The 58647-nt window shown below is 38.9% G+C and overlaps 1 protein-coding gene across 3 annotated transcripts; it reads right to left on the reverse strand.

Moving 5' to 3' along the window:
- Positions 1 to 1287: 1287 nt before the first annotated feature.
- On the reverse strand, positions 1288 to 57933 carry LOC128115701 (zinc finger protein 14-like). 3 transcript variants are annotated; one of them, XM_052746682.1, is made up of 5 exons: positions 57378 to 57933; positions 21515 to 21651; positions 16149 to 16275; positions 15895 to 15952; positions 1288 to 14505 (listed from the first exon to the last, which is right to left on the reverse strand). In XM_052746682.1, exons 2-5 carry the CDS (start codon positions 21533 to 21535, stop codon positions 13035 to 13037), a joined length of 1677 nt encoding a protein of 558 aa, XP_052602642.1. In that variant the 5' UTR covers positions 21536 to 21651; positions 57378 to 57933; the 3' UTR covers positions 1288 to 13034. The 3 variants fall into 3 exon arrangements, with proteins under 3 accessions (XP_052602642.1, XP_052602643.1, XP_052602644.1); XM_052746683.1 differs by lacking the exon at positions 21515 to 21651 and having other exon boundaries at positions 57378 to 57930; XM_052746684.1 differs by lacking the exons at positions 21515 to 21651; positions 57378 to 57933 and adding an exon at positions 31228 to 31359.
- Positions 57934 to 58647: the final 714 nt, after the last annotated feature.

Below are 58647 nucleotides of genomic sequence, written 5' to 3' on the forward strand. Positions count from 1 at the left end.
TCACTCCTGTTTTATAATTCATATATATATATATATATATATATATATATATATGAATTATAAGATATATATGTATATTCACCTCTCTGCTTGCATACCACATGTATTCTATCACTGTGCCCATCCACTCCTCACCACCCACAGGTCTCATTGGTCCTCTCCTCTCCTTTCTCTGTTCTCCTGCTCACTCCAGTTTTGAAGTAAATGGGTAGGAGATGAAGGGTGGAATCCAGGTATATGAGAAACTGACAGTGTTTCTCTTTGTGGGCTTAGGTTACCTGACTCAGTATAGTTATATTTCCAGTTACATCCATTGCTGCAAATTTCCTTTCAGTTTTCTTCATTGCTGAGTGGAAATCATTGTGTTTATGTGCTGTATCTCCATCATGTGGATATCAGCTGATGGGGATCCAGGCTGATTCTTTTTCTAGATATTGGGACTAAAGCAGCAATGACCATGTGTGTGCATGTATCTATTTTAGTGTTTCGAGTGTTTTCAGCAAAAGCCCAGAGAGTTATATCTTGGTGAGATGGCATTTCCATTTTTTTCTAACTGGGGCAAGCTCACACAGATTTGCTTTGTAACTGTAGCACTTTATACTCCCACCAATTTTAAGTATTCACTTTTGCACACAGCCTCAAAGGTATTGGATATCTTCATTGTTGTTGAATTTTAGGAAATCTTTAACTTCTTCCTTCCTTCCTTCTTTCCTTCTTTCCTTCCTTCCTTCCTTCCTTCCTTCCTTCCTTCCTTCCTTCCTTCAGTGGTTACTCAGTAGAGAGTTGTTCATTTTCCATGAGTTTGTTAAGGTTTCTGTTTGTGTCTGTTGTTGTTGAAATCCAGCTTTTATCCACGGTGATCTGATAAGATACAAGGTGTTATTTCAATTTTTTTTTATCTGCTAAGACTTGCTTTGTGGCCAAGTACATGGTTAATTTTGGGGAATATTCAATACAGTGCTAAGAAGAACATATATTCTTTTGTGTTCATGTGAAATGTTCTGTAGATATCTGTTAAGTCCATTATGTGCTCATCAGCTGATGGACCTCCAGGCTGATTCTTTTTGTAGCTATTGGGACTAGAACAGCAATGAACATGGGTGCAGTTGAAAGTTTTCTCTAGTCTCCTCTCTTGGGGGGCTGGAGAATCACCCAGAAATGCTTTACCCATTAAACCAGGGCTTTTTCTAATTCGGTCTGATTGGACTGAAATGGGAAACTGAAAATTTGAAATATTAAATTTATCAAATATATGAAGCAGTTTAAAGATTAAAGGGTCAGTAAAAATTGAAAAATAAAACACTGCAAATGTTTATTTGATGAATCCTGTGAGTACAAAGCAGAATTTATATAAATGCAGGGGTAGAAATAATGCAAAAATTAAAAGCACTTACTGCTCTTTTCAGCATATTGGAGTTTGTATCTTAATATTCTCAGGCAGTTCACAACTGCTTATAGTTCTTGGGCATCATACACTGTAGGAGGAAATGTCGGTTATGTCCCATCCAGCCCATCTGGCATACTGTCCTTCTAATTAAGAAGCATGGCACATGTTCCTGAGTATTCTCAGAAGTCAGATCACTGAATTCTGAAATATCATGAGTAGATCATAGCTAGGCTACACATGAGACACTCACCATGTCTCCTTTAATGTGCTTCTTCTGTATAGAGACTCTGGTGGTATGAGTGCTCACTGTCCAATCAGAGGTAATGTGCTAACCAATCACAGTCCATAGGCTTCCACTATATATGCAGTTATTTATGTACAATAGAGCAGATGATGTTCCGTGAAACTGTCTCTGTAGTGGTTTATCTCCATGCCCATAACTGACCCAAGGCACTGTTGTCTTGTGGGGGGACATCCTGGTAATGATGGCACTATAGCCTCTTCTGACCTCTGGCACTTGCACGAATGTGTGGGCTGGCACACACATACAAACTATAAAAATTTATTAAAAATCTACAAAATGTTACACAGAAAATGTTTATTCACATATATGTAATTACCATGAAGCTAACAATATCAAACAAAAATTAACTGTAAACAATATCAAAGCACGACAGTTTTATGGAGGAAGTTGTTAGAAGGCTTTAATTTTTATTACATTTTGTATACAGTATGATGTAACGGATTCTCATGCTGTATCAAAAATAATTTTAAGTGAAAACTTTTAAATAATTTAATTTTTATTAAATGTACTTTTAGTTTGACCATTTTTGTCTCCAGAGTAATTTTAGAAACATATAATTATGCTTGCATATTTTAGCCATCATATTAACCAATTTTTTTTAATTTTTAAATTTCAATTTATTTCTACTTAATTTAAAAAAATTGATCACATCTATTTACATTGTTATTTTAACAATTGTTATGCTATATAAAAATATAAAATTTAAAAATGAAGTTTTAGTAATGAAAGACAAGATACAGTTATTTGTTTTGCTAATGCTGCTGTTAAACTGATGAAGTTCTGGTTAGTTATCAATATCACCAGAGATCTGAGAAAGATAAATTAGAGCTGGAATTATAATTTCAGATGATTTTTTTATTAATCATGGGTCATCTTAAATGCTATATTTAGTATATCTTGGAGGATTTTGAGGACAATCTATTAAGTATGTCCAATTTCAAACAAACATTATTTGGTTTTAGTCACTTGCTTTAGGCTTAACCTTGAAGACATATGCAGAAGGCTAAACAAAGCTTCTGTTTATGAGTTACGTTTAAATATCATGACTCTTAAATATAGTTCTGAGCACATTAAATAATTTGATCATTTATAAGATATATTAACTTGTATTTCTTAATTGTCTTCCACGTTTATGAGCTAGTAGCTTTTATAAGAGGATTTTGGTGATATATATTCATTAAATTTGAGCCTTCAAATTTGAAGATCAATTATCATCACAATAAAACTTTAAATCATAAATACAGCCACAAATACAGAAGTTAGACATATGTTTTGAAATCAGTTTTTCTAGCCTGAATAGACCTTAGGAATTCAGACCTTGTTTATTAAACATACCTTATTTATGAAACATGCTGGTTTTATTTAAAATTATCTAGAATACTTAGTGAAGACGTAAGTGGGTAGATATATAGTTAGCAAAGACATAGTAGTTAGATGTACATATTTAAGCTAGTTTTTGTTAGCCTGAGTATGCCTTTATATCCTTAGGAATTTATCATATAAAAATTCATTTTAATGCAAAATATGTTGCAGACCTTCTGTTGCCCCCTTCATTTAAAAAGAAGATAAAATAAGCAGAGGGCTCAGCATGACTAAGAAGTAATACAGGTGCTGCTTCAGTTGTTTTATACCAGCTGGTCTTCTTAAGATGATGGTGAAGTTACATAGCATATACTAAAGATGGCTGTCAGCCACATGGTCTTTTCCATCCTGAGGAGGTCATTGGTGAAGACAGAGGCAAGCCTTGTGGTTGCTTAGACAGAGGCAAGCCTTGTGGTTGCTATTCAAAAACATCTATTTTCCTAAACAAGAGATGAATTTAAGTTATGTATACACAGTATACTTTAGGAGACCCATATTATTTAAACAAGCATTGACTCATATATGTAGTATATTATAGCAAATTAAAATTACCATTGTATAGATTTAACTATCAGCCTTTTGTTACAAGTTTAAGCTAAATTTTTGTTAGAGATTTTACAGACTTTTAAACCAAACATACCCAATGAATTTGTAAATCCTGAGATAAAGACTTTATATACACGCCCAAGAGATATCTCTATCCTTCATGTGATAGAGTAGAATATCAATGTAAGCTGCCAATTAACTATTGTGTGGAGAAATAATCAGCCTGATTTTCAATTAGTGGCACAATTAGCTATACAGGCTCTTTAGCACTAAGGGATTAATTTTTATGAGCTATCACTTTAGTAGCAGCATCATTTAATAAGCTAGTGATCCCCTTAGCTTCAGGTGATACATGTTTTGTATAATTTAAATGGAGTCTCCAGAAAGTAACTTAAAGAGCAGAGACAAATATCCTTAGTTTTGATAAGCAGAGAAGAGCATATCCAATTGATCTAACTCAAAATTATAATGTGCTCTTTTAGGTCATTTACTATGAAAGTTAAGCATTCATTTACATATTTATTATACATGAAGAAAATTTCATTCATATTCTGAATGACTAAAACCTCAGGAAATTTTACTACATTGACTTAACTGCTTAATGTTCTAATTGTAATTGTTACTGTATTAGAGGTTGGGCTTTTTTGAGAATTTTTCTCATGAAGGGACCATGAACAATCTATATTTTGTTATTTCCATTATGAGGTAAAAACAAAAACAAAACAGAAAAATCAAGCAGGCAAACAACAATACAAAATAACCTAAGGTCAGGGGCAGCTCAGCTAGCCCATCACTAAGGAAGTGGATCACCACCAGCCATTTCTTGGAATTGTGTTTCAGTGGCCTCTCTTGGCATACTGGTAGCAAAAAAAGGCCAAGGGACAGAGGGCTTTGACCCCCAGTTAGACCGCTTGGGAGGACCTGGCTGCACAGAATATTTGTCCACCCTGCCATGACCAGCTGAAATGTTTCTAGCAGAAAACCTCTCACCCTCTCTCCCCTGCCCATCCTCCCCACATCTCAATTTAAGAAAATACTGACGTGAATTTTAACTCTGCTTTCATGGTCTCTCTTTATATTAGTTCCCATGAGGATAAAGTTGCAGAATGCTGTTAATCTGAGTATTTTGCTCCTTTAGAGCTTAAGGTTTCAATAATTATATAGAATGCTTTGTCTCAAGACCAAGAAGAACCTACATTAATGTCCCACTTAATGTCTCAAACCTTTTCAAAGATGCTAAAGTTTATATAATAGTAGCATAAGTATGATAATCTGTGATCTCTGAAAGGGCAAGGGATACCAAGAAAGTCATGGCACATGTTTGTTGGTGAGACATGGCTTTCTAATTGTTTTTAGTTGTCAGTGACAGGAGTGGGTGATGATCTGTTGGACTATGAAAACAAAACAAAACAAAACAAAAAAATAGCTGGAGACTACATATTAAAAATGCAGTGAGAAACAAAGAACCTGGAGAAACTATCAGCTGGTGGAAGAGATGAAAAGAGAGTTTGGAGTTTTAACCACTGAGTACCTACAGCAGTGAAAGAAAAATAAGAAAATCAGAGTATGAAAATGATGTGACTCATGATAGATTTAGGTAAACCCATCTAAAGGGATCAATATAAAGCATATTTTGGCATTATACTTGGGGTGGCTAAGATTGTTCTACACAATATGTTAATACATCTTACCCAGGACTCAATTGGTAGGAAAGAATGGTCAAGGCCTCAATTATCATTTGTCCCTTTGGAAGTCCAGGACAGCTTTGTCTAATAGATACCATTTTCATCTTTGGTTATACTTTCCTGATGTGGATGGCAAAAAATTAACTATCGCCATCATTATAATTGTTTTGACTTGCTATTCTTACTTTTATAAAAATAGTGTTGTTATTATAGCATGTGATGTTAAGGCCAAATTAGACTCCAGTCCTTGAGTTTTTGGTTGAGAGGCGTCACCATCTACTTTAACCTTTAACAGGGGTTTTGCCTTCTGAGATGAGTCAGAGTCCTTGTGGACCATAGTACTTCTCTTGGGAACATTGATGGCATTTTCTCCCCATGTTGAATCTCCATTGTCCAGAGTATACATGGCTTAGATCCAACATCTGATTCTTCCTTCTCACAACCTCTCTGAACCAGAGTCAGGAGATTTATCAGAGCTGGAGGAAAAGTCAAGGTGTCATGACATCCCATAGGACTTATAAGAACTAGAGATAGGGTCCAAAACATTATTCTTCTGGTCATTGTCCACATTGATATGAGTTTCCAAGTATGCATATCAAACACCCAGAAGGACAGTTGATCAAATATTTTAAAAACTCTGTTTGAAAGTTGAGTTGCTGCTGCTACAGTGATGGTGCAGGGTTAGGAGAACTTATTGTTCTTACAGAAGACAAAGGTCCAATTTCCAGCAATGACTTGGAGACTCAGAATCAACAACAACTTCAGTTCCAAGGAATCTGGTCCCCTTCTGACTTACACAGGAATGAAGCATAGTGAGCATACATACATGTAGGCAAAACATTTTTACATATAAAATAAAATACATACATCTAAGGGGTTTTTTAAATAAAATGTTATTTGTCTGATATATAATACTTGGCTCAAGCTTGACAAGGAAAGACTCTTAAATAAACTTGACATAAGGCTCTATTTGTTAATTAGCATTCTGACATTTAGTTGAAAACATAAACAAATATTTTGAAGAAACAGAGTACTTGGGGATATATTTTAACCATATTAATTACTTAGGAAACTGAAATCACAGGGCTAATTTATTTTCTCAGTCTTTACATTTTAGGAATGGTAAAGCCTAATGAACTCTTTCCAAGATGAGGATATTGTTCATAATAATGAAATTGAACCCTGGTATAGAAGGTATTATGTCCTGAGAGAAACAAGGGCATTTTAGACTTCTTATAAATGCAAAGCTGAGGTGATGACTAATCAAATATCATGTTGGATCATGTTTAATTTAACTTTTATTTTCAAAAGGCTCTAATTACACTAAAAAATAAAAGAAATTTAGGCCAACTTGGAAGTTTTAATTAAAATACCTCTTAATTATAAGCCAAATTATACTATGGAAACAATATAAAAAAGAACATGCAAAAATACATACATGTATAGGTATCATGAAGACCATTTTAAAGGCAAAGATATATCAATTTTCATTTTTAGATTAGGCTGTAGGTTAGATCTTTGATCATATTTTACTAGCATCAGCAATCCTTAATCTAAAGTCTGTCCTTTTAAAGATATGACTGTAATCTAAGAAACTTGGATGTCAATGACATAGAGCCTAAACTAATTATTGGTAAGACTTTAAGGAGGCTGAACAGACATCACCATTTTGGTATTTAAATTAGCTTTTTCTTTACATTAAATTGGACAAAATCAAACTTGGGAAAACAAATTATTAAAGAGGAGAACACATGTAGACAGTTCATCAGTCTTACTTCTTAATGTTATAAGTTTAAATTATCTTAGAAATGAGGTATTATTGTTCTTTTAATACTTACCAGCATAGACAATTTTATTTGTATAGAATAAACATTCTTAGATTTGAATGTGACTTTTGATTGGTATTTTATATCCTGTCATCCTAACAAAGAAAAATGAAATTTCATAGAAAAAGAGCCAAGTTGGCTTCCATGGGCACAAGATATGTACATGAGGTACAAAGAAACATGCAGGCCAAATACCCACAGGCATGAAAAATAAAATTAAAAAATTTTAGAAAAATACTTCTGGAAAGTAATCTATAGCAATTCATTCAACAAGGACTTACTATGTATATTATCCAGATTCATGCCAAGTGAAATAAAACAAATTTTTGACGTATTATTTTGGTTACTCATAAGAATCACCATAATTAAAGTAAAATTAAAAAAATTCTCAACATAAATGGTTGATATTTCTGTAACAGTGTTAACTCATACCTGAATGAAAACTATTTTTCATGATCAAAGTAATATTCATTTTATAGAAATCTCTGGGCGGTGGTGGTGCACGCCTTTAATCCCAGCACTCGGGAGGCAGAGCCAGGCGGATCTCTGTGAGTTTGAGGCCAGCCTGGTCTACAAAGCGAGTTCCAGGAAAGGCGCAAAGCTACACAGAGAAACCCTGTCTCGAAAAAAAACAACAACAAAAAAAACCCAAAAAACTAACATTTTAAGATATTATAAAACAATTAATACCACTCTAAATATCATACTGACAGGTGTCAAAAGCTTCAAAGGTTGGAAACTCATATCTCCTGCTTATTTGAGACCTGGTAAACGTAATAGTAGCTGAGGCAGTTTGAGTATTACTAATAGACGACAATGCAATAGAGCCATTACATTGGTTGATTCCAGTTAATTTGACTAGAACCAAGGCCTAAAGGCTTACTGAGAACTGGGATAGCATGGTTTCCACTGAAATCCAGCTTTAATTAGTCATCCAGGCCTAAGCTTCCAGTCAGAAAGTAAGGATTCACAAGAGGCCTTAACTGTCAGGGTGTAAACTTGAATTCTTTTTCTAAAACAAAATGTAATTTGCTTTAGCAGATACGTCATTAATATTTTATTGAATCTGGAATTATTGGGGAAAATGTAATCATGTAGCTACAATATTTGGAAAAAAAAGGTAAACCGTTTCCTTTAGAATCTCATGGTTATGTTATGTGATGATGAGGTAATATCTTTCTGTTTGCTGTGGAAAAAACTGTTGCTCTGACTGGTTGATAAATAAAGCCCTTTTGCCTATGGCAAGGCAGCTGAGAGGCAGGCAGAAAATCCAAACAGATGGAGAGAAAGGAGAAAGACAGAGCAGAGGAAATGCTGCTAGCCACCGCCATGAGAAACAAAAGATGTAAAGATACTAGTAAGCCGAGAGCCACGTGGCAAAGTATAGATTTATAGAAATGGGTTAATTTAAGATATAAGAACTAGCTAGTGAGAAGCCTGAGCCATTAGGCCATATCATTTGTAAATAATATAAGCCTCTAGGTGTTTACTTGGGTCTGAGTGGTTGCAGGACCAGGCGGGACACAGGAATTTTATAAGAGGCTGTGGGATCTTGGAGCCAGGTGAGCACAGGAAAACTTTCAGCTACAATGTGAAATGTCTGTAAAATAAAAGAACCTACTCTGGGGGTCTAGTATTCCCACCCTACTGTGTGGAGACATTATCATTAAATGGTTAAAAAATAATCTAAGCCGGGCGATGGTGGCGCACGCCTTTAATCCCAGCACTCAGGAGGCAGAGCCAGGCGGATCTCTGTGAGTTCGAGGCCAGCCTGGACTACCAAGTGAGTTCCAGGAAAGGCGCAAAGCTACACAGAGAAACCCTGTCTCAAAAAGACCAAAAAAAAAAAAAATCTAAAAGTCTAATATAATCATAAAGATTAGTATTTAGTTATAATGGATAATTCTTTTAAACACTTAGATCACTAAGCAATTGCTATTTGATGCTGATTTTAAAGTTGGTATCAAGAGATGACATAGCTCATGCAACCCCTAAAGGACATCCTTCAGACCTTACTTCTATCATGTTTACAGTTTTCCTTAAGTCACATGGCTACATTTTGGTCAGTGTATGTCAGAGAATGGAACTGCCCATCATCAGTATCACAACAGGGGGATTAACGTACATGCCTTCCTTGTCTTGGACCTTGGTATTACATTCACTTAATCTATTCTTTCAATAAACAAAATTAAAAACTTTAACATAAAGTCAACAAATTTAGAGAAAATATGAGGTGAGGAGTACCTGGAAAGGAACTAAGACTGACAAGAAGCAGATACAACTTTTATTCAGTGATTATATCACTGTAAAAATAGAAAGTATCCAAATCTACATCCCCCTTTCCTCAAAATGCAAGAGGAGAATAAAGCAAGGCTGGAATTGTCTGTTTGCTCTAGAGAGATTGTTTACAGAAAGGTATGGGCTATACTTCTGTGAGTATAAAGATAAGTTTTAAGACTCAGGAATTATGTGGAGTCCTGGAAAGTGGCAGAAGTAGGTTCTCTAAAATTCATGATCTCACTATCCTGATTCATTGGTATCATTGCTAGTTCCAGGCATGATTCCCCTCCTGTTGGGCAAGCCTTAAATCTAATTATACAGTAGCTGGTTACCAACAAGACATGGATGCTACTATTGCACCATTACTGATATCTTGCCAAGCTGATCACTGTTTGGCTTCATATGGTTCTTAGTTACTTTCCTATTGTTGCAAAGAGACCTCATGACCAAAACTTATGAAAGGAAACACTTCTTGGCACTCATGTTTCCAAAAGTTACAGCCCTTGATTATCATTACAGGTAACATGGCAGCAGGCAGGCAAGCATAGTAATGGACATTAGCTAAGAGCTTACATCATGATATAAAAGTTGGAGGCAGAGAGAAAGAGCTAACTTGGAACAATGTCAGCACTGAAACCTTAAAGCAACCCCAGTAACTAACCCTCTGCAACTAGGCCACATCTTCTAATCCTTCCCAACAGTTCCACCAACTGGTAACCAAGCATTCAAATATAGGAATCTATGGGGGGCATTCTCATCTAAATCACAGCAGAAGTCACAGCTGGGAGGCCTATTGACTACTTCTCCCACTTGCCAAATTGCACTGTATCTATTACTATGACAGACTAATGAAGGTGGTTTTGATGTTAGATCCAGGTTAGCCCTTCCCAGTCCTACTCCAAAACGTGGGATGCTTTGGCAAATACGACTTACCTTAAACCTCTCAGATATGACCAAAGGAAAGAGTCATATGTTAAATTACTTGAGGAATTACATAGACTATCATGAAATACTCAAATGGAGATTCCTCATGCCTGGTACTATTGTTTTTAATAATGTAGCGTTCTTGGGGGTAGGGACTGTCAAGACAAGTGACATAATCTCATTTAATATGTGCCTGTGTTTACCCATGAGTGTACATAATCTTGTATTCACACCTTTATTATATATTATATATCATTATTACATTTTCTATAATAGATATATTTACTATTCACACTATGTATGGTATAAAATTTTGGATGTTTACAAAATAACTACTTCTTAACCATTACCAAACAACATTGGTATTTGTCCCTCATTTCTCTCCTGTATTGACTGTCTTCAATTCATCCCTAATTAGAAATCTCTTCCTCCAAGGATTTCACATGTGCCCCCTCATGTCAGCCACATCCAGCTATTCCCTCTACTATTCAGGCACAAAGAATTCCTAAATTGAAAAACTGTTTGGTAGATGGAATCAAATAGAAAATGAGTGTGCTAACCCAGACTCAGAAAGATAAATCTCTCTTTTCTTCTGTCATTTGTGCTTCCTAGCTCCAAATCTTCAGATGTGAGAAGATAACCTGGAGTAACCACAGAAACCATGTCTTGCCTTCCTAATAAAACAATTCAAAGTAAATCTCCTGTATAGGAATGAGCCAATAATAAAAATGTTCAAAATTTTAATGTACTTCTTTTAAACTTTTTTTTCTGAAATTCCTGGGATAACTTCCAGAAAGTATTTATTTCTGATATAAGATTCAAGTATATGAGAAAAGTTTCATAACTTTTATCTCATTTTAAATGACACCCAGCTTTTTCACAAGTCTGCAATAAATTTTTTTGACTGGAATTGGTTCTTCTTAAAGCCTCAAGGTGGTTGTCTAAGTTTCTTTCTATAGCTGTGACACATCAGAAATAGTGAAGGAACTTTTAAAATGATTTGTCATATTGGGCTTATAATTGCAGAAGGTTAGAGCCTGTGATGGCGGAGCAAAGGCATGGTGGTAGGAACAAGTGAGAGCTCACGTGATAATCTATAATCAGGAGGCAGAGAGACAACACTAGGAGTGTCAATGTCTGGAAATCTCAAAACCTGTCTAGACTGACAGATATTCATCAACAGGCCATACCTTCTAATCATCCTCAAACAGTTCCACCAATGGGAACACTTATTAGCCTACTGGGCCATTCTCAAGTATATAACCACTACAGCTGTTTTCAAAGCTGCTGCTGCCTTAGCCAGCTAAAGAAAAAAAACAAAACCACCACCAAAAAAAGATATTATTGTTCATACTGCAAGTGGTTTTCATACTATAAATAGTAAAATATTGGGCGTTAAAATTACACTTTTGCAAGTCTCACAATCTGTTTCTTTTCACATTAAAATATTGTATTTGTTAGTTATGTCTCTGCTCTTATGAAAATGTCATTATTTCTTTGCTCATTTCCATCTCTCACTCTCTGTTCATTAGGATGTGTGCATGTGATTCTCAGGAGACAACTTTTGGGAAGTGGGTTTCCATTTCCACCAGGTAAGATTCACGAAGGTAACTGAGATAATCACATTTTCTGGCAAGAACCATTACCAACTATTACATCTCATGGTTCAACCACATTTTTTTTCATACCTCACAACACAAGAATTTGACCAGTGCACTGTCACTGTTAATAGTAGTAAGAGTTCTACACACTGCAGTTATCACTGTGAGAACATTTTGGGTTTGAACATGGATTTGAAACACAGAAATTCAGGAACAGATTATTTAAAAAGACAAGGTTTCTAAAAACTTTACATATTTTTGAACATTACTCCAAACATAATGTCTTTCACCAGTGGGGAAAAAAATTGAGTATTTGAGCTTCTAAAGGATTTTCCACATGATTATGTACATAAGGCCTGTATTCAGGGTGAATTCTCAAGAACATCATGGCAACAGGAACTGATGAAGGTTTTTGCACAATACTTAAATGCACACACGCACTAGGCCTCTTTCAGATGTAAATTCTTGTATGAGGGGTTACAGAAACTGCAAGGGGTGAAGGCTTTCCCACATTGCTGAGGATGATAAGGTTCCTCAACAGTGTGAGATCTTTTATGCTGGATAAAATGACAAGAACAAAGAAATAGTTTCTCAAATGTTTACAAACAGAGGGTTTCTCTCCAGTGTGAATGTTTTTATTACTTTTGTGCCAACCGGAAATAGTGAAGGTTACCCACAATGCTTACCAGTATTAGGCTACCAACTAGTGTGAAGCTTAACAGACATGAACAACATTTCATGTCTGTTAAGATCACCAGAGCAGCTGAAGCCTTTTCCACAATCCTTACATGCATAAGACTTGTCTCTTGAGTTAACTATTTCATGCTTGTTAAAATCACTGGACTGAATGAAGTTTCCCACATTTTACACACAAAGGGGTTGACTCCAGTGTGATTTTTTTTCATGCAAGTTACACCAAGTAGAAGTGTTGAAGGTTTTTCCACAATGTTTACATGCATTTGGCTTCTGTCCAGTGTGAATCATTTCATGAATGTTCGGATGACTGGAGTGGGTAAATGCTTTTCCACAATGCTTACATGCATAAGGTTTCACTTCAGTGTGGACTATTTCAAGAGCCTTATACAAACAGAAATTGGTTTTTTAACAAGGCTTATGTGTCTAAGGCTTCTCTCCAGTGTGACGCCTTTCATGTCTGCAACAACTACTGGAGTCACTGAAAGCTTTTCCACAATGCTTACATGTATAAGGCTTGTCTTTTGAGTGAACTCTTTCATGCTTCTTAAGATCACTAGACTGAATAAACAGTTTCCCACATGTTTTACAGACAAAGTCTTTCTCTCCAGTGTGAATTTTTTCATGCAAGTTTCGACAAGCAGTAGTTTTGAAGGTTTTTCCACAATGTTGACATGCATAAGGCTTCTCTTCACTGTGAACCCTTTCATGAACGTTCATCTGACTGAAGCAGGTAAATGCTTTTCCACAATGCTTACAGGCATAAGGCTTCTCTCCAGTGTGAATTCTTTCATGAACTTTACATGAAGTGAAATTGGTAAAAGTTTTCCCACAATACTTACATGTATAAGGCTTCTCTCCAGTGTGAATCCTTTCATGTCTGTTCCGACGACTGGAGTCGCTGAAGGCTTTTTCACAATGCCTACATGCATAAGGGTTCTCTCCAGTGTGACTCCGTTCATGTCTGTTACGACGACTTAAGTCACTGAAGGCTTTTTCACAATGTCTACATGGATAAGGTTTTTCTCCACTGTGAATTCTTTCATGAATATTACGATGAGCAGAACTGGTGAAGGCTTTTCCACAATACTTACACACATAAGGCTTTTCTCCAGTATGAATTCTTTCATGAATGTTTCGGTAAGTGGAACTGGTGAATGCTTTCCCACAATGCTTGCATGCATAAGGCTTCTGTCTAATATGACTGCTTTCATGACTATTATGATAATTGCACTGTGTGAAAGCTTTTCCAAAATGTTTATCAGCATAAGGCTTCTCTCCTTTGTGAATTACTTTATGGTTTTCAAAACATTTTGCATAATTAAATGTTTTGCCACGTTGCCTACAAATATACCTTTTCTCTCCAATATGACTTTTTTCATGGTTGATAAGATCACTGGAATCAATGAAGGATTCTTCACAGAGTTTACATACAAATGGTTTTACTTCTTTATGAATTCCTTCATCATTTTGGCCATATGTGTCTCTTGTTAAGTCATTTTCTTTGAGTTTATCTCCAGTGTGAGTTCTCTTCTGAGGCTGATCAAAAGGGAGACTCCTAGAGGTTTCATGACATTTTTGGTTTTTATAGGGTTTCTCTTTCGGAGTTTCAAGTACCTGAATTGATTCAAAATGACTGGTATTTTTCCAACGTTTCTGATATGTAAAAGCTTTTCTTGTAGCTTCCTTATCTAGAGATGGTATCCCTTTAGTTTGGTCTCTGAGATATCCATGTGAGAAGGAATAACTAATAACATTTCTTACATGCAATAGGCTTTCATGAACTCTTATTCCAGGAGGTATATCTTCATTGACAATATTCTCTGGAATAGATTCCTGGTTTTTATCACAGTCACTATCACATTCATATTCACAGTCTTTCTCAATCACCTGAATTCTGAAAAAAAAAATGAGAAAAGCATTACTGTAGTCAAGGGAAATATTGGAGGCTGCTTCTGTGAGCTACTACAACTATTCCATCTCAGGGGCAACAGAAGAATGCCACCCATTTTAAGGATAATGTGGACCACATGTAAAGACCCTGTCGTGTGTAGAGTGATGACTTTACTTCTACAAGAATTATGAAGGAGCTGTATCACAGGCTTTGAGGTTAAGAACAACTCTTAGTCCTTCAGCAGACCAAAGTTTGATGACCAGCATTCATGTGGAGGGCTCATAAGTTCCTGTTACTTAATCTCAAAGATTTCTTGCTCCCTTCTGCCTTCCATAAATGTTTCTGTCACAAGTGGTGTACATAAGAATACATAAACATACACATATATAAAATAATTGAGAGGCACAAAAGGAGTAAACATGAAGGCAAAAGTCCTAATGAAGTAGACCAACATAACAATCACATAGAGTGGTTAAACACGGTGGCATTTTGGCATTCTAAATGCTAAGCCAGTGTTGGTTAGTTAGTTATCAACTAGATCCACCTAGAGACCTTCAATGGAGAAAATGGCTCAATGAGAATGGCTTAAAAACAAGTCTGTGGGAGCATTTCACATTCCTGATTGATGAAGGAGGGCTTAGAAAATACTGGGTAGTGTGCCAAAGGGCAGGAGGGGAGCAGCTATTCAGGAAAGGTACCTGCTGGATAGTTTTGGTCAACTTGACACAAACTTGTCATACATCAGAGAATAGGGAACCAAAAAGGAGAAAATGGCTTTATCACATTTAGACATGTCTGTGGGGGCATTTTTTGATCACTGATTAATATGGAGTGTTCGAGCCCACTGTGGGTGGTGTCCCCCTAGAGATGTGGCCAGGGCTGAATAAGGCAGTTAGCTGAATAAGAGATGAGGAGCACATCAGCAAACAGCACTTCTCCATCACCTCTGCTTCAGTTCCTGCCTCCAGGTTCCTGCCATGCTTGAGTTCCTGCCCTGGCTTGGCTTTATGATGAGACTGTGACAAGGAAGAGTAAATAAAAATGAGCTCCACCCCAGAGTTGCTTTTGTCACAGCAAAAGAAAGCAAACAAAACAGCATGTATATTCAAAGCCTCAAAAGAATATATAGAAAGGTAGTAATAGTTTTGGATACGATCAGAAGTTTTTGTGAAAAGCTCTTTTAGAGCTTAATGTTATATGACACATTGGTGATATTAATAGATTACACAGATGAGATTCTCAAATATTTAAAGACACAATTCAATGCTCCATTACAGGAATCTGTGTAGCATCATTTTTTACTTAGGTGTACTTGGAACATTTGACGATCTCAGTTGTCCCATGATCCCCAAATCTTTGACATATATTATTTTCTATTTGAATATAAATTACCCCATATTTCTGCTGAGATCTTTGTAGTCCTCTTCAGTATTATCTTCTAGTGCTTTCTCTAGAAGAAAATCCAGAATACTTTATGACATATTAAACATAAAAAATTATTACAACCTAGCTCTTATGACATGAGTATTCACACTAAATTCACCCACATATTCCCTTCAAGAATCCAAATCACAACAGTACACATATAAGCAGAAAACAGTTGTTCTCTGACTGAATAAGCAATGGGAGCATGTTGGGTTTTTTACCTATGGAGATCAGGTTCAAAAATGTTTCCTTCATCACAGTACTGTAGAGCTTCTTTTGACTAGAATCCAACAAAGCCCACTCTTCTAAGGTAAAGTTCACAGCCACATCCTCAAAGGTCACTGGCTCCTAAGAGTGCATACATTAGCATGGTTAGTTTTAACTGACAGACTGACAGGATACAGAATCATCTAGCATATATGTTTCTGAAAATAAATACCTCTAAATCATCAGTAAATAGGATTTACCGAAGAGTATATCTGGGATGCTATCTTGATTACCTGATGTAATAAAGGAAGACCCACTGTCTCAGTTACTATTCAACTGCCATGAGGAAACATTATCACCATGTAACTATTATAAAAGAAAGCATTTAATTGGAGCTTGCTTACACTTTTCAAGGATTAGTCAATGATTATCATAGTGGAAAACCAATAAGCACAGAGCTGGGACAGCGGGTGAATATTTTACTCCTTATCCAAAGGCAGCAGCAAACAGACAGACACTGTGCCTGACATGGACTTTTAAAACCTCAAAAAGCATCGCCATTGACACACCTACAATAGGGACATATATCCTAAAAATTTCCAAACAGTGCCAAGATTTCAAATATGTGAGCCTATGGAGGTCAGTCACATTCAAAACAACACACACAGCAACTTGAGAGTCAGCAGTTTTTGAACTATATAGGGATTAGTAGAAGGAGGGAGCTGAGACAAAGAAAACTACACATTTCTCTATTCATAATTGTGTTTCATTTGACCAGCAGCCTCATAGTTGTGCATTTTATGAACTGTACCCTTCAATTCTCATTCTGCCTTGAATTATTTTCTCAGAGTCTTTTTTTGACATCCAGATAAAAAGCCTAATATAAGGAATATATTTAAGGGCTAGGAAGATGGCTCAGTGGTTAAAAGCACTGGCTGCTCTTCTAAGGTCCCAAGTTCAATTACCAGCAACCACCCATCTATTATGGGATCTTATTCCCTCTTTTTTCATGCAAGCATACATGCAAATAGAGCATCATATACAAAAGCAAATATATCTTTAAAAAAAATTTTTAAAGGTGGGACCTTTGTTGTAAGTAAATCTCAGCAGATTCTTTGTAGTAATTTTTAACTTGCCTTGGAAGGGATGTGCAGAAATCAGCAATAAAATTTTCTTTAGAGAAGAAAAATAATTGAACACAGTAAATACAAAGCTGAGTGAGTCATTCAATATGGCCATGTCAGAGGAGCAACAGATAGCAATTGAAGTTCAGATGTCAGCCCACCAGGAGGGAAATCCCTCATGGGTGAATCTCAGTAGGCAAGGCCCTGGACCAGACTCCAGAATGTCTTTTGCTTCCTCTGTGCCTTTATATGTTTGCTGATGCCATCTTTCTCTGGTATGAATGGATGTGGGGAGATCCCTACTGCTTTTAATGTAGTGTGTTTATCTTATGGAAACAACCTGTTCTACTGGGCACTTTTACCTGTGGATTATTTTGAAGATGATTTCTTCCTAAGCCATACTGTTTAATTGATAATAATAATCTTAGTTTAAATAGAGTTTTGATGAATAAAACTATAAACAAGCAAGTGTCACATAACTAGACACAAATTTCTGTTGAGGAGCCATATAGACTGTGGCTTAGGTTGATGAATAAGAAAAACAATTGAGTCCCAATAGACCAGCTAGCTTAAATTCTATTAACCTTAATGTTGGGAGATGTGTTCACAGGTTTTGAAGACCATCATAGCTGAAACAAAGCTTTGAAAATAACTTAAAGTTAGACTAAGATATTTTTGTCAAATAGCTTTGCGGTGAAATACCAAGAAGACAATCTAGTATTAGAAATCTTTCTAGTATTAGAAAGGCACATAGTTAAATGAGGATTTCATTAAGGTCAGGGAACAAGAACAAAGCAGCCCAATTATCATTAGCTGACATGCCTTTCTTGCTAGGATTGGTTGATGTCCAAAGGTGATGATTAATTCCTTATACCCATTTCTGCCCTCAACCTCCTGATATAAGAAACTATTGATGCCAGGCTGGCAGAGGACAGTTACACCCACCTGATGTAGGCTCACTCAGATAGGGCCTCGCTTGCTTCCCAGCAAGTTAGAAAAAAGCTAGCCCAGGTCCTTGGGTGGGGTGTGTGGGCCCCCTCATTTTAAGGAAATAAGGGGTGGAGAATTGGGAGAGTTAGAGAATCAGACTCATACTCCATGAAAAGACACATAAATGCTGTGGGATGTTCTGTATGGCAAATGTGTTGCTGATTAGTCAATAAATAAAACACTGATTGGCCATTGGCTAGGCAGGAAGTGTAGGCAGGACAAGGAGGAGAATAAAGCTGGGAAGTGGAAGGCTGAGTCAGAGAGACACTGCCAGCCGCCACAATGAGAAACAGCATGTAAAGATGCTGGTAAGCCACGAGCCATGTGGCAAGGTATAGATTTATAGAAATGGATTAATTTAAGCTGTAAGAACAGTTAGCAAGAAGCCTGCCATGGCCATACAGTTTGTAACCAATATATAAGTCTCTGTGTTTACTTGGTCGGGTCTGAGTGGCTATGGGACTGGCAGGTGAGAGAGATTTGTCCTGACTGTGGGCCAGGCAGGAAAACTCTAGCTACAAATGGCGTCCAACGTGGTGGCAAGAGTTTCCACCTAAAAACTGAGAAAAAAAAAAGATTCTAAAACGGAGCTAAAAACAGCTTCCTGATTGTCTCAAATGAGCGGCAACTGCCGGTTTGAGCTACTGGTGGGTTTCTAGCGTGCATGCTCGACCTGCAGTATGGTGGGAATGAGGCCTCTGCAAGTGGCACATTAAGCTGCATGGTGGATTTAGCCTTTGCTAGTACAAAACAAAAAAAGAGGTTTCTGGGCTCACGCTGCTTGGATAAAAGCATAGACCCAGGATAGCTCCCAGAGCTGGCGGTAAACTACCATGGCCATGTTGGGAAGCTGAGGTGGGTGGAGCCAGCAGTCACAGCTGCTGCAGTTTAAAGCAATAGATTCACAATAAGACAGATTCAGATGTAATAGTTTGCAATGTGTGTAAAATATACGTAGGCTTGAACGAGACAAAAAAGGTGATATATACAGTTATATAAACAAATACATAGTTTTAAAAAATAAGGTCTTTAAAGAGACAGTAAAATTAATATAAAAAATAAGCCACATAATGATGAATATTACACAGAGAATCTGGATTGTGTTGTCTTTGGGATTTTTAACTGCAGAAAAACATTTGATTGTAAAAGCTGTTGAGTTATGCCAAAATGTATATTTTAAAGATACCATGACTTCAAAATTTGGATATAAGGATATGTTGCTTTGGAAAAGAGTCTCTGCTTTTGTTCCCACAGAAAGCCAAAGGCTATGGATTTGTTCCAGATTAAGATACATCAGGTTTGACCAGCCAAGACCCCCTGAAAGGTCTCCAGTGACACCATGGCCCAGATGATCCAACATCCAGAATGGTTTGAAAGCAACTAGCTCAGAAGATACACCCTCATGGACTATTCCATAATCATAAAATTTTCTTTGTGTCCCCATAAGATACAGCGCCCCCCTCCAGCAGGAAGTAGTAAGAGAAGCTATGCCCAAATTCCCAAATTATATGTAATTTTACTTTGTTAAGGTTAAAACCTTCCTTTTTGAAAAAAAAAAAAAGGGAAGTGCTGTGGGATGTTCTGTATGGCAAATGTGTTGCTGATTAGTCAATAAATAAAACACTGATTGGCCATTGGCTAGGCAGGAAGTGTAGGCGGGGCAAGGAGGAGAATAAAGCTGGGAAGTGGAAGGCTGAGTCAGAGAGACACTGCCAGCCGCCACAATGAGAAACAGCATGTAAAGATATCGGTAAGCCACGAGCCATGTGGCAAGGTATAGATTTACAGAAATGGATTAATTTAAGCTGTAAGAACAGTTAGCAAGAAGCCTGCCACAGCCATACAGTTTGTAACCAATATGTAAGTCTCTGTGTTTACTTGGTCGGGTCTGAGTGGCTATGGGACTGGCAGGTGAGAGAGATTTGTCCTGACTGTGGGCCAGGCAGGAAAACTCTAGCTACAAGGTAAATGAAGAGGATTGGGCAGATGTTGAAGGCCAGCTCTCCACCTAGATCTATGATGATGGCAGTATCGAGTAGACTGATGAGGAAGGTCTGCTTACCACCTGTGACCATTGCAATGTCTGGATCAGGCTGCTACCAAGGGCAATGTGTGGGTCTCTGGTCCTATAGTAGCCAGAGTCTGTGTTGATATCCAAGGCTTCTGTTGCCACTCAGTGCCATGCTGACTCCAGTGGGCTGGGCCACCTCCTGGGTCAGGATTGGGTGCATGAGCCATGCTGCCACTGGGGCCATACTGATCTGGGTGGCCTTTGTTGTCACCTGGGGCCATGGTGACAACCAGGCCTAGGCTAATCCTGAGGACCACGTCTGTGCCCATGGTCCTACTGCAGCTGAGGTCTATGTTGATGCCTATGTCCCCACAGTGTCACCAAAGGCCACATGAAACCTGGGGTCTAAGATGCATCCTATGGCCTTGTCGGTGTCCAGGGGCTCTGCCATCAGAGTCATCCTGATCTGAGTGCCTGGAGCTACCACTCAGAACAAGGATGTCAACCAGGTTAAGCTGGTACATGAGGCCATGTCTGGGTCTGTGGCACAATTGCAGCCGGGGTCTGCATTGAACTCTGTGGCACAGGTTGCCGCTAGGGCCCATACAGAGGCCCAGGATCTGGGCTGAAGCCTGTGGCTTGGGTGGAGTTGGGGGGGGGCACGCCGCAGCAGGGACCATATAGATATGGGTGGTCTGTGCTACCACCAAGGGCCAGAGTGTCATCTGGGCCCAGGCTGCCACCGAGGGCCATGTCCAGGTCCATGGCTCTGTAGATATGGGTGGCCTGTGCTACAACCCAGGGCCAGGGTGTCATCTGGGCCCAGGCTGCCAACAATTCCCACCTGATGGGTGATGTCATTCTGTATGCTGTGAATATGTGTGGCTCTGACTGGTTGATAAATAAAGCTGTTTGGCCAATGGTGAGGCAGAATAAGGTTAGGCAGGACATTCTAACTAGAGAGAAAAGAAGGAGAAAGACAGAGCAAGGAGACGCTGCTAGCTGCCGCTAGGAGAAGCAAGATGTAAAGATACTGGTAAGCCACAAGCCATGTGGCAAAATACAGATTTATAGAAATGGGTTAATTTAAGATATAAGAGCTAGACAGTAATAAACCTGAGCAAATGGCCAAGCAGTTATAATTAGTATTAAGCCTCTGTGTGATTATTTTATAAAAGGCTACAGGACTGTGGATGAGAGATTTGTCTTGACCTCGAGCCAGGTGGGACACAGAAAAACTTCCGACTACACCCACCTGATTGGCCATTCCTTCCATGCAGAGCCAGGATGTCGTCTGGGCCTAAGTTGCTGCCAAGGACCATGTCTGGGTCCATGGTCCAGCTGCAGCTGGGATTTGTGTTGGTGTCTGTGGCCAGTGTCACCTCAGGAGGCCTTAGGAATCATGCAAGATGAAATCAGAGGGCTATACTGAGCCAATCCCACCCTTCACTGTCCTGGGAAAGCTGGCATAGCCTCCCATGGCCACTACAGCAAGAGGGCTGTCCCCTGAACTTAGGAGAGGGCTCCCACCCTTCCCTGCAGGTGAGGGTGAACCTATCCTGAAGTCAGGCATGTAGAGAAGCTGACTCCTTCACTGCACCTGAGGCTCGATCTGACCTGCCTGGCTAACATGCAGACACACAATTGGGTCTTGTGTTGACCCACCCAAGCATCTACCCCATTTAGGTCCTACTGGAGCTCATGAAGAGATTGGTCCTGCAGAATGATACCTACAAGATCTTCAAGACACAGGATACTCCAGAAGAGCTCTAGTGAGGATCCAGTGAGGCTGGTGTAAGAAAAACCAGAGGCCTTTGACCAGAGCAATGACTCACTGCAATGAACAGTTGCCAGTGAAGTGATGGTACAAAGGGGCATACTATATGACACACCGAAGCCTCCAATGCCATGAGGACGAATGAAGATGTAATAGAGAGTCAGGAGAGAGGGAGAAGCAGAGATTTTTCTGTTTCTGGTGTGGCTTTTGTTCTGTTTTGATTTATTATTCTTGCTTTTGTTTGCTTGCTTACTTTGTTTTGCTTTCTTTCATGGGGGGATGCAATAGGGATGAAGGGGGATATGGGGAGACTAGGAAGTGAGTAGAATTGGGGTGCATGTGAAACTCCCACAGGTTCAATAAAAAAGTTAAAAAAAGAAATTATTGATGAGTAGGTATGCACCCTAAAGATTTAAAGTGGAGTTGACTGATTCTTTTTCACATAAAGTTTTGATTTGTGATTCTTTTAAGATTTCTTATAAGATTTTCTTTTGAGGTAAATAATAAAGTGACTAGTCCTTTCTTTATGACTGTAAAATGCAGCCTACCAGTAAAAGAATACCTTACTTACTTAAATTCTGTTAATCTATAACAAGTTGCTTGGGTATAAATATAAATGGGTTCTTGGGATAATTTGTTTTTCACCTTTAATATGTAAACTGTTTAATCTTGTAAGAGATATGGAAAATATGCTGTTTTTTACTTGTATTCATTGTAATCATACACTTGAAAAGCAGAATGTAACTACACTGTAATTTTTATATTGCCTGAAATATTTTGCTGGGGTATATAAGTTATAAGGAAAAAAATAAAGATAGAGTTAAAATGAGTTCAAAGGAAAACATCAAGAATGAGAGAGTTAGAAGGAAAACATCAAGAATGAGAGAGTTAGAAGGAAAACGAAGAATGAGAGAATTAGGAGGAAAACATTAGGAGAGTTAGAAGGAGTTTGAAGGAAAGCATCAAGAATAAAGATAAAGTTAAAAGGAAAATATCAAGAGTGAGAGAAGGAAATCACCAGGAAAATAAAGAATAGAGAATATGAAAGAGTAAAGAAAAGGTCTGAAGGAAATCATCCAAGAGTGTGTGTGGTTTTTTTTGCCTCACCCCTTTAGATAAAAAAGTGTTAGTACATGCTGACTCTGTAGATTCTCTATGAGCCCTGTGCTGCTGGAGGCTGGTCCTCCAGGCAGCAAGAATTCTAGCAGATGCTTCAGACACAAAAATAGTAAAGAAATGCCTACAGAGGAGACATGGATCAGGAAGGTTCAGTGAAAATAAGGACTCTGTCAGGAACTAGAGTAATGGCCATTTCTGTGCTATTATACTCAAGAACATAACTTTGTTCTGCCCTACATAGGAGAACTTGAAATGAACTTGAGAGGTAGAATATTGTGAACTCTATAGGGATTATATTAGTGGAAGGATGGAACTGAGACACAGAAAACTACACATTACTCTCTTTCTGATTGTGTACACTGTGACTAGCAACTTCATAGTTTTATGCATTTTATGAATGATATCCTTCAATTGTGATATGAAATAAACTCCTTCTGCCTAAAGTCGCTTATCTCAGAGTTATTTAGGACAGCCAGATGAAAACCCTAATAAATGAATACATTTAAAGAGATGGCTCAGTGTTTAACAGTACTGGCTGCCCTTCCAGAGGTCCTGAGTTCAATTCCCAACAACTATGTGGTGGCTCACAACCACCTACAATGGAGGGAGACATTTTCTGTCATGAAGGCAAACATGCAAATAGAGTTCTCATATAAAAAAGCAAATACATGCTAAAAAAGAAAGGATTTAAAAATTGGGGCCATTCCTGTTGAGTAAACTTAACCAGATTCTTCTTTGTAGACATTTTTAACTTGTTTTGGAAGGAATTTGCAGCAATTAGCAGGATAAGGTTTTTTACAGAAGAAAAACAATTGAACACACAACACAAAGCTGAATGAGTCATTCCTGCAGATGATTCAAGGACAAAAATGGTGAAACAAAGGCCTACAGAGTACACACAGATCAGTGAGGAGCTTCAGTGAGAACAAGGACTCTGTAGGGAACTAAAGTAACAGCTATTAATGTGCCATTGTGATCAATAACATAATTTAATTGTGCCCTATATCAGAGAACTTAAAATGACCTTGTATGTAAAGATTTCAGAGTACTTTGGTAGAGGAAAAGAATGTGAACAAGCTAAAAATTTTAAAAAGTTGGAATTGATAATACGTTTGTAACTATGCACTAGGACAACAGTGGATGAGGCAACATTGGGAAAACTAGGTGACCCGGGACTTTTCTTTGCTTGGGCTCTACACACAGTCCTCTGTGAACCTAGTAATCTGTTGGTATACTTCTTGGAAAATCATCTTTAGTGGGCTGTATCTATATAGGCTTTAAAAATACAAAGAAGTTAGTTCCTTAAGTAACTCTTTATTGTGTTCAAATACCTTTTGGAAAACACATGGGAAATAGGCTGATTCTCAATGAAGTAGTTTCAGGTGCATGTGCAACAAGGCAAACTGTTCTCAAAATGAATGTTCTAGAACAATAATAATTTTTTTTCTTTTGTTACAATTTCATCTTTTAAGTAATTGGGCCTGCACATCTGTAAAATTGGGCCTGGCAAAGTCATGAGCAGTTAGCTAGGCTTATGAAAAGTAATCCTGTCAGTCAAAACACTGACCTCTGTGCATGCTATGTACTTTAAAAACCAAATTCTCTTTCTTTCAAAGCCCCCCAGATAATAGATACCCTTGAGTACCCTTAGTCATGTAGCCTGCTGATACCTTTTACTGCATATTTCTGTCCTGTGGTATGCCTTTGTTTTGAATAAAGTAGCTCTTCTCTAAATGGGAATACCCTTATTAGACCCCAACAACCAATTAACTACCTGATAAATGGTAGATAGAGGGAAGTAAAGAAAATTTCCGCTCTCATTACTAAAAATTTCCCTCACTAGTTTCTACCCCCTTTCCATCGTGATACCGAAGGCTTCAGTGGATAACCAAACATCTACTTTGTCAAAAAGAAACATTGATCTGAGGCTTCCATGTCCTACAATACACGTTGGCTGAGGATGAACTATCTCTGCCAGGTTGTTCAACAGGAATGGATTAAGAAATCAATAGGAGAGACAGGAAAAGTGGACTAATAGGTGACTCTGCTGAATCACGAAAAATTCAGGACTTCTCAGTTTCAATTTAGGACAAGTTCTCTGCCCTAGGTCTACAGCCACTGGGAATTCATGGGAAGTATTCATTTTTTTTTCTGTCTTTTTCTTTTCTTCCTGTGTCAATCAGAACAATAACTTAGAAACAAATGATTTCTTATTGACTTAACACTACATCTGTTACACAATAATAATTGTCTACATAAAATATGAACACTGTAGTTTCATAGAAAATCAATGGACAAACATACAAGGTAAGAAGAGTAGTCTTACTGAGATAACTCACTTTCACCAAAAATGTTCTACAATGCATGTATCAAATTCTAAAATTTCCAAAGCACTTCAGATCACAGGTCAGCCAAATTTTGGACAGAATGAGATTGCCCCAAGAAGGCCACCCCTAGCTAAGAAGGTATTGCCAGCTGATGGCTTTGGGAGAATGGACACTTACTTTTCATCAGAAATGTGGCCACTAGTATGTTGTCATACCCTATGGATGGCCACACAAATTGGACAGCACTAGTTGAACTCAATGGGAAATAAAAAATAAAAAAAACAAAAACAAAAAATGTGTTATAGATATTAAAATATATCAACTTATATGCAGAAAATTCCCCAAATAAACAGTATTTAAAAGGTCTGGCCTTTTTATTAACAAAATAATAAAGCCAATGTCTGTATGGCTAGGGCACAGGCAACCAGGTAAAAAGCTTGCCATGCTAGCCTAAAGACCCCAAACCCTATTGAGGGTGTGTGGAAAAGTGAATATTTACTCACCATTAGCGGTAGATTAAACTGCTGCAATTACCAAGCAAATCTGTGTAAGGTTGCCTCAGAAGTAAAAATATCTCTCCACATATAATAAAGAGTCTATATACTACCACAGATACATGCACACTCATACTCATTGCTGTTCTAGTCTCAATAGCTACAAAAAGAAACAGCCTGGAGGTCCATCAGCTAATGTCCACCATAATGGAAATGCAGCACACAAACACTGGAATCTGACTCTAAAATGAAAAATACTGAAATGAAATTTGCAAGCAAATGTGTAAAACTGGAAATGTAATTATACTGAGGAGATGTCTGAAGCACAAACTAAAATGCTGTCTGTTCTTCTTACACATAAATTCTACCTTTAACCTCTTCCTGTTTCAGAACTGGACTGAGTGTCCACAGAGAGCATGGAGAAGAAAGGTTCCACGAGATCTGTGGGGAGGTGGGGGTGGTACAGGCACAGTAGCAGGCATGTGATGTGCAAGTAGAGTGGGGACACAGAAGGACTGAAAAGACAAAACAAGTAAGGGACAGGAAAGAGAAGAGGGGATTTGACCGTCAAGGTTCAGGTTTATCCTCCACAATACAATGATTCCAGGCCAGACTGCAGCTATACTAGTGTCTCTGCCTAAGTAAAACAACAAAACAAAACAAAGCACAGGGATGGTGATGCAAGCCTTTAATCCCAGAATGAATGTTGCAGACAAGAGTATTCTCTGAGTCCAAGGCTAGCGTGGTCAAAACAGTGAGTTCTGGGGTAATAAATAGATTGTGACTGCTCTACACATTCACTCAAGTAGGCATTCAAATAAAACACATTTTCTCCACCAGGTAGAAAGCACACTTGTCTTTCTCTCGGATGAACTATCCAAAGCTTTCCCAATCGTCAGAAATTATACTACCTACAAAACAACTCTCTGAAGGCAAAAGGAAATGCATGAAATGTTAGAAAGTTTCCCAAAGATTACAATCCTGGAAATTACAGGTTAGAGAATTCACATTCCCAATCCCTTCTGCTTAAAGCAACCTACGGCAAAACAAGCAGGAACGGGAAAAAAAAAATCTAATGCCAATTCCATGAGGCTTTGCCAGTCTTGCCGGCCTTTTTCACATTCAGTAAAGTCATGAATACTTTCCAAAATCCCAATTTTGTCCACACCCCAGATCACTGCAAAGAAATAAAATGTGAAACCAATTTAAATTTCTTTGTTGAGACTGGTAATTTTGACCTACTGCAGTTAAGAGAAACACTGTTGCACATGATCTGAAAGAGAGAGGAAGGGAGGAAAGAAGAAGGGAGGGAGGGAGAAACAGAAAAATGCAAAAATCATATGGATGAGGCATTAAGGGTGGAGATACAGCTCTGTGGGAAACTCCTCTAACACCAGGAGGCATAGGACTCAATTCTGAAGGAGACCAACTGGGGGAGGGGAGCAGAGGAGAGAGGAAGGAAATGATAGGTGATGAGGTAATCAATCCACATGAGCACAGACAGAAGAAGAGAAGGGAAACCGCACAGCACACGGAAGACCCTTCACAGCACAGTCTGGACTCAGCATCACCAACCCGCCAGCTCTTTAACATCTGTGCAGGTGCAGTTCCATGGCCAGGACTCACCCAACAGTGCTGAAGGACAAAACAGTGGGGGCCTCAGGGATAAAGGCTGCCTGCTGGGCCCCTACTTCAGGTGCACTCGAGGATGGCCATTGCTGTTCCAGACTCTATCATCCACTGGGCCATATATATATATATATATATATATATATATATATATATATATATAGCCCCAGGGGAACCTTCAGTTGGGGGCTCTGTGTATCTCCAAAGGAGCTAGTTTCCCAATGCTGACACCGAGGAATCCAAGAACCCACGGTACACTTAACATTTTGTGCTTCTGATATTTCTAGCTGTCCTCATAAAGAATCCTGCTGCCATTAGAACACACAGTCACCTCAACTTGACATTGCTCCTGACTCTATTTTCAACTGGGCCACATAGCACTTGGGGAACTTTCAGGTGGGGGTTCTGCATATCTCTAAAACAGCTAATGTCCCAGTGCCACCACCCAGGAACCAAGAGCACAAGGAACACTCATCATTTTGTGCTTCTGATGTGTCTAGCTGTACTCAAAGAAGCCTGCTGACCTCAGAACACACAGTCACCCAAGCCTGGACTTGACATTGCTCTCCCCTGCAACACATAACCTAAAGCAGCAACATGCACAGCACTTGATGACTATCAATGATTGTTGTTGGACAGTTTATTTCTTTTAGTAATAATGTCCTCCATTCTGCCATCCCCCTGTGCCCATTTCCAGTGGATCACTCAGATCTTCACATCCTAACTAGCCTCCCTTCCAGTCCTCAACTCCAGCAGGCATCCCTAGAAACCTACAGACCACACAGGCCAGGGATGCAGGCATACTAATTGGGTATCTTTGCCTCTTCCTCAGCCATTCCAAGTCCAAGCCCCGGTGTCATCTCCAACTCTTTAGCAGACCAAATGCTGCAGCCTCCCCTTCCCTCTACCCCTATTTTCGCTGGAACATATGGATTGTCACCTCCAAAATTTCCTTTTCCCACTCATTGCTTTATCTAGGCACCAAAAGTAGCAGGCCTATCCAGAGAAAACACAGGCCAACTATCCCGGGAAGCCAGTAGGCTAACTGCAGATCTCCACCTCTCCATCCACTCCCGAAAACCCAGTCGCATAGTCTCATCCCCAGACCTGCAACAGACCACATGCTGTGGCCTCTCCTTCCTCTCTGACCCCTATATCATTGGGTCACAGACATCTACTCCTCCAAACTGCTGTTCCACTCATTACTTTATCACAGTGCCCAACAGAAGCAGGCATTTCCTGGGAACCTGAAGATTATTTTGACCAGCTAAGCAGGGATAAGTGCAGATCTTCACATTTACCTTCATTGCTCCAAGTCCAATCCCCATTCTAATCCCCAGCTCTGTAGCAGTCCTTTGGGGTGACCTCTCCTCACTATCTGCACCATTTCTGAGGGAATTAAGCAGGCCCTGGTGGAACACACACTCCCTCCTGTGGACTCTCTCAGCCATGCCCTGTTCTAGCACTTCTCCATACATAAGTTTCAAATCCAAATACCTAGAAACACATTTCCTCTGGATGCCCCAATGGCTACACTTATCAAGGTCCCAGAAGCATTTCTGACCAGAGAAAACATAATCAGTAAACTCAGCTAAGACACAGAGAGGGCAACAGAAACCGAGTAACAACACACAAACCAAACACACACCAGACCTGATATTAGCACCCAGAATTACAACTGTCCCAAATCATGATGCCTAGACTCCAGCGGGGGAAGAAACAATCAACAACAGCCAGGACAATACGTCTCCACGAGACCACAGCTATCCCACCACAGCAAGCCCTGACCACTGCTAACCAGCTAAAGCACTAAGGACCATAAGATAGCCCTCAAGAAGATGATGCAGGTCCTTAAATAGAAAATGGATAATGCCCTTAATAAAATCTATGAGAACAAAAATCAAAAAAGCAGGTGAAGAAAATGAATAAAACAGTTAAAGACATGAAAATGGAAATAGAATAAATAAAGAAAAATCCAAACAAAATTAAATAAGTAAATGAAAATTTTAGGAACTCAAACCTCACCTCAGAGGCAAGCCTCACCAAGAGAATGGATACCTAAGTCAAAAGAAATGTTAAATCTTAAAAATTCCTGGCATAAAACATCCAAGAAATTTGTGACAGTGTGAAAAGACCAATGTAACAATAATAGGAATAGAGGATGAAAAGAACTCAGGTCAAAAGAACAGAAATAAGTAACACAATTACAAATTCAAAGAGATGAAAGAAAGTCATTTGATGAAATCCAACAACTGTCTTCATGATAAAACTCCAGGAGAGATTAGGGAGTCAATGGTCATGCTTCAACATAATAAAGACAGTTTATACCAAGTCCATGGGCAATGTTAACGTAAATGTAGAGAAACTCAAATCAGTTTCACAAAAATCAGGAACAAGACAAGGTTGTCCACTCTCTCCACACCTATTCAATGTGGTCCATTTTTTAATTGGGTTGTTTGAGTTCCTGATATTTTGTGCTGTGAGATGGTCTGTATGTCAAATGTGTTGCTGATTGGTCAATGAATAAATCACTGATTGGCAGTGGCCAGGCAGGAAGTATAGGCGGGACTAACAGAGAAGAGAATGGAGAGAACAGGAAGCTGGGTGGAAGAGACACTGCCAGCCGCCATCAGGATAAGGAAGATGTAAAGTACCGGTAAGCCACAAGCCACGTGGCAAGGTATAGATTAATAGAAATGGATTAATTTAAGCTGTAAGAACAGTTAGCAAGAAGCCTGCCACGGCCATACAGTTTGTAACCAATATAAGTCTCTGTGTTTACTTGGTCGGGTCTGAGCGGTTGTGGGACTGGCGGGTGAGAGAGATTTGTCCTGACTGTGCCAAGCAGAAAAACTCTAGCAACAATTTTGTTTTGTAAATTGTTTTTACATATTCCCAACACTAATCCTCTGTCAGGTGTAAAGCTGGTAAAGATTTTTCTCCCATTCTGTGGGCTGCTTTTGCATTCAGGTCTCTTCCCTTTGTTGCCCAGGAGCTTTTTAGATTCATGAAACCACATTTGTCTTACTTATAAGTCTTACTTCCTGAGATCCTGGAATCCTATTTAGAAAAACTTTACCTGTGCTCATAAATTCAAGTACACCTCTAAATCTAGCAATTTATGGATATAATGTTGCATGCCAAGGACACTGAAGAATTCGGAGGTTAATTTTGTGCAAGGTGAGATTCTAGCTTCACTAGTCTGCAGCTACAAACTACATGAAGATTCTCTCTCTCTCCAGTCACAATGGCCTTCAAAAGGAATACAAAGAACAAGAAACAATGGCATGGACGTGGGTCACAAGGAACCTTTGTTCACTGTTGGTGGGAATGTAAAGTAGTGTAGCCTTTCTGGAAATCAGTCAGTAGGTCTCTCCAAGAACTAGAAATAGGGCTGGTTCAAGAGATAAAAGCACAGGCTACTCTTCCAGATCACCCAGGTTCTATTTCCAGTACACACATGGCATCTCTCAACTATCTGTATCTCCAGTTCTACAGGATGCAACACTTACATCAGGCCTCCAGGAACACTACACACAAGAGGCATGGGAATGTACATGCAGGTAAAACACCCATACACATAAAAACAAATAAATTTTTTACAAACTTGAATTGTACTTGCCATATGAGCCAGCTACACCACTTCTGGGCATCTATCCAGAGAACTCTATGTCTTACTGTTGAGATACTTGCCTATTGATGCTCACTGCTTCTCTCTGGACAATAGCTATGAAGAAGAATCAATCTAGTTACCCACCAACTTACAAACAGATAATGAAAATGTGATACACACACATATATTACCGTACTGAAAAAAAATAAAGTTAAAGCATGACATTTTCAGGAAAAAGGATGGAACTAGAAAACATTCTACTTAGTGGGATCACCCATGGCCAAAAAGAGAAACACTAAATGGCTTTTCTCATATAAGATTTGTAGTTTCAAATTTTCTGTTTATGTGTGGTTTTAACACTAAGTATGGAGGAAAGGAGCTAGAAACAGGCTATGGATTGGGAGGATGTACAGGGGCATAGGAAGAATATGGGTAAAATGAAAGTGGAGAGTGGAATAATAGAGAGAGTGGAATAACAGAGTTTCAAGCAGGTAGTGGACTGGCAGTAATGGATAAAGCAGAGGCCAGTAGAAGACTGAAACAACATGAAATGCACATGAAGAAGTTATTTGGGAGCCAGGCGGTGGTGGCACATGCCTTTAATCCCAGCATTCAGGGGGCAGAGGGAGAAGGATCTCTGTGCATCTGAGGCCAGCCTGGTCTACAGAGAGAATTCCAGGAAAATCAGGGCTACACAGAGAAACCCTGTCTGGAAAAACCAAAAGGGAGAAGTTATTTGGGAAGCTATGATCCTGCAGTAAAAGATAAAAGTATATGCATATAAAAATAGGGGAGAGTGGTGCTCATGTGATCTGCATGGACAAGGAGAAACCACCAAAGCTCCACGTTTCAAAATGGCCTGAGTGCAGAGGGAAGGAGGGTTAGGAAGTGGTTAACAGCGGCTAACATAAAAAGACACTTTATGAAACACCACAAGCTTGGTGCTTGTTTTCAGAGTCATAAAGGAACAGAGGACAGGAGGGAGGAGCCAGGCCTGGCGGGGAGGGAAGCGGGGAGCAGAGCAGAGACAGATAGCAACACCACAAGTCTGTAAACCACTTAAAAATACTTTTGTTGAGGGATGACAGAGCATCACTGTGAAACCCTGGCTGGCCTGGAACTCTCTTTTGTAGTGCCAAGACCAGGATACGAACTCTCTATATAGACCAGTCTAGCCAGAAATCCACAAAACTTGAACAAGCAGATATTACCACACATTAGTGAAGAAGATGCTCCCAGAATCCATGAGGGACTAAATAAAATGTCAGTGGTTAGGTACAGGTAATTGGTCAGAGATGGTTCCAAGGCAGACAAAATGATAACAGCCTTCTATGGCTGTTGGTTGTCCACTAAAATTAGACGATAAAACCCTATTGCTAAAGTCACCGGAGACTTCGGTTCCAGGACACAGGGAAATCAGTCATTAACAGATAAGGAAAGTCCCAGGTGCGGATCTTTCTTAGTGCCGAGAGGTACTATAAAAGCAGGTGGGGAAGAAAGGCATCAGTGGGCTCTCCTGAGCTGAACCCTGAATGCTACCATACTGACAGACCAGATGTGACAGATGTGCCTACCGAACAGACTGATTATGGAACTAACAACTTCTGTCAGTGAGATTTCAGAACCCTTCCATAAAAGAAGCCATGCCTCGAACTCTGCCAGCGCCAAAACTTGTACCTATGGTTGTCATAGGTCCTGAGGGAGAACCTACTGCTGGTGTTTTTCCAAGTGGTCATGTTGACACACTGCTTTCTAAATATTTGTCTCCATTCATTTATTTTACTTGGTACCAACGTGAATCAGAGGAGGTTCTTATCCTAGCAGTGGTCATTTATATCGAGAAGCAATACTATTTAAATAATGAAAATAAGCAACTGAAATACTCAATCATAGATGGGACATTTCTATCATATCCCTAACACTCATGGCTAAGGAAAGACAGAAAAGGCAGCTGAAATGAGAATGTAAGAGATGGAGGATCGGGACGAGCACTGTGAAATGCTGTGCTCTCTATGGGACTTACCTGTTGATATAAGAATTCACAACTGCTCTGATTATGCTCCCAAGATCTGCATGAGATCCTGGTGGTGAACAATTCCAGCAATGGACTGAGGTGTTCTTTGAAGCCTCACCAAACAGAGAGCCTGGTTTTAATTTTGGCTTCTAGGGGAGAAAGTCACTTTTCTTTAGGAATGTGGCCACTAACAGGCATGCACTAATTAGATTTACTCAGGTCTAAGTAAATTATTTTAAAAAAATAGAACTTGTCTTCATATCGCTATGTATCTATACCTACATTACTCTGAAAACAGTTATTCAGTTCTTTAGATTAATAGAAAGATTTTTCCCAGACCAAAATCATATGAGGTTTTCAAACATCCATTAATTGTTGACTCTGAGAGCTGAGGAAATTTAGCTGTACATTGCTACATAACTATTCTTTCCTGTGGTAAAAAGTGTAATTCGTCAATGATTTTCCACTGCTCAATACAATGTTCATCATATTGGACCACAGAAATCTTGAGTAGTCATTCCTCTTACAGTACAGATGTTTGTAGTTTGTGGTTTGTTTTGATTTGTTTTTGAGACAGGACCTGTTATGCCCAGATTGGGACCCCAAAGACAACCACCACAGACCTTAGGTTCAGAATGCAATTAGCATGGTTTATTTCTGTTTGTTTACAAGCCGTGGGCAGGGAAGCTCGATCCAAAGCACTCACTCGTAGTTGTGAGGCCAGGAGGAACTTGCTTTTCCTTTGTGTGGCTAGCTGTTTAAAGGCAAAATCCACAAGCCCTTCAGAGGGTTTGGGGGAATTTTGCACGGTGCAACTCAGATTGGTTTATTTTTATCTCTGTTCTCTTTTAATTGGGTGAGGGTATGTAACCTTTGAATTTACTGGTTGATGGTTACAATTTATTACTTTGGGGGCAGTCCAGCACAAGTCCCAGGCTTTGTCCTTGAGCCACCATGGGGGCTGGCTGGCCAAGCACGTACTGCACATAACTCTAAGTTGGTGAGGAGCCCCAGAAAGTAAACATCTGGCTGAACTTTGAGCAGTCTTTTGTTCATGGCCCTCCCAGAAACTGCTTGCTCAAGTCTCAGGAAACTGAAATTGAGGCCTGATCTCTGAGAGGAGACTGAGCAGCCTGTTATGGCATCTGCTTGGTCCTTTCATTCCCCCCTTGAGTTGTATATCATCTCCAATCATGGAGATGTTGCTTTTGGTAAAAGACTTTATCATCAGGGTAGTAGATCATATCAGAGACTAATTGGACCAGAACATAAGAGTTTTCCCATTATCAATGGCAAAGCGAGCTTTCCCTTATTCAGTTTTTGCCATCTTCAAGTGTGTCATGGGTTCAGAGGTGGATACTGGAATTCTAGCATCCTCAGTTTAGTGGTACCCAGACACGAATAAGACATCAGTGATATAAGAGCAAACAATAATTAACAGAAGCACAAGGGCCAAAAGCCTTGTGATGGCTGACAGAGTTCCTTATCCTCAAGGAACTTGGAACTTTATCTCAGGTTCCCTATAACAAGAAATTCCCTTTTGATCTAACATTCCAGGGGGAGGAAACAAGGGTGATGTTTTCTCTTCTGTAATTACTTCCTGCTGACATTGGGACGTTGTTGTCAGGGCCCTGGAAAGCCAGAATGTTAGTCAAAGACAAGAGGGAATGTGTTATTGACCAGCTGAAGAGATGGTATGCGTATCGGCTGAATTGGTCCATATCAGCTTTCAGCAAGTTCAGGGCTCACAGTCATTTGCAGTAGGTTGTCACCAGCAAATGATGCTTGGATGTATCTGTCAGCCAAGTGGAAACCTGTTGAGACAGATACAAACTAGGAACAGAAGTTAAAACTTATGAACTTATTTGGAACTTTTAGACCCATAGTCTTAGTAATTGTAGTATTATCAATTTGCCCTGAAATCCATACTGTCTTTTCTATCTAGAGAGTCAAATATAGATTGGACTGAAATTTCTTTGGCCCAATGAAAAGCATCTGTAAGTCTATATTTAGAACCTGTTTATCTTTTTTAAAGAGACTTGTAGCTAGAGTTTTCCTGCCTTGCCCACAGTCAGGACAAACCTCTCTCACCTGCCAGTCCCACAGTCGCTCAGATCCGACCAAGTAAATACAGAGACTTATATTGCTTACAAACTGTATGGCCGTGGCAGGCTTCTTGCTAACTGTTCTTACAGCTTAAATTAATCCATTTTTATAAATCTATACCTTGCCACGTGGCTCGTGGCTTACCGGCATCTTCACATGCTGTTTGTCATCGTGGCGACTGGCAGTGTCTTCCATTTCCCAGCTTTATTCTCCTCCTTATTAGCTTTATTTTCTTTATTTTCTTTAATTAATTAATCCATTGATCAATCAATTACTAAGCTGACAAAGGTATAGCTAGCCCAGTCATCAATGTTATCAAAGATCTGAGAAGGATAAACTCTATCTGAGTGCAGACTTTTAAATCTATTTAAAAACAACAGAGACTATCCATAACCCAGACTGCCATCATCCCAGGCTCCTATAGTCTTCATAGTGTTGGCAGGACAGGTGTCAGGACAGCATCAGTCTTGGCTGCTGGGCCCATAATGTGAAATTCTCCCTATGAGGAGAAACTGACCTTATCTTGTCAGTGTCTCATTTGTCCATTCTTCTATGCCGGATCCCTGGCAGCAGGTGTTGAGTCAGAGCATCTTGCCCAGTGGTCGGTGTTGTCCACAATTCAGGTGGCATCTTCTTGTCGTTGTTCCATATCTTCTTTGGAGACCTTGGGAGTCATTGCTAGGAGCTGGGGAGCTCAGAGTCTCTGTTTGCTATAGCAAGTTTTTTATCAAATAATGTAAATGCCATATTCATCAGATCTTTGACAGGTTTGAGGACCATTATCTATTAAATGTATCTGAGCCAAACAAATCTAGGCCTAATCTTGAAAATATCTCTAAGTTTGGTAACAATAATCAGGCCAATTTGTTCTCCTATAGATATATGTCAAATATACCTCTCAGGTTTTTTATTTAAATAGAACAGTTTATGCTTTAAACTAGTATCTAAATAGCCAGATGACTAGTATTAACTTGTATTCCTTAACACAAAGGACATGCAAACTCAGACATTCAAAACCAAACATACATGTGGCCACATTTTTCATTCATACCTGTAGAGTAGACAGACATTTTTACAACTATGACCCTTTGGAGTCTCAATGTAACAGCAGAATAGCAAGACAAAGAAATCTGAAACATGTTTTTTTTTTTATATATCTCAAGTCATTTTTTTTAAAATCATTATTTAAACCTTTTTATCCTCAGACCTTTATACCTTGCTTTTACGTATTCTAATAACTTGCATGTTACATATTTTTTAAAACATTTTTTATTTTTATATCTAAAACCTTTATATCTTATATCCTATATAAACTTTATTTAAATCTTATAATTTATTTAAACTTTAAAGTTAAACTTTAAAGTTCTATATTTTTATATCTCAAACTATTTATTTAGACCCAAAATATCATATATTTCAACCCTCATGACACGCTTAAGCCTTTAAATTTTTATATCTTAAACTGTTTTCTCAAACCAAAAAAATCATTTAAACTTTTATTCTCATATCTCAAGCCTTCGTATTTTTATAAAAACATTTTTTTTATCTTAACCAACAATAATTTGAAACCAGTTCTCTTAAATGATGGCAAGTATTTGTAACCCACTGAACTCAAATGACCAAAACCCATTGTTATACCCAGATCACCCCCAAAGAACCCACCTGGAGACTTAGGTACAGAATGCAAAAAGCAAGGTTTATTTAGATGAAGTCAAAGTTTTCAAGCCCTGGCAGGGGGCTCGTTCCAAATCTCTCACACACAGCAGGGAGATTGGAAGGAGCGTGCCCTTTCTTTGTGAGGCTAGTTCTTAAAGGCACAGACCACATAACTCATCTCTCACAGCCTGCCTCCCTTCTTTCTGGTTCACATCAGTAATTTTTCATGTTATCTTTATTTCTTGTTTGTTAAACAACCGTGTCTAGGAGTTTTACGAGCTGTCTCCGGGGTTCGAGAAGTTTGGGATGTTTTATGACCACTTAGCCTCTGCCAGATGGTCATATATTCTGACTCTGTGTTTTTCTAAGTTTCTGTAGCTGATAAAGTCACCTGGGAAAAAGGGGTCTAACTTCTTATCTACACTTAGGAATCCTGGTTTAGGCTCCTCTTTGTCTGTAGGGAATAGAGGTAGGGGGGTTATTGAGGTTTCACACCATGTAAATTTTTATTTTTCCGCCGGGCGGTGGTGGCGCACGCCTTTAATCCCAGCACTCGGGAGGCAGAGGCAGGTGGATCTTTGTGAGTTCGAGGCCAGCCTGGTCTACAGAGCGAGATCCAGGAAAAGGCGCAAAGCTACACAGAGAAACCCTGTCTCAAAAAAACCAAAAAAAAAAAAAAAAAAAAATTTATTTTTCCTGTGGAAACAAAAGCATAATTTTCCCAGTATCTTGAACTGGTAATTTAACATTTCTTTTCAAGCAATACCAGGACAGAGAAGGGTTAACAAAAGAAGTGACTGGCCGGCAGAAGAGACCTTGAAGTTATCACAGTAATGGGAGGGAGGGGGAGCAGTGGGCATAGAGCATAGAGCATAGACTGAGCAGCCTGTTATGGCATCTGCTTGATCCTTTCAGACCCATACCAAAGCCTAGGTGGACTCAAAAGCACCATCAAGCCCAGAATTTCAGCAAAATGATAGCAACGCTATCTTGCAAGTGCTGGAAGACTGTGTGAAGGAACAGAATGCCCTCATTTCAGGCTTAAAAGCCATCTTGTAGTACAGATAAAGCAGATTCATTCCTATTCATGATTAAACCTCTATCTCTCAAGGACTGGGCTATGCCCCACCTGTAACCTTAACTACAAATGGTTCCATACTGCCCATTTCAGAAGTGGCAAACATACCTTTATTTCAAAAAGTTTATAACTATCTTGAAACCCTAGGTTGGTTTCAAACGTTTTATGGCTGCAGTGCCATGACTATCTGTTGTGAGAATCATGTTGCAGACATGTCTTTGTTTCAGGAGGTCGTTAGGACTACCTTGTTTTGCTTATGTTCTTCTGTAGAATCCCTACTCCCCTTTTTTGTCTACCAAATGCCCATTTGGAAAACCCCATGTTGAGCTCTATAAAAGCTTTTTTTTCCCCCATATCCAATGAGGACCTCTTGAATGTCACATTGGAAAAAGGCAACTCGTGTATACCAATTTTAAAAAAGCTAGAATTAATTAATTGCTTCCTTTAATTCATATCGCCATGATGATTTAGCTTGGTGGTCCTCCTCCTCCCATTTATGGGATTAACACATAGAGTTTCCCAGCAAGATCAAAACCCCAATCCAAATTCAGAAATTCAGAACCCATAGCCTTCCCTCTGGCCCTCTGAGAATGAGCTGCTCCCTATTGGATTTCAAGGCCCCAAGGCACACCTTCAGTTCAGTGGACTGCCTAAGCTAACTGCCACATCAAAAAAAGGGAAACAGAAAGCACTTTTACTTTTCATGGAGGCATCCTCTTGTAAATCATGTAAGCTTTTTCAATTTTTCTGTGGCATCTGGCTTCCTGGTTCTCTTCTTGTTCTGCGGAAACCCAATCTGGGGATGTGGGTGGGAGGTCTGACGATATCCAACATTTCCCCTATCCAGAACAAATGGAGACGTCCTATGGCTCTCAGGTTTTTTGTTGTTGTTGTTGTTGTTTTGTTTTGTTTTTCTGGTTAATTAGGAGTTCGTTTAGCGCTACCAGTTCTTTTTCTGACCTTCCTTGAGACCCTGAGGATGACCTGCTGATACTGGGGGCCAAAAAATTGGACAGGACCAGTACTCTGCCTCAAAATATATATATGTCTAGCCTCCTTGTCTGTGCTAACTTTGTTAACCCTATTATTTTGATAAATCGAGTCATACAAGAAATGAGGATATTCTGCAATGGTGTACTAAGAAAGGACAAGGAGAGTAAAGTTGCCAGTCTTCCTATGGACTGTATTTATAATTTAAAGATTAATTTTGATGCTAAAACAGCTTCAATTCAAGAATTGTAACTTTTTGAGGCTACACTTAACAGGGATAAAACTGTAGAATCCTAATCTTATACAAGCTACTAACTTGTTGTAAACTCTTAAAGATGATTATGACATACAGATTAATAGTCACCTTATAAATGATCAAATTATTTATAGATCTAATTCATTTACAAGGACCAGCTTTATTTAGCCTCCTATATATGTTTTCAAGGTTAAACCTAGAACAAGTAACTAAAAACAAGAAAGGTTTATTTAAAATCAGGTATACTTAATAGACAGTGCTCAAAACTTTTCATAGATTTTCTGAATATGGTATTTTAAATGTTTAATGGAAAAAGACTACTATAACAGATGGAGATCCCAGATCCTAACAGAAGTCCTAATGTCTCCAAAGAAGACAGAAGGAGCAAGATGACTCTACCTGGACTGTAATACCACTAACCACTGGGGAAAACTGCCACATGTCAAGCTTACCACCAGGACCCTGCACAAACTGCACAAACACGGTTGGGTTGACTGCTCACTCTATCTCATCAAGGTAAGGTCAGTCCCCCAGTTCCTCCTCTACAGGAAAATCTCTCAGACCTGGGTCTTGCACCCAAAGGCCGATGCTATCCTGTGTGGTAGCTGAAGATTTACTGCTGTCCTCTATGACAGCCAAAGACCTACAACCACTTCCCACAAAGAAGCCACTGAAACAACAGTAGGTAAGTCTGTTGTTTTCACTGATCAATAGGCCACTGGATTATTTTCCCGCTATAATTTATCCTTCTCAAATCTCTGATGGTGTTGATGACTCTAAGTTCAGCAATTTAGCAGCAGCTTCCTGGTCAATGCATTGCACATATAAAACTCAGGCCTTACTTTTCTAGAGCTATTAGGTCACCTGATAAAAAAGCAAACTCAAACAGGTTTTTCATACTATGAGGCTTCATATTAAAGGAAAAACAAGTTTCAGGTGAAACTTTGACCATTTAAAAGAACTTGCTTTGCAAAGATTGCTCTTAGTAATTAACTACTTCTGTATATTTAATGATAAATAACCAGATAAAAAAGTTTAAGGTTTATATGAATTACAAAGGTCTAAAAATAATTTAAATTATAAACATCCCAGGATATAAAGTCTACTTATGAGGATCTAAGAAAATGAATTAAGGTATAAAATTACAAATAACTATATGCTACTATTATACTAAAAATTCAAAAGTTCAAAGCTTTAACATTAATCAATGGAGTTCTGATAAACTGGTAAAGAACTGACTACTATTATCAGTCACATGCTTAAGATTTTAACTTTCCTCTGGTTGTCTTCTAACTATAGACAACAGTCTATGTTTCCTTGCATACTCCTACTTCCTAAGGAGAAGCTACAAATATAAATGTTTCCTTTAAGTTCTTTTACTTTAACTTCTGTCCCTAGTCTGTATCTGTTCTAGCAAAGCTGTTCCACTCAGATGATAGACACGATCCAGAAAATAAATTGTGAACTGCTCCAAAGGTGATCTATACCATGCCAGACCCAGGTAGTTCTCCAAAACCATAAAACTGTGAACTTTCTGAAAGCTGACATAAACCAGTCCCAGTCAATGTGATTGTTCCATGTGTCTTCATCTGGGTCAGCAAACCAGCGGCTTCTGATAAATACCCAATTTCCCTAAAGTCTTCTGGCCTTTGGCTAATATTCCAGCCTTCATGGGACATGACAATAGCATCCTAATTTCAGCAGGAAGTAGTTACAGAAGAGAATATGTCATCCCCCGCCTTCCATAAATGAGTGGAATATTTGGCCCCAGGAAAGTCCCTAGCAAATGGGACAAAATGACTACTTATAGTAACTCTTGGTATACCAAGATTACATGGCCTTAAAATTTGTCTTATATCTATGCAAACCAAACAGTTATAATTTAGGAATGAGCAATGCATCTTTTGATTTTGTTTCTCACTAGATAATTAATGTTAAGATACTATCAAGGATTTGATAGGAACACATAAGACAAGGGGCGGGGGATGAAGAATCAACCTGCCTCCATCTTAGGCTTAAAAAGCCATCTTATAGTAAAGATACACTAGGCTCATGCTTGTTTTTATTAAACCTCTATTTCTTAAGGACTGGGCTATATACCACCTATAGCCTTAACTACAAATGGTTTTTCTACTGCCTATTTCAAGAAAGGCAATTATGTCTGTGTTGCAAAAAGTTAATAACTATCTTGCAACCCTATCTTTGTTTCAAAAGGCTTGTTATAGCTACCTTGTTGTGTCTACCTGTTGTTCTTACCATTTTACAATCATATGTTTTTTCAGGAGGCCATTATGACTAACTCATCTTGCTTATGTTCTGCTCCTGTGTGGTGGTTTGAATAAGTGCGGCCCATATGGAGTGGTACTCTAGAAGGTGTGGCCTTGTAGGAGTAGGTGTGGCCTTGTTGGAGGAAGTGTTTCAATGTGAGGTGGGTTTTGAGGTCTTATACATTCAAGCTATGCCCAGTGTAGCACATAGTCTCATTGTGCTGCCTGTGGATCAAGATGTAGAACTCTCAGCCCCCTTTCCAGTACCATGTCTGCTTGTACACTGTCATATTGCTTGATATGATTATAATGACTAAACCTATGAAATTTTAGCCTTGCATCAACTAAATGTTTTCCTTTATTTTTATTTATTTATTTATCTATTTATTTATTTATTTATTTTGGTTTTTCGAGGACAGGGTTTCCCTATGTAGATTTGTGCCTTACTAGAACTCACTCTGTAGCCCAGGCTGGCCTCGAACCCACAGAGATCCACCTGGCTCTGCCTCCCAAGTGCTGGGATTAAAGGTGTGCGCCACCACCGCCCAGCGATGTTTTCCTTTATAAGAGTTCCCATGGTCATGCTGTCTCTTCACTGCACTAAAACCATAACTAAGACACAAGTTAGTACCAGGAGTGGGATATTGCTGTGATAGGTCAGACCATGTTTTTGTTTGGAGGAATATGGATTTGGGGAATATGTGTTAGAAAAACAATTGAATGCTTGATTTAGGGCTTAATGATCCCTCCTACTATGGATATGTAAGAGAGTGGTGCTGAGGGTGATCTGAACTGTGATGGCCTAGCTCAAGAAGTTTCAGATGAATAGAATATCATGGGTCCTAGAGACCAGTCTCCTAATATTTGATGAAAAATGTTGCTGCTTTTCACTCTTGTCCTAAGCATCTGCCTGAGGCTAAAGTGAAGTGCTTTGGATTAATTACATTTGCAGAGGAGATTTCAAAACAGTCTATTGTGGACTGTGTCATGTGTTTGTTAGTGCTTATATCTATAATGAAAAGGAGCAAGCTGAGCAAGAAAAGATACAAAATGTACAACTTGAGGAGAAAACAGAGAGTAGGGAGTGGAATGGAGCTAAATCTTGTGTTCAATAACATTAACAGATTAAAGAACAGACAGATGTTAAATGGAATAAAGGAAATAGTGACCTCAGGGCAAGATCCCACCCAACTAAGTTTCCAACTTGTGAAAAGGAAATAAAGAAAAGCTCAGAGCCCAGTGTGGTGGTGCTGCACACCTTTAATCTCAGCATTCCAGAGGAAGAGACTGGCAGATCTTTGAGTTCAATGCCAGCCTTGTCTACAGAGTGAGTTTCAGGACAATGAAGCTTATGCAGTGAAGGAAACCATCAAAAACAGAAAGCTAAGGAAGATGTAATTGAAAGAGAGGGACATGTTCCAGCCCCAGTAAGCAGTAGAATTTGGCAGTTGAGCCACATGATTCTGGCTTTAGAGCCAAGGACAGAAGAAAAGGGTTATGGAATCTTCCTCCATGTCTAAGGAAATCTGCTGAGGACAAGTGTGTTTAAGGGATGACCCTGAATGGAGGCCTAGAGAGGCCACTGCGTAAAGCTGTGAAGGTGAAGCCTGGATTGCCTCGGAGATACCAAGATGTTGGAGATGCCAGAGCCATGGGATACCTGCCAAGGAGAGCTGCTAACAGGGAGTGAAACCAGCCCAAGAGAGAACAGTGTGTTGCAGACAACAAAGCTGAAAGTAGTTGGAGATCCGAAGAGCATTTTGACATCAGACATGAGGATGTGGGAGTTTGAAGTTTGCCCAGCTGGCTTTTGGTCTTGCTTTGGTCCAGTATTTCCTCACTATGCTCCCTTCCCAACCTTTTGGAACAGTAATGCATATCCTGTGCCATTATATGTTGGAAATATGTGATGTATTTTTTTGATCTGGATTTTATGCGAATCTCAGAAGAGATTTTTGGACTTGTAAACACTGTTGAGACTTTGATAGTCTATGGAGACTTTTGAAGTTGGAATAAATGCATTTGTATTATGTTATGGCTACAAGCCTATGGGGGACAGGGAGTGAAATGCAGTGGTGTGAATAAGTATGGCCCCATAGACTGATGTGTTTAAGTGCTTGACCCACAGCGAGTGGCATTAGTAGGAGGTGTGGACTTGTTGAAGGAAGTTTGTCAGTGTAGAGATCCGCCTTGAGGTCTTTTATGCTCAAGCTATGCCCAGCATGGCACACAGTCACCTTCTGCTGCCTGCAGATCAAGATGCAGAACTCTTAAGCTCTGCCTCCAGCACCATGTCTGCCCACAAGCTGCCATGTTTCCTACCATGGCAACAGTGAACTAAACCTCTGAAACTGTAAGCTATCCCCAATTAAATGCTTTCCTTTATAAGAGGGGCCATGGTCATGGTATCCCTTCACAGCAATAAAATCCCAACTAAGACATCCAGTTGTAGCAGGCCTTCTCTTGGGCCACCAACCAACTCCCAAATCATGACATGGAGATTATTATTAGGCATGAATGTGTGGCCTTAACTTATGCTTGTCCCACTAGCTCTTATAACTTGTTTTAACCTGTTTCTCTTCATCTACATTTTGCCTCAGGGCTTTCTCCCTTTCTTCCATACTGTATATCCTACTTTCACTGCTTCCTCTGCGTCAGTCAGGCTGGCGGCTGCCTGGCTAGCTCACCCCGGGCATCTCCTCTTTCTCCCCCATTCCCTTCTCTCTTGAGCCTAGATTTCTCCTCCTACTTATTCTCTCTGCCCACCAGCCCTCCCAATCCCTCTACTACCTAGCTATTGGCCGTCTGGCTTTTTATTAGACCAATTAGGTGCTTTAGGCAGGCAAAACAACACATCTTTACATCGTTAAACAAGTGCAGCATAAACAAATATAACACATCTTTACATAGTTAAAGTAGTATTCAAAACAAATGTAACACATCTTTACATAGTTAAAGTAGTATTCCCAAACAAATGTAACACATCTTTACACGATTAAAGTAATGTTCCACAACGTCCAGTAACCTTACCTATTTTGTCTACCAAATCTCCATTTGGAAAGATTCTATCCCTGAGTTCTATAAAAGCTTTGTCTTCTTCATATCCAATGATGACCTCTCGAATACCCCCCTTAAGGGGAAGCAGCCCATGTACACAAATAAAAAGCTTGCTTTAATTAAGTTGGTGTTGGTGACTTGGGTAAGTGGTCTCTCTCCTCTCATCGTTGAGATTAACACAGGTAGAAAGCACAATTGTCTTTCTCTCATATGAACTTATTAAAGTTTTACCAATAGTCAGAAATTATACTACATACAAACACCAACTATCTGGAGGATAAAAGAAAGAGGTGAAATGTTAGTATTTTTCCAAAGATTACAATCCTAGAAATTACTGATTATAAAATTACATTCCCCAAATCTTCTGTTCAGAGCAGCCTACAACAAAACAAGGAGCAGAGAAAAAAATACAATGCTAATCCCAGGAAGCTCTTTGCCAGTCTTACTGGCCTTTTCACATTCAGCAAAGTTACGAATACTTTTCAAAATTCCAATTAGGGCCTCAAAAAGATCACTGCAAACAAATAAAATATAAAGCAAATTTAAATTCTCTCTTTCTTCAGACAGTTAATTTTGAACAAGTACATTCAGGAGAAAAAGAAAAAAATATTGCAACTATCCTTTAAAAACAAGAAAATGATAAATGGAAAAACCTTATTGAAAGTTGTGTCAGGGGAAGAGACACTGCTCTGTGGGAAAGTTTGTTAACACAAGGAGGCATAGGGTGCAATTCTGAGGGAGAACAGAGAGGAAGGAGAGAAGAGGAGCGAGAATGGAAACTGTCTTAGGGTTTTTTGTTTTGTTTTGTTTTTGTGTTTTTGCTGTGAAGAAGAACAATGAACATGGCAACTGCTAAAAAGGAAAACATTTAGTTGGGGCTGGTTTACATTTCAGATATATAGTCCATTATCATCATGGAAGAAAACAGGACAGCATGCAGGCAGACATAGTGCTGGAGAAGTAACTGAGTTCTACATCTTGATCAGTGGACAGCAGAAGGAGACAGTAACACTGGCAGGGCCTGAACATATATGAGACCTCAAAGCCTGCCTCTACAGTGACACACTACATCCAACAAGGTTACACCTTGCAACAAGGCCATACTACCTAAGAGTGCCAATCCCTATGGCAAAGCATTCAAACACATGAGTCTATGGGGACAATTCTGATTCAAATCTCCACAGAAACCAAAGATGATGAGGTAAACAATATGAATCAGAACACACAGAGGTCAAAGAGGACAAAGGAAACTGCACAGACCATTCAAGTCCCTTCACAATCCACTCTGAGCTCAGCGTCACCAGCATGCCAGGTCTTTAAATCAGTGTAGGCACAGGTTCATTGTAATCCATTAATGCAAGTACTCTTGAGGAAGGCAGACTTCTGTGAATTCAAATCCATTTGGAGCTACATGGTGAGACTCTGGCTCAAATCCAAACAAACAAGCCTGGTATAGTAACATGCATTTTTAATCCAAGAACTCCTGAGGCAGAGGCATGATCACTGAGTTGCAGGCTAGCCTGTTCTAGAGAATGAGTTCCAGGACAGCCAAGACTACCCAAAGTAACCCTGTCTCAAAACAAAACAAAACAAACAAGGAACCAAAACAAAAAAACAATGCAAAAACATTTAAAAAAAATAACTTACCCTTGGACTCCAGTATAAATCTACTTCAATTTGCGATTTCATTGTACTGTAGGACAACATGTTCAGGGATTTTAGGTATACCCACTCCCTTCCTATAGACCCAGTACTCACCACCTGCCTTGTCAAAAAAGATACTGCTTTTTAAGTTTGCTCTGTACCACAAACATAGCGTCTTAAGTTTGCTCTGTAAATTCTAAACTCAGGCCCCCAAAGGAAAAAACAGGCCTTTAGGGTTGAGCCAGGCCCCATGGAGGTTCAAGCACAGAAACTTAATATAGGGCATGAGTGGAAACTTCAAGGGTTGGGGATGAGGCAAAAGTCCATTACTTATATCTGTTTTGTGAATTCACCTTGCACAAGTCAGAACATCCTAAGAAATGAAATGATAAAGTTTGTCTTGGGTCTAGAGAGATGACTCTGTAGTCAAGAGCGTTTGCTGCTCTTAAACCAAGTCATCTGGCTCCCAAGTGCCTGTAACTCCAGCCTCAAGGGATCTGACACTCTTCTTGGGCCTCCATTGGAAACAACAGTCTCAGGCTGACAAAGAGATAGTTAAAAACAAAATACATCTTTTCACAATAACCCAAATGTTTGCTTTTTCTCTTTCCATTCTCTCCTTCTTCTTGTACTCTCACGTGTGTAGGAGTTACAAAGTGTCACTGCCTCCAAATTTCTCTGTGAGTTTGTGGATGCAAACAGGTGAGTAAAAGGAGAAAGAGAAAAGAAACATGCTTTGTGCACACGAATTACAAGGAACACTTTCAAGGTGTAATGTAAATTGCCACATTAAATCCGTGGGAGATGAGGGTGGAAAATGGCTCTGCTCATGGACCTCAAGCCTGGGGAACACCAAGCTCCCTTTTCAAGGAATAATTGTGCTCCACTCCCATCTTCAGAATGTAAGCCCCTGATTAGGGAATATTTACTCCTTAGCTTTTTTATGACTACTCCTTTTCTCTTTAAAACTTTTGCGGTCTGCCCACAACATTATACAGTTAAGAGTCAGTAGGGTATCGGCCCATGTCAGCATGACCAGGTCACTAATTGGAAAATGAGACACTTCCCAGAGTAAGACAAACTGTCAAGTCAATATTTGTCGGTCTGAAACGAGTAACTTTTGTTGTGGGATATTTGATCACACGGTGAACCCCGAGACTGTGAATTAAATAAAAACCTGAGGTTAGGAGGCAGAGTCAGCAGCTAGTTGACAGGAAGTAGTCACAGAGGGTAAAGAGGGAGGCAAGAAGATGGATAGTGAAACGCACAGGAAGTGTAAGAGAGGGACAGACTCTGTCTGGCAGTTCCTTTTGGATTGGAACAGTAGAAAAAGCTCTTCTCTTTCTGAGATGCTGGCTAAGGAAGAAAGTCAACTAGTTGCTTCTCAACCTCTCAGAGCTATAAGGTTTTCACCCCAGCCTCAAATAGAATGCAACACTTTTAGATAACACATATCAGATCCCAAACAGATCTACCAAGCCCTCTAGCACAAGGCAATGATGAAACTGACCAGTTATTGGTAGGCATTGTGCTAGAATTCTCAGAATTTCATAAGAAACACTATGATAATAGTAAAAGTTTGAAGAAACATTTTTCTATCACTTGACATCAAGCCAAGAAAATTATAAGAAAATGTCATACTTGTTTTTGTAGAACCAAACTCCATTACCTGCAGGAAGGAACCCAAAAGGTATCCAAATAAATGAAATTTGGTGACTGGATGTGTTTCATTTTCCAGAGTTTGGAAAATTAAATTATGTGCACCATACCATAGACACACATTCAGGATTTCAATAAGCAATTGCTTTAAGTTCAGAAAAGGCTGAATCTGTCATTACACATTTATTAGAAATTATGACCATTACAAGGATACCTGTACATATTAAGACTGACAATGCTCCAGCATATGTCTCTAGTAAAATGAAGCAGTTTTTTTGCATCTTACAACATAAAGCATATTACAGGTATGCCACATAATCCACAGGACAAACAGATATAGAAAGATCTAATCCACAGGACAAACAGATATAGAAAGATCTAATCACACTTTAAAAGATATGCTTATAAACAGAAAGACCCCCCCTCAGAGATAGATTACACAGTGTTTTACTAACATTAATTTTTTAAATGCTAATGAGAAAGGAATGACAACTGCAGAGAGACACTGGTTAGTAAAAAAACTGCTGAATTAAATCACCCTGTATATTTTAAGGATGTGTTGATCTGAGAAGGGAAAGCAAGGTATGTGTTACATTGGGGAAGAGGTTTTGCTTTTGTTTCCACAGGAGAAGAAAAGCTATGGATACCATCAAGATTAATAAGGATTAGACTAACAAATGCTTTTCATTTGATCAGGTATGAAAAAATAAACTGAAAAAAATAGTATTTTCAAATGGTAATTGACCAAAGGCACACTTGCCATGCTAGCCTAAAATGAATATGAGATTTCTTTTTCTTTCTTTCTCTCTTTTTGTTTGTTTGTTTGTTTGTTTGTTTGTTTGTTTGAGACAGGGTTTCTCTGTGTAGCTTTGGAGCATTTCCTGGAACTCACAGAGATCCACCTGCCTCTGCCTCCCTGGGATTAAAGGTGTGTACCACCAGCGCCTGGCTAAATGAGTTTTCTTAAACCACATGTTTTAATTCCATCTTAGAATGTTAGACATCTTGGTCACCAGGTTTCAAGTTTTCTCTTATTAAATAAAAAGGATATTTTTTGTTGTTTGGTATGAAAAATCCAGCTAAGAGATTTAAAATATTTTAAGTAAATTCAAAGGGATATTACATTTCAAGAATGTTTTCTAAATATCTAAATCCCTAAAAGACTGATTTGGAGTGGAGATAAAATATTAGAGCAGGGCCTTGATATTCCTTTTATCCCAACAGAGACAGATGGATCTCGATAAGTCAGTTGTTTTCTAAATTCTAGTTACAATGAACAAGGTAGTGATGAACACCTTTGATCCCACCACCCAGGGACAAAATTCAGATAGAGCTCCTAAATGGTATGTTTGCATACTAGAAAAATCATATACAATATTTATAAATTATTATAAAACCTCCCTACATGATTACTAGAAAGGCAGGCTGAATTTCAAAATAAATGTCTTTTGTGATATAAATATAATACACTTAAACCTTGATTTTGTATATAAAAAGAAAGGAGAACATAGGTACATTTATTTATTCACATATACTAAGGTATCTTTAGTTTCAATTTCTCAAATATTTTTTCAAATTTTCAAATTTTTTAAGTTAAAAGATAATACTTTTTCTGTTGCCAAAACACATTTTGCCTTAACAAAGATATAACCTGCCAAAAAAAGGAACTCCCCAAAGTTAGGGTTATGGCAGGGTTTTGTTTTTGTCTTTTTAGAAGTGTGAAAGCATCCAACTAAAGAATCAGGAAACTACTGGGCAAGTGAGACACCTGAAGAAGCAGCACAAAATCATCAAGAGAAAATGTCCCAAGAGAAAGAGTAAATTGGCCTAAGGGTAGAGCTCATCTCCAACAGGGCAGAACTTCATAAATCTTCCCACATGCTTCTTTCTGCTGCTCTCTACAAACAGAAAAAGCAAATGGTCCTTCTGTGATCCCAATTCAATTAAAAGTTAGAGCGGGCTTTGGAGTTTGAGCTGGGCTCTCTCCTTCTCTAAAGTCACGCATGTCTGTTAAAGGAAAACCCAAAATCTCAGTCTCATGTCAAAGACCCACCTGATATGAGACAGAAGAAAACAGAATTAAGGTATTATTCTATTTCCACTAATCTCATCATCCTCTGGTTTTCATTGACTGTTTAAAACCTTTCTTAAGGTATAAGTATTATGTCAAAATCTATAAGATTATTATGTCTATATAAACTTTCTGTTGTGATATTGGTGGTCATATAGAATACTAAATGATTCTAGAAATGAGCTTCATCTAGCTCCCTATACATCTATACATGTTTTCAGGTTTGAGTTTGAAACCGGTAAATAGAAACTAATTTTGTATACCCTGAATGCATTTAACAGATTGTGGTCCTTTAACCTCGCAGAGATCTGCTGCATATAACATTTAAAATGTTTAAGTTTTCAGCAGTAAACTGTGACCATTCCTATATCAATAACCTTTGAAGTCTCCAAAAAGATGATGGGGCCTGCAATGATGAATCAACCTAGATCGTGGTAATACCACTAAGAGGACAACCACCACCCAAAGATCAGCTTCAGACTACACACTGCTCAGGACAACTTCAGAGTGGTTAGCAAAGATGGTCAGCCTCAAAGACTCTTCCAGCTATAACTTCGGATAAGCCCTGCACTTTCCCATCACACAGAGACTGGATAACAAATGATACAGCTAGCTCTCCCAGGACTGGACCAGTATTCCAGATTTTCAGAGTCCCCGAAAGATGTCATCACACACAAACAACACGAAGTAATTTTAAGAACATGATGCCTACTTTCATGAGAGGTGTGTGGGGGGGGTTGTTTTTGGTTGCCTGGTGGGTTTTGGATGTTTGCCATTGTTTGGGGTGGAGGGTTGACTGAAGTTGATATATGTCATGGTCAGCGAGGAGGAGGTTAGATTAAGGGATTTCTTTCTTTTCCTCTAGCCTTTCTCTCTTATCTAAAAAAATGGCAGGGGGAGGTTAAGAGAAATGATAGGATAAAAGAGTAGATTGTTGAATCTACAATTAAACTAAAAACCAACTACTAGTCTCAAATATCTACCCCCCAACTCCAGCAGGCATTCTCTGCTAACCCACAGACCTCTTCTGTCTAGAAAGCAGGTAGACTGTCTATAGATCTTCCTCTCTCCTATTCCTCAAGATCCAAACCCCAAGTCTCATCCCTAGTGCTAGAGCAGAGGCTCTGGGGTGACCTCTCTTCACTGTCTCCCCCCATTCCAAGGAGACAGATAAGCAGATCCTGGTTGAACACTCTACTCTCCTCCTTCCTGTGAACCCCTTCAGATCCCTCACTTATCCCCCCATTCCTAAGCATCAGCTGCAACACCCAGAAACACATTTTACCTGGAATCCCCAGTGGCCACAACTATCAGGTCCAAAGAAAATTTCCCTAGGCAACACACAGCCATCAGGCTCTACAAAATTCCAGAGGGGAATCATACACCAAGGAACAAAACACCCACCCAACAAAGACAAATCCATAAATCAGTACCTAGACCTATACTATATCCCAAACCTAAATGCCTAGACACCAGAATAAAAACATAATCATCAACAGCCAGGGCAATATGTCTCCATTACAGCCCAGCTATCCTACCTCAGCAGGCCCTGAATATCCCAACATAGCTGAAGAAAAAGACTTTAAAATTGTCTATTTGAAGATGATAGAGGTCCTTAAAATGGAAATGAATAAATCCCTTAAATAAATCCAAGAAAACACAAACAGTGGAATGAAATGAATTACTGTCCAAGAATTGAAAATGAAAATAGAATTTTGAAAATTGAAAATGAAAAGCAATAAAGAAAACACAAACTGAGGGAATTCTGGAAATAAAAAAAAAGCTGAAAAATTTAGGAATTCGAACAAGAATTACAGAGGAGTTTGAAGACACGATAGAAGAAATGGATACATCCATCAAAGAAAATGTTAAATCTAAAAACTCCTGACACGAAAAATCCAGAAAATCTGAGACACTATGAAAGAAATCAAACCTAAGAATAATAAAAATAGAGGAAGAAAAATAGTTCCACCTCAAAGGCACAGAAAATATTTTCAAAAAAATCACAGAAAAAAATTATCTTAACTTAAACAAGGCCATGCCTATAAGGGTACAAGAAGCATATAGAACACCAAATAGATTGGACCAGAAAAGAAAGTCCCTCACCACATAATAATCAAAACACTAAACATCCTGAATAAAGAAAGACTATTAAAATGACTGATTTCTCAATGGAAACTCTAAAGCCAAAAGAGCCTGGACAGATGTGCTGTAGACTCTAAGAGACCACAGATGACAGCGCAGAGTATTATGTCCAGAAAAACTGTTAAATACCATAGATGGAGAAAAGAAAATATTCCTTGATAAAGCCACCATCAACAATACTGATCTACAAACTCAGCCATACAGAAGGTCTAGGAGGAAAACTAAAAAACTATGGAGGTTAACTATACCCAGGAAAACACAGGGAATAAATCTCAGACCAGCAAAATCAAAAGGGAAGCACACACATAGACACAGACACAGACACACACAGACACACACACCACCACCACAAACAACAACAACAACAAAATAACAAGAATCAACAATCATTGGTCATTGACATCTCTCAATGTCAATCGTCTCAAGATCCCAATAAAGAGACACAGACTAACAAAATGGATGAAAAACGGGATCCATCCTTCTGTTGCATCCAAGAAACACACCTCAATATCAAGCACTGACATCACCTCAGGATAAAGGGTTGGAAAAAGAAATTCCAAGTGAAAGGACCTAAGAAGCAAGCTGGTGTAGCCATTTTAGTATATAATAAAATAGACTTCAAACCTAAACTAATCAAAAGAGATAGGGAAGGAAACTTCATACTCATCAAAGGAAAAAAAAAAAATCTAACAAAATGACATTTCAATTCTTAATATCTATGTCCCAAACACAAGGGTACCAAAGTTTATAAAAAGAAACATTTCTACAGCTTAAGTCACCCATTGACTCTCACACACAGATAGTGGGAGACTTCAATACCCCATTCTTACCAATAGACAGGTCACTCAGGCAAAAACTAAACTGAGAAATACTGGAGCTAATAGACATTATAAACCAAATGGACCTAACAGATATTTACAGGACATTTCACCCTAACACAAAAGAATAAAACTTCTTCTCTGCACCTCAGGAAACATTCTCTAAAATTGACCACATACATCCACACAAAGCAAGACTCAACAGATACAAAATAACTCCTTAAATCCTATCGCACCAACACAGCTGGATGTCAACAACAACAAAACAACAGAAAGCCTAAAACTAATGAAAACTGAACAACTCTCTACTAGATGAAAAACAGGTCAAGACAGAAGTAAAGAAAGAAAGAGAAGACAATCTAGAGTTCAATGAAAATGAATACATGGCATACCCAAACTTACAGGGCACAATGAAAGCAATTCTAAGAGGCTAATTCATAGCACTAGGTGCCTGTATAAAAATACTGGAAGATCTCATACTACCAACTTAACAGCACATTTGAAAGCTCTAGTACAAATAGAAACAGACACACTCAAGAGAAGTACACAACAGGAAATAATCAAATTGTGAGCTGAAATCAATAAAATAGAAACAAAGAGAACAACACAAAGAATCAATGAAACACAGAGTTGGTTGAGAAAAATCAACAAGATAGACAAACCCTTATCTAAACTAACTAAAAGGCAGAGAGAGAATATCCAAATTAACAAAACCAGAAAATGAAAAGGAGGCATAACAAACACCAAGGAAATCCAGAGACTCATAAGGACATACTTCAAAAACCTGTACTCACCAAACTGGAAAATCTAAAAGATACAGATAGTTTTCTCAATAGACACTTTACCAAAGTTAAACCAAGATCAGATAAACAATGTATATAGACCTATAACCCCTTGAGAAATAGGAGTCATTAAATGTCTACCAACCAACCAAAAAAAAAAAAAAAGCCCAAGGTCAAAGGGTTTTAGTGCAGAATTCTACCAGACTTCCAAAGAAGAGTTAATGCCAATACTCCTCAAATTATTCCACAAAAGAGAAAAAGGACTCCTGCCCAATTCATTTTATTAGGACACGGTTCCCGTGATACACAGACTGCATAAGGCCCAACAAAGAAAGAATTACAGACCAATTTCACTTATACATGAATGCAAAAATAATAAACGGGTTGGGGATTTAGCTCAGTGGTAGAGTGCTTGTCTAGCAAGCGCAAGGCCCTGGGTTCGGTCCTCAGCTCCGGTAAAAGAAAAAAAACTCAGTAAAATACTTACAAACTGAATCCAAGAACACATCAAAAAAAGACCATCCACCAAGATCAAGTAGGCTTCATCCCAAAGATGCATGGATGATTCAACACACAAAATAAATGTACTCCATCATATGAAGAAATGAAAGGAAAAAAAAAAACAGATGATCATCTCATTACATGCAGAAAAGTCCCTACGATAAAATCCAACACCCCTTCATGGTAAAAGTCCAGGAGTAAATAGGTATACATGGAGCATACCTAAACATAATAAAGGCAGTTTACATCAAGCCTATAACCAACATCACATTAAATGGAAGGAAGCTTACAGCAATTCCTCTAAAATCAGGAACAAGACAAGGTTGTCCACTCTCTCCATACCTATTTAATATAGTACTTGCAGACTTAGCTAGAGCAATAAGACAACTAAAGGAGATCAAAGGGATACAAACTGGAAAGAAAGAAGTCAAAGTATCTTTATTTGCTGATGACATCATAGTATACATAAGTGACTCTAAAAATTCCACTGGGGAACTTCTATAACTGATAAACACTTTCAGAAAAAGTAGCTGGATATTAAATTAACTCAAAATAATCAGTAGCTCTCCTATGTAAGAATGACTAATGGACTGAGAAAAAAAATCAGGAAAACAACACTTTCGCAATGGTCTCAAATAATATAAAATATCTTGAGGTAACTAACCAAGCCAGTGAAAGACATGTATGATAAAAACTTCAAGTCTTTAAAAAAAGAAATTGAAAATGATATCAGAAGATGGAAAGCTCTTTTGTGCTCATGGATCAGTAGTATTAACATAGTAAAAATGGCCATCCTTCCAAAAGCAATCTGTAGATTCAATGCAATCTCCATCAAAATTCCAAAACATAGACCTGGAAAGGACAAATTTGCAACTTCATCTGGGAAAAAAAAAAAACATTCAGGATAGCTAAAACAATTCTAAACAATAAAAGAACTGCTGGGGGGTGGGTGTCTCAATATTCCTAATTTCAAGTTGTACTTCAAAGGTATCGTAGTGAAAACTGCATGATGTTGCCCTAAAAATAGACCAGCTGACCAATGGAATAAAATTGAAAACCAAGACAAAAATTCACACACCTATGGACACCCAATTTTTGATAAAGAAGCCAGAAACACCCACTGGAAAAAAGAACAACATCTTCAACAAATGGTGCTGGTCAAACTGGATGTCTGTGTGCAGAAGAATGCAAACAGTTCATAGTTACCACTCTTCACAAAACTCTAGTCCAAGTGGATCAAAGTCCTCAAAAGATGCAAGATACACTGAACCTGGTAGAGGAGAAAGTAGGGAATAGTCTTGAACACATCAGCACAGGAGACAACTTCCTAAACAGAACCTATAGCACAGGCACTAAGATCAACAATTAATAAATGGGGCCCCATGAAACTTAAAAACTTCTGTATGGCAAAGTACACCATCATTCAGAGAATCGTTCTATAGAATGGAGAAAGAGCCGGGCGGTGGTGACTCACGCCTTTAATCCCAGCACTCGGGAGGCAGAGGCAGGCGGATCTCTGTGAGTTCGAGGCCAGCCTGGACTACCAAGTGAGTTCCAGGAAAGGCGCAAAGCTACACAGAGAAACCCTGTCTTGAAAAACCAAAAAAAAAAAAAAAAAAAAAAATGGAGAAAGATTTTTACCAGCTCCATATCCAATGTAAGACTAATACCCAAAATATATAAAGAACTCAAGAAACTAGATATTAAAAAAATAATAATCCAATTAAAAAATGGGGATCAGATCTGAAAAGAGAATCGTCAATAGAGGAAACTCAAGTGGCTGAGAAAAACCTCCTTAGCCATCACAGAAACACAAATCAAAAGTACTGTGAGACTCCATCTTGTACCTGTCAGAATAGCTAAAATCAGTAACACAAATAATAGTTCACATCAGTGAGGATGTGGAATAAGTGGAACACTAACCCATTGCTAGAGGGAGTGCAAACTTGTACAACACTCAGAAAGTTGGGACTTGATGTACCTCAAAATCCAGCTATACCACTCTTGGGCATAAACCCAAAGGATGCTCCAACATACCACAAGGACACTTGCTCAACAATATTCATTGCTGGTCTATCATAATAGCCAGAAACTGGAAACAGCACAGATTTCCTTCAACAGAAGAATGAATAAAGAAAATGTAGTACAGTTACACAATGGAGTACAATTCAGCTGTTTAAAAAAAGACATCATGAAATCTGCAGGCAATTAGATGGAACAACTGCAGTCAAGAGAATAAGAAAAAATTCTCATACATTATCATTTTGTAAAACTAAAGCAAGAAGGGGGGCTAGAGAGGTGGCTCAGTGGTTAATAGCACTTGTTCAGTTCCTATCACCCACAAGGTGGTTCTCATCCATCTGAAACTCCAGTTCCATGGGATCCAAAGACACCACCAAGCATGCGCATGACACACAGACATATATGCAAGCAAAACACACACACACACACACACACACACACACACACACACACACAATAAAACAAATACATCTAAAATAATTTTTTAAAAACTAAAACAAACAAACAAGAAAACAGGGGAAAATGCAAAAACCATATTGAATGAGGTGTTAAGGAGTAGACACACAGCTCTGTGGGAAACTTCTTGAACACCACGAAGCATGGGGGCACTATTCTGAGGCAGACCAGATGAGGGAGGGGAAGGAAGAAGACAGAAATGAAATCCGAGGTGATAAGTGGGGGGGGGGGGGGGGGGGGGGGGGGGAGGGGAATCAGAGCAAACAGAAGCACAACAGAAGGTAAACTGCACAGAACACCCACGTCTCTACAGAGCACAGTCTGGACTCAGCAATACCAACCCGCCAGTGCTGCAGGTCTGTGTAGGCGCAGGTACACGGAAAGAAGTCACCCAAGAGGGCTGGGGATTGCGAGGAAGCAGCTTCACCAGGACAAAAAAGTGGGCTACGTGGGGCTCAAGGCTGCCTGTGGGGTGCACACTTCAAGAGCACGTAGGCGTGGGCATAGGCACGGCTGGCCCAGTTTCCACTTTCCACTGGACTGCAAGCACCAGGAGAAACGCCAGGTGCTGGCGACGCAAAGGAGCTGGTGTGCCAACCCTGACACCCAAGAATCCAGGAGCCCAAGGCATACTCACCATTTCGTGCTTCTGATGTGTCTAGGTTTCCTTCCAAAGATGCCTGTAGTCGGCAGAACACAAAGTCTCCCAAAACAGGTCCTCACAAGGATCCCGTTACTAAGCAAAGCATTAAAAAGACTTCCGGGACGCACGCTGCTACTATCCGTGCTCCCGATTGGACAGTTCATTCCTTTTAGTACTATGGTCCCTGATTGGAGAACTCTACTGACTCAGCGAAAAGTATCAAAACATTTTAGGAAAGTTCAGGTGCCCACACTCTAGAAGGCGAACTTCTGTAAAAGACATTCAGGGCTACATGGTGAGATCCTGACCCAAAACGAAACAAAGAAGCCCGGCATGGTCAGGCATTTTTAATCGTGATCAGTAAGTGGAAGCTAGCCTGGTCCAGAGAACTAGCTCCAGGACAGATAATAGTACCCAAAGAAACCCTATTTCGAAAACCAAAACAAGCAAGGAAGCAAAATAAACAACAACAAATTTAAAAACAAAAACTCTAACATATCTGTACTCTCTGGAATGAACCTGTTCCGTTTTGGCATTTCACTGCATTGTAAGAAAACATGCTCTGGGATTTGATATGCACTCACTCACTGCCTCGCACACCCTGTATTCGTCACCTGCCTTTTCCATAAATATGGTACCTTAAGTTTATTGTGTACATTCCAATCTCTTGCCCGAAAGGGAAAAAACAAAAACAAAAACAAGATTTTTGGGTAGAAACAGGCCCCAAGTAGGTTCAAGCAGAGGAAACACGTGTAGCGCTTGATAGGAAACCTCAAAGATTAGGGATGAGGTAAAAATCCATGACTTTCTCACAATCATGTTTAAGTGTGTCCATTTTCTGCCAAAATAATTAAAACACACCAATAAGGAAGTACAATTGCACAATGGATGGATAAAATATACATACCAGGAGTACTCCACTAAGAATTCAGGTACGAAAAGAAACCCTTAAATTCAGAAAAGGTTTTCCTTGCCCAAGGTCATGAAGAAAGCCTCCATTCACTAGAGGAAACACTCCCAAGCATCAGGATGACACAGATTACTAATAAAGAGCCCTGCAATGGTCATTCTCTAGTGATGATGCAGACACTCCAAATGATTTATCCTTGGGATCTCATCATGCCAGCTATTGCTTCCATGACCATGAAATATTCTTTCAAAACTAAGATATTCTCCAGAATTACAATGTCACTGACACCCACATTAGATTTACCTATTTTATTTCACCATTGTGGGAGTTTTTCCTACATGTGCAGCAGTGTGC

This window comes from Peromyscus californicus, unplaced genomic scaffold (genome assembly GCF_007827085.1).
Source record: "Peromyscus californicus insignis strain IS unplaced genomic scaffold, ASM782708v3 Scaffold_1__1_contigs__length_55948999, whole genome shotgun sequence".
In the NCBI taxonomy this organism is placed as follows: Eukaryota; Metazoa; Chordata; class Mammalia; order Rodentia; family Cricetidae; genus Peromyscus; species Peromyscus californicus.

Coding starts and splice junctions, on each gene's coding strand:
- LOC128115701 (XM_052746682.1), bottom strand. CDS start 21,535: ATGGAAGGAATGGCCAATCAG. Junction 16,276..21,514: donor TGGAAGGAATGGCCAATCAG/GTGGGTGTAGTC, acceptor ATGCACTCTTAG/GAGCCAGTGACCTTTGAGGA. Junction 15,953..16,148: donor TTTGAACCTGATCTCCATAG/GTAAAAAACCCA, acceptor ATTTTCTTCTAG/AGAAAGCACTAGAAGATAAT.